This window comes from Grampus griseus (assembly GCF_964374135.1).
Source record: "Grampus griseus genome assembly, chromosome: 17".
Classification (NCBI taxonomy): Eukaryota; Metazoa; Chordata; class Mammalia; order Artiodactyla; family Delphinidae; genus Grampus; species Grampus griseus.
In genome coordinates, this window is record NC_139011.1 from 17,308,810 (window position 1) to 17,380,898 (window position 72,089).

The window sequence follows — 72,089 nt, forward strand, 5'->3', positions numbered from 1 at the left end:
TGGGGGACATTTACCTTTTCTTTTCTTTCTTTCTTTTATTTTTTTTCAGGGGTGATTAAAGCACAGTCCCTAGTATATACCACATGTGTCCATGTGTGTGACAGGGAGAGAAAGAGTGATTATAATACCAATAAGTGATATGATAACATACAGGAGAGGTGTAGCTTCAGCTCTCCCCCATGGATTTCAGGGATCTTTACTAAGAATGCTTTTCTCTGACGCTGAAGTTTGTTAAGCTTGGGTGTTCTAGCAACCAGAACTGCAGTGAGAATTCTGGTTGTGGATAAACTATGACTTCGTGTAGGGTTATGGTTCTTTGTTGTAGAATTGTCAACACCCACTGCAACCAGCAGTACAAATTTCTTTACCGCTCTGCAGTAAACGAGATACATTTGCTCTGGACAAGGATGTCATAGAGCTGTTGCATCCCAGGAAGTTGCCTGAATTATGCCCATAGTGAGGGCTGGCACGTATAGCATGAAAACCGGAGGGTACTACTTCCATAAGTCATTGCTGAGCTGCTCTATTCTATCATGTCACCGGGGCATTCTGATTCCTAGACTTTTCAAATCTGTGCTGACTCTGATTTAGGTGGGGTTTACTTTGAAAGAAGGAGTTCTGCATAACATCATTTTTTGCTTTGATTTTTCTTAGGTAAGTAATCCAATGCATCTTAGCCTTTACTTTCTGACTCAAACTGCACTAAGCATTCCTCCTTCTTCAACCTGAATTCAACCTTTATTCTTCTGAACTACTTAGCATTCAACTAAAAGGTAGAGATTTCTAAACAGTGTAAACATTTTTTTTTCTAAGTTATTTATACCTAGAACTTAAAATTGGAAATGAATAAATCAAAAAGACATGGTTTTACTTAATACTTTGTTTTTCCTTTAGGAAAAAAATTCGGACTGGTTATTTAAATTGATTTAGTGCCGTTATTTATACTGCATATATGTAAAACAGATGCTTAATAAAAGGCTGTCCTGAAGGATCATGCTGAATTATCTCAGATAAAAATTTACCAAAAATAATAACATGCAAAAGATAAAAAATCTCAATGTTCTGATAAGATAGTGAAGGAGGGTTGAGAAATGTCTGTTTTGGAAAATATTTTGGGAAATTTACATCTGAGGGTATAGTCTTTTCTTTTTTTAATTGGAGTAAATGTTGTGTTAGTTTCTGCTGTACAGTGAAGTGAATCAGCTAATGTATGCCTGTATCTCCTCCCTCGTGGACCTCCCTCCCCCACCCCTCCATCCCACCTATCTGGGTCTTTAATTATAATTGTTCACCTTAGCACTGCAGAAGCTTGATAACTGCCCCAAGGATACACGTTTGCCACCCTGTGGGCAGAAGACATTGTTGTAGTAGTTTTCTAGCAGTATCAAGCGGCCTTTGAATTGTAAAACAAAACGTTGAGGTCAGGTAGATATTTGCTCTGTCTCAAGGAACAGTCATTAAATTTAACCTCATTTTTATTGCCTAATAAATAATCCAACAAGTTAAGATTTAATTCTCATTGTGTTTTTATTACTTGGAACTTACAATAGGAAACAGAATTCTAAAAGATAATTTAGGTACCTGTGTTACTGGTGGCTGAAACAAGCAGTTTTCCCATTTTCCAGAAACTTGGAGGCAATTATCTTTGTTCAAAACAGTAAATTGGCATCATCTCCCACATTTATAAGAATATCTTAATTAAAAGATGTAATAAGGTGGGATGGTCAAGGTCATAGTCTCCAGAGTCAAATAAGCCTTGGTATGAATTCCAGCCCCACCATTAAGCAGTTGTATATTTTTCTCTGAGCCTTAGAATCCTAATCTATGAAATGGGGTCAACAGGACCTCCTAGGATTGCTGTGAAGATTAAGGGAAACGCATTGAAGTGCTTAGCAAGGCCTCTGGTAGACAGTGTTAAATAAATATTGATTATTATTACTTCAGAATAGAGATGGAAAAGAAACATAATTTCCGATTCCTATACTATGATGGTATGCTTTTTAAAAATTCTAAAAAACAAAGCAGTTTACCCATTTCTGCCAGTCCCCACTCCCTTCCTCCAGCAACCACCAATCCATTCTCTGTATCTCTGAGCTGTTTTATTTAGTTATTTATTTAGTTATTTATAATCCACATGTAAGAGAGATCAATGGCATCTGTCCTTCTCTGTCTGAGTAAAATTCCATCACACACGTACATTACAGTGTACTTATTCATTCGTTTGTCACTGGACACTTAAGCTGTTTCCTATACTGGCTATTGTATGTAATGTTGCAATGAACATGGGGGTGAATGTATGTTTTCAAGTTAGTGTTTTTGTTTTCTTCAGTTTTCCTTTTCTAACTTTGTTATAAAAATCTTCTAGAGCTGGTCTGATCACCATCACAACCATGACCTTTAAATAGCTAGGGAAGAAATTGCAGAACTGGTTTGAAAAGAAAGAAAACAACTGCTGGATGAAGGAGACCCTTAAGGGCTCAGTGCATTCCCTGCCCCTGCGGCAAAGATAGAGGAGGGCCCTGTGCTCTGTCAGTCTGCACTGACTGTTTGAGTCCACATGAATTTATTCACTGAATTAAAATGTATTTATTGAGTACCTACTATGTGGGAGACACTGTTTTTTGGTACAGGAATACACAGTTGATTGAGACACACACGTTCCTAGAGCCATAGAGTGTATTCAGTGCTACTTAGAAAATCAAGCAGGGTCAGGGGAGAGAGTGACAGGAAGTGAAGGAGGCTGGAGGAGACACTTTGGAAGGAGTGGTAAGCTAGGGAAGGCCTCTCAGAAGAGGTATCTCTTGGCCTAATGTCTGCAGCCTTTCCTAGATACTGACTTGACTCATTTTTTTTTTTTTTTAGATGTTGGGGGTAGGAGTTTATTTATTTATTTATTTTGGCTGTGTTGGGTCTTCATTTCTGTGTGAGGGCTTTCTCTAGTTGTGGCAAGTGGGGGGCCACTCTTCATCGCCGTGCACGGGCCTCTCACTATCGCAGCCTCTCCTGTTGCAGAGCACAGGCTCCAGACACGCAGGCTCAGTAGTTGTGGCTCACGGGCCTAGTTGCTCCGCGACATGTGGGATCCTCCCAGACCAGGGCTCGAAGCCGTGTCCCCTGCATTAGCAGGCAGATTCTCAACTACTGCGCCACCAGGGAGGCCCCGATTTGACTCATTTGAATTCACTTTAGCTTCTCCCTGATCCAAAACAGAAAGTCCCCTTAATAAAAGCTGAGAGAACTCAGTTCTCACCACTGCACTAGGGCAGTGAGAGCAGCTGGTAGTCTCTCTCATCCGCCATTTGCTGTCTGGTTAATACAAGGAAGGTGAAGGGGGAGGAAAAGGCTCTGATGCCCAATGACCTATAGAGTCCCACTTGGGGTATACGAGCAAACCGCAAGGCTTATATCTGCTCTACAGGTGGAACCAATGGAAACCGAAGCGCCCCTCTTATGGTTAAACAGAATTTTGACTGTTGGCATTAAGAGCATCACTGCTGCCACGTAGGTGGAACCAGCAGCCAGCTCCCTTTCGGACAACATCACTCCAGGTCCCTTTTGACTGTACGCACATAGGAAGGTATAGGACCCCAGCAATCTTCTCTGAGTACAGGCTGGTGTTGTATCTGTACCTGAGTACATGATATCCATTTTTCCATTACAGCAGGAAAACAGTTTTCAACGTTCTTTTCTAATCTTTCCTTACACACATGTTTATTAATCAGAAGCAAAAGGATGTTGCCTGTTTTGTCATGAAGGTTCAAATCTGTTCAGCCAACATTTATTTACTGAGGACAGTCTAGTCACCTGGCATTATGCCACCACGTGAACCTACTCCTGGTTGTGTGATTTGGGGTAAGTTACCTAAATACTCAGTCTTGGTTGCCTTGTCATATGTATATGTGATTTGTAACATGAGATTAACAGTATATTTATCCCCTAAAGTTATTAAAATTAAATAGGATTTTGCTGTTCAAGTAAACAAAACTTGCTTCAATGCCTGGAGCCTAGTAAATGATGAGTAAAAGTTAGCTGACATAACAATGATGCCAATGATGATATTTAGGAATGAAGACACATTCATCATTCACTTCCTGTATACCAACCAGAGCCCGGCAATGTTTTATGCCTTTGGGACACATCAGTGAAAATAAACACATACACACACACACACACACACACACACACATATATATATATATATAGAGAGAGAGAGAGAGAGAAAGAGTGAGAGAGAGAGGGAGAGAGAGAGAGAGACTTTTTACATTATGGTGCACCAAGCTACTCTTTAACACTTGGTTTGGCCTAGATTTCTGTGAAGACTAGTCCTTAGTGAATCATTGGTATCATGTCCAATAGCAACTTAAATCATGTCAATTAAAAGTCTAAAGTCTAATACTGGGTGTAAAAAAATCCAAGTTTTATATTTTAAATATTTATGGAAGGTAGATTTCTAAGTGATCATTCTACCTAGTAGTAAACTCTTATGATCTAGGATGGGACTAACCATATTTTTCAATTTAACCATAAAGCCATATGTCTGACAAGGATAGTTTGCTTATGAAACAGAGTATTTGAATTGGGGATTGTCTCAGAAATTCTCGCATATATGGTGCCCATATCTCTGAAATCACTCAGGGGAAATTATAAAGAAATACATCCTGTGTGTCAGTCCCTGAGATCAAGCTATTCGCTCAGTAAAGTGACTCTAAATGTACCTGACCCTGTACTGAGATGCTGCACGTGTCATGCTAGGCAACAACACAACACCTCGCAGAAATAGAAAGGTTCGATTCTCGTCAATTTGCTGCAGTTTACTAGCAAATTTCCCAGGCTGAAAAAGGACATTCTGTAGACTCCTATGATAGAAGAGGGTGTTCCCACTTCAGCAGTGGCCAGCAAACTATGCGAACACTCTCTGTGTCCACACGTGCTGATAAAAGCAAGGAAAATGTGAATAATGGCTAAGAATGGCAGGTGGTTCTTTTGCTGGCTATGGTGATTTGAAACACAAGCAGAACGCACTTTTCCGCTTCTCCCAGGCCGAGTTTTAGTCGCCTTGAAGTTTTTCACTCTTGGGAGAATGACTCATGTCTTGGAAAAGACAAGTTCCTAGTCTGGTGCTCCCAGCACCTTTAGGCATTAGTTAATGTACACTTTGGGAGTTTTCAGCATCCGATCAGAAGTTTTAATTAACAAGGGATGCTGTGCTCTCTTGCCTTTCACTGAAAACTCAGCATTTCACCATTGCCCAGCAGCTTGAACTTTCCATTTGTGTCATGATTACCTTTTTCAGGGTACTTGTTGCATTCTTTGAAAATCCTATATACGTGCTAGAAGTGGAACGCACATTTGATTTTTGTTGTTGATCTTTCGGCTTCCGTGTCAGCTGATACTTTAAACTGAATTGTGTTCCTGATTTTTTAAAAAACACTTTCACAGACACTTTGATTTTGCTCCTCACTGTAGCCCTGTGAAAGCTCATTGACAAGTATTATCATCTCCATTTAATAAAGAGAAATGGTGTCCACGAGCTCAAATCCTGGTCTCCAGCCTGCTTTGTATTACTTACGTTGTAATTAGTTAAGGTGAACTAAACCCAAAATGCATAAGGAGCACAGAAGCAAACTCAGAAATCATTTCTTGTTAACATTAAGAGTCCAAGGCATGTATTCCAGATCGATGACTGGCTCCCTTCCATATGGGGGATAAGGACCAAGCTCCCTCTATCTTTGGGCTCTGCAATCCCTTAGGACCTGTTGATATGTACACCAAGACTGTGGAGGGAAAAGAGATATTGCAGGAGGCCGATTCTCCCCCTTAAAAGCCCTACTGAAAGTGGCACGTCTCAGATTAACAAAGGCTGGAATGCCATGGCCACATCAAGCAGTTTGCTCAGAAGGAGTGGAAACACAGTTGGTGAGCAGTCACAGTAAGCTACCCTAAAGTGTAATGCATACCCACTCAGGACCACCTCAGTGATGACCACAGGGGCTAGAATGTGAATGGTGGCACTTGGAGCTGAGGGATGTGATGGCCACACAGCTAGTAAACCAAGATGTTAATAGGTTTTATGTCCACATTCAATTTTAAGTCTTAATGTGGAATAGGAAAATATAAATAGCATTTCCAGTATGAGATTTTGCAGAGGTAATTGCTTAGCCCAAAGTACCATTGAAAATAAATTTATCTAACTTTCAAAAACTAGTTGAATTAAAGGAAAAGATTAAATATTAATTACATGTAAATATGACAAAAACCCTGAAGTTGGTGTGAACGAAGATGGGGACACTGCCATTCTACCAATTATGTCCCACATTAGAGTTCATTCTTGGAAGAGGAAAACAAACACTTCATGGGGGAAAACTATGATATTGTGATTAATTATAATAAAAAATATGTACTTGCTCTTTGTCCTATTTCTGGCTCAGGTTCCTAAAACCCTTGGAATTTCCTATAATGTTAGACGTGTCTTTTGTTTTGTTCATGAGGTGACTTTTGGAGTGCACTTAATGATGGGGCTGGTTGCCAGTGGAGCCAACCATGTGGTTAGATGGTTAGAACTTCCTGTCCTACACTCAGACCTCTGGGGAGGAGAGGGGCTCAAGACTGAGTTGGATTGCCAATGGTCAATGTGATTAATCATGCCTCTGTAATGAGGCCTCCATAAAAACCCAAAAGGAGAAGGTTCAGAGAGCTTCTGGTTTGGTGAACATGTGGAGAATTGGGTACAGTCAGAGGGAACATAGAAGCTCTGCACCCTTTTCCCATACCTTGCCCTATGCATCTCTTCTATCTGGCTGTTCCTGAGTTATATCCTTTTATAATAAACCAGTAATCTAGTGAGTAAACAGGTTTCTGGGTTCCGTGAGTATTCCTGATTGGTGCTGTCCCTTTCTGTGTGGAAATTTAAGGACCAAGCTCCCTCTGTCTTTGGACTCTGCAATGCCCTAGAAGCTTGTTGAATGCCCTAGAAGCTCTGTTCTGTGGAAGGAAAAGAGGGATTGCACGAGGCCCACCTTCTGTCTTTTAAAAGTCCCTATTGGAAGTGACCTTTCTCATATTTCCATAAGGCTGGAATGTTATAGCCACATCAAGCTGTCTGTGATAAGAAAAAGAGAAAACACAATTTGTGAGTAGTCACACTAAGATTCCCCAAAGTGTAATGGGTATCCACTCAGCATCACCTCAATGTATGATGAGGAGTAGAATTTGCCATCCCAAAATATGTCTCTTTGGCATAAGGATTATATTGAGCTAAAGGCAATTAAAACCCAGCAGATTCAGGAAAAGCTCATTACTTCCCCTTCCATTGCCTAAATTTGCACTGGAAAGTGATCTTATACCAGGAAGAGAGCTATTACCAGAGATACCTTTGTGCATAAGAAACTTATCTCCCTTAACAGGGCAACTTTTGTTTTCCAAACATCTCCTCCTTTCCTGAAACCCCAGACTCCTATGTGTTTCGTTTCCTTAGCTCAGAATGTTATAAAGCCTCCAACACCTGGCTGCCCTTTGAGTCATCATATCTTTATGGGGCTGCTGTAAGGAAGTGACTAATTTATTGTTAATTTATCTTATATAATTTTAATTGTTTAACCAACAAAAGAACCTGTAAGGGAAGAAAGAAGAAGTTTCACTTTCTTGTAATTTGTTCCTCAACTTGTCCATTGCTCACTCTGGGGCTGCTACAGTTGAGATAGTGGGACTTCTGACACGAGCCAACAGAAGGTAAAGATTCTTACCATGTCAGTCTCTAGATCTCTGCCTGCAGGGTTTGGCGAAATGAGAATGCTGAAATTTTCTTGTTCTCAATGAGAAAATTTCCTCTGATCTCTATCAGCCAGAAGGCGCACATACTGATGTGCATTTGGCAGCCGGTGGAGTAGACTGGGATTCTGGGACATAAATTCACAAGCAGCAGCATCTTGTCTGATCACGGCAGCTCTCAGGGGAATTTTTCATCAGGGGTCCCAGTCCACAAGCGGCCTTTGTCATGTCAACCTTCATTGTCTTTGTTAGTGCTAGAAAATCCCATTCTAGCAGTGCCTGCCTCGTGTGACAGGTTAGCAGATCTGTGACTGGAGGTGTCTCACATTCTCATGGGAAACAGAAGAGACTGTTTTCACTACACCCTTCTCACTGCCTATGACAATGAAGGTCTTTGTTTTCTTAAATTAACTCGGAGTAAACTTTTTGGATCTTGTGAGGACTGTATCTTTTGTATTCTCCTCTGGGATGCCTGTTGCACCCATGGTTAAGCCATAAAAAGGCTTATTGGTTTGAGTAGCTATTGAGATTAGTAGATCCAGCTGGTCAATTCAATCCTTTGAATTGACTATATTTAAAAGAAAAAAAATAGAGAGACCTCTCACCCTAAACAATTGTTTTATTGGTACTTATGGAAAGACCATGTTGAAAACTGTATGCAAAGGAGTATAATGGTTACGGACTTCCTTAACAAGATTAAAAAAACAAGAATTATACTAAGAACAAAACTTAAAGTCCACATGTAATGTAAATTCCCCTTCTCTCCCACTCCCTGCTCCTGACCCTCCAGAAGATCTTTTGGATCTCTGGGTCCCTGATCTGAACAACCCCCTTACTTAAAATCCAGCCCCATTACCTCAGCAAATTCCCTTAGAATCCAAAACTTCTCCAACCTCCCCAGAAAAATCTCTTAAATACCCAGCAGCCTGTTTTGATTTCCTTTTCTTTAAAAATATTTTCAGAGAGCCCTCCAGCCTGATCTCCAGGTACAGGTTATTCATGTAAATACAAAAACATCCAGAAAGTAAATTTATCAGAATCACCCAAAATGGGTGATAGGGTTCATTTTGCTTCCCCTTACAACTACTCCTACTTTCCACGTCTCTTTAATCAGGCTCTGTTAGCTCCAGGCTTTCCTACGCAATGTCCTTTGCAGATGTATCCTGGACCCCCCACTGCAGATAATTCATGTCCCCTGGACAGCAGCAGATCTAAATTATAAAGCCCTTTTACCTCCACTTTCAGAAAATTCTACCAACTTTAGATAGGAGTTAGAAAGATTTATTTGAAACTTGAATCTTTAGAGAAACAAAAGCCTAACTCTGAGAGCAACTTGAAAGTACACTTCAGTTGTTTCCTATTTCCTGCAGAGATTTGCAGGTGTTGTCAAAATCAGGACCTTGGAAGTATGATTGTCCTACACTTAAGAAAAAGAAGGAAAATTTCAAAAAATAATTACTCTAGACTTCTGACAATACCAAATATACCCCAAAGCTCCTTGGATAAAACTTAGATACTTTCTCTGTGCTTTCGTGATGTAGATTTTCTACCCCATCTTCTCTAGGACCTACGATCCAAACATCTCCTATGTTTTCTTGTAAATGGCCTTCCTCCCCTTTATTGACTCAGAGTCCTACCTCTTCGTTAGCTCAGGATCTTATATAAGCCTCAATTACCTGGATACCTCTTGAGTCTTCAGATCTTTTGCGGACTCCTGTAAGTACATAATTAATTTTGTTTTTCTCTTGTTAATCTGTCTCATGTCATTTTAATTGTTTAACCAACCAAAAACCTAGAAAGGAAGAAAGGAAGAGTTTTTTCCACACTATAGTTACTATAAGGAATACAATGTGAAATAATGCCTCTTGGAGCTGAGTGATGTGTTATTAAAAAAAAAAAAACTGAGCAGATTTGAAGATTTAATTGGCTTTATTCAAGGATTCATTAATCAGGCAGCATCCTACCTAACAAGTAGAAAAGAGATTCCAGGAGCTATACAAAAATCTAAGGCACTTATGGGCAGAAGGAGGTGGGAAGAGAATGTCTGTAGCAAAGAATGGATTGTTTAAAGCAAGGTCACTTTCCTTTGGGGTAAGGAGGATATCTATCACAGATTACATCATTAGTGCTGACCAGGTAACTCCAGACTGACTAGTCACATTTCTGGGAGAGGTTGAAACTGCAATTAGGTTGGTTATTCAGTCTCAGTTTGCTGACAAAGGGCTTAGCACAGATGACTCCATTTTGGGCATATTGTTTCTTTTTAATAGATGTGATGTGGCCACACAACTGGTAACAACAAAGATGTTAGTAAGTGTTATGTCCACATTCAATTTGAAGTCTTAATGTGGACTAGGAAAATATAAATATAAAGCATATTCAGCAAGAAATTTTGCAGAAACAATTGTTTAGCCTAAGGTACCATTGAAAATAAATGTACTTAGCTTTCAAAAACTAGTCGAACTAAAGGAAAATATTAATTCTATGTAAAAATGACAAAACCCTGAAGTTGGTGTGAATGATTGAAGATGGGGACACTGCATTTATACCAATTATGTTCCTCATAAAAGTTCATTCTTTGAAGAGGAAGAAAATAACCTTCAGTGGGAGAAAAAAATGGGAATACTGTGATTTATAATAGGTAATATATATTTGGCTTTTGTCACATTTCTGGTACAGAGTTCCTAAAACCCTTGGAATTTCCTAAGTGATAAGAACATTGGAGGTGTCTTTGTTATGTTCATAAGGAGACTTTTGGAAAGCACCTAAGGATGGGGGCTGGTTGCCAGTGGAGCCAACCATGTGATTACAGATTGGAATATACACTCTCATGCCCAGACCTCTAGGGAGGGAAGAGGGGCTGGAGATTGAATATAATGGCCAATGGCCAATGAAGTAATCCATCTTGCCTATGTAATGAAGCCTCCATTAAAAACTCAAACAAGAAGGTTCAGAGAGCTTCTGGGTTGGTGAACATGTGGAGATTTGGGGAGAGTGGTGTGCTCGGAGAGGACACGGAAGGTCTGTGCACTTTCCCCACACCTTGCGTTATGCATTTATTCCGTGTGGTCGTTACTGAGTTATTTTATAATAAACCAGTAATGTAGTGAGTAAAAGGGTTTGTTTGGTTTGTTTTTGTTTTTTTTTTTGGTTATGTAAGCCAATCTAGCAAATTCATCGCATACACAAAAGAGGGTCTTGGAGACCTCAGATTTATAGCCTGTTGCTCAAAAGTACAGGTAACAACCTGAGATTTGGATGGGCATCTGAAGTGCTAGGAGGGAAGTCTTGTAGGACTGAATACTTAACCTATGGAATCAGATACTATCTCTGGGAAGACAGTGTCAGAATTGAGTTAAATTGTAGGACACCAAGGTGGTGTCCTGAGAACTGTTTGTTAGATGTGTGGAAAAACCCCCTCTGCTGTACTCATTAGAATTGGGCCCAGGAAACCAAAAAGAAAGACAAAATCAAAAAGACCTACCAGGCACCTCTTCTATACTCAGCATTGGAGATGCTTTGGGAAATACAGAAAATATGATCCTTCTATGTGGTACATATACACAATGGAATGCTACTCAGCCATAAAAAAGAACGAAATAATGCCATTTGCAGCAACATGTATGCAACTAGAGATCATCATACTAAGTGAAGTAAGTCAGAAAGAGAAAGACACCATATGATATCACTTATACCTGGAATTGAAATATGACACAAATGAACTTATCTAGGAAACAGAAACAAAATCAGGGACATAGAGAATAGACTGGTGGTCGCCAAGTTGGGGGTGGTGGGAGAAGGTAGGGTGGGAATTTGGGATTAGCAGATGCAAACTGGTATATATAGAATGGATAAACAACAAGGTCCTACTGTATAGCACAGGGAACTATATTCAATATACTGTGATAAACCATAATGGAAAATAATATGAAAAAGAATGTATATATATGTATAACTGAGTCACTTTGCTGTACAGCAGTAATTAAGACAACATTGTAATTCAACTATACTTTAATAAAAAATAAATTAAAAAAGAAAATACGATCCTTCTATACAGTAGTTGTTCAAAACCTTATTCATACAATCTGAAGGGAGGAGCACAAAACTGGCTATTATTAAGAACTGAAATTGCTTCAGGTCTAATGTGTTAAATCTTTTAAGAAGATGGGAAACTCACCTGTTGGAATTAAGCATGGTGCTATTTCTTCTTTCATTTATGATTTATTTCTACTAACATTCATTGTGTGCTTACTGTTCCAGTAAGTTTCCTGATCCCCAGAATCTAACCAGCTGGTGTCAGTGATGGTGGATGGGGGATACAGCCATCAAACAAAGAAACGCAATTCAGAATCGCAGGGGTTTGATAGAAGTCTGTGCAGGATATCTAGGCATAAAGTATTTTTAATGTCAACAGAGCCTTTGGGAATAATCAAGGCTAAACTCCCTCATTTAACAAATTAAAATCAAAAAAAACAAAACAAAACTGAGGCCCAGAGAGATAAAGTGACTGGCTTTAGGTTATATAGGTAGTTGATGGAAGAGCTAGTCTGAGAATCCAGTTATTCTGATCTTTAACCTCAGCTGGGTGCATGGAAAAAGTGTGAGCTGAGGGATTTGAATAAGAGGTGAGATGGAATTACACATGGGAAATTCAGCAAAACCTGTGGATTTTTCACTGGTCAGTATTGGGAGTGAGGGAACACCATGGTACAGGAAGAAAGTGTCTTGCTTGTTAGGAAGTTCAGGTTATACACTTATCTATGACCCCATACATAGAGTGCATCCTTAGAAAGATAATCTAATACACTAAAAACACTGCATCCGTATATTTGTTTAACACATTATGATTTTCAGTGGTATGTTGCACCATCATCTCATCTGATGTTTGAAAGAGTCCTCTGAGGCGTGCTGAAAGGGCATCCTTATACCTGTTTTGCAGATAAGCAAATTGAGGTGCAGAAAGTCCCACAGCTACTAAGGTGAGAAACTCAGGGTTATAAATGTCCATCGACAGAGGAATGGATAAAGAAGATGAGGTGCATATATAAAATGGAATTTACTCAGTCTTTTAAAAGAAAGAAATAATGCCATTTACAGCAGCATAGATGCATCTAGAGATTGTCATACTGAGTGAAGTAAGTCAGACAAAGAGAAATATCGTATGATATCCCTTACACGCAGAATCTAAAAAGAAATGAACTTATTTACAAAACAGAAACAGACTCACAGGCTTAGAGAACAAACTTATGGTTATGAGGGGGGAAGGGTGGGTGGAAGGGATAATTAAGGAGTTTGGGATCGACATGTACACACTGCCATATTTAAAGTTGATAACCAACAAGGACCTACTGTATAGCACAGGGAACTCTGCTTAATGTTATGTGGCAGCCTGGATGGGAGGAGAGTTTGGGGGAGAATGGATACATGTATATGTATGGCTGAGTCACTTTGCTGTGTGCCTGAAACTATCACAACATTGGCTATACTCCAATATAAAATAAAAAGTTTTTTTTAAAAAAGGAAAGAAACTCAGGGTTAGAACACCTGGAATGCTTCTAGTCCAATGCTCTCCCTGTGATGCTATGTATATAACAAGCATGGGACAAGCGTGGCTAACCAAGTGCATCATGTGATTATTTTATAGATGCATTGTGAGGAGTTTCTAAGTTTCCTGAGAATATCTGGAACCACGCTCTTTGGAGCCTCTCTCCTCACTGTAATGTTAGTTCCTTATATTGTTGGCTACCAATTTATCCATACAGATGATTACTATTTATCTTTTGGACCATATGGTGCCTTTTTAGCTTTACACTTCCTTATTCAAAACCTGTTTGCCTTTTTGGAGCACTGAAAAATGAAGAAATACTGAAATATCCCCGTTAACTTGAACAAAACTGTTGCTCTTTGCATTGCTGCGTATCAAGAAGATCCAGACTACTTATGGAAATGTTTGCGATCTGTGAAAAGGCTAACCTACCCTGGAATTAAAGTTGTCATGGTCACAGATGGAAACTTGGAAGATGACCTTTACATGATGGACATCTTCAGCGAAGTCATGGGCAGGGACAAATCAGCCACTTATATCTGGAAAAACAACTTTCACGTGAAAGGTCCTGGTCAGACAGATGGGTCACATAAAGAAAGCTCACAACTTGTCACACAGTTGGTCTTGTCCAACAGACATTTTTGCATCATGCAAAAATGGGGTGGAAAAAGAGAAGTCATGTACACGGCTTTCAGAGCACTGGGACGAAGTGTGGATTCTGTACACATAGGTTTCCACATCTTCCAGGACAAACATACGTTTAAATAAAGCATCTTTTGTATCTCTCCAGTCATATGCTATGACTTGTCCTATGACACAGTACTCCTTTCAGTTCATCTGAAAACAGCATGACTGTTGAAAGCACATTCCAAAAGAGAGAAAAAAAATCTTATGAAATGGTTAAGACAATGAAAATGCTTAACTTGTACAGTGTTATTGGTTGGAAATCAAGATTATTTTGAACAGGAGACTCGTCCTTCCTTCTCTCCCTCTATCTTACCTTTTCTTCCACCTTGGATGTGCCAACATTATTATTTTCCACAATCTTAAAATCACCAGCGTTGCCAAAAAATAGTGTCTGTCCCAGCAGAAGTGTCTTGAGAAAATCTGCAGGCCCAAGGAAGTGTTTCACAGAGACTAGGCAAAATGAGAATGGAGAAAACAAATTTTTTTTTTTTTTTTTTTTTTTTTTTTTTTGCGGGACGCAGGCCTCTCACTGTTGTGGCCTCTCCCGTTGCGGAGCACAGGCTCCAGACGCGCAGGCTCAGCGGCCGTGGCTCACGGGCCTAGCCACTCTGCGGCATGTGGGATCCTCCCGGACCGGGGCACGAACCTGTATCCCCTGCATTGGCAGGTGGACTCTCAACCGCTGCTCCACCAGGGAAGCCTGAGAAGACAATTTTGATTTAACAGGATAAGGAATTCAAAATTTAGACACAGAGAAAAAGAATAGGAAAATGAAAAAGGGTGGGGGAGATCAACTTTCCAGAGCAAAACCTAAGTCATGTTTATTTCACTTTCCAAACAGCATTACCTCATTCACTGCAACTTGAACTTTGAAAACATTTGTGATGTCGTTTGCTTGCATGAAAATCAGACAGGCTGTGTCTCTCATTAATTCCCTGCCTGCACACTCTTGGGTTTCTCCTCTCCTAGCTGTCATTGAGGTTTTCTTTTTTAGAGTGTTAGTAGGGCTCCTGTGAGTTTTCTTCCTTTGTTTTTTAAATTTAATTTAATTTAATTTTTTTACATAGCAGGTTCTTACTAGTTATCTATTTTATACATATTACTGTATATATGTCAATCCCAATCTCCCAATTCATTCCACCACCCCCTCCCTGCTTTCCCGCCTTGGTTTCCATACATTTGTTCTCTACATCTGTGTCTCTATTTCTGCCTTGCAAACCAGTTCATCTGTACCATTTTTCTTTTTTTTTCTTTTCTTCTTTTTAAACATCTTTATTGGAGTATAATTGCTTTACAATGGTGTGTTAGCTTCTGCTTTATAAAAAAGTGAATCAGTTATACATATACATATGTTCCCTTATCTCTTCCCTCTTGTACGATTTTTCTAGATTCCACATATATGCGTTAATATACGACATTTGTTTTTCCCTTTCTGACTTACTATACTAGGTATGACAGTCTCTAGGTCCACCCACAGCTCTACAAATGACCCAATTTTGCTCCTTTTTATAGCCTAGTAATATTCCATTGTATATATGTACCACATCTTCTTTATCCATTTGTCTGTCGATGGGCATCTAGGTTGCTTCCATGTCCTGGCTATTGTAAATAGTGCTGCAATGAACATTGGGGTGCATGTGTCTTTTTGAATTATGGGTTTCTCCGGGTATATGCCCCGTAGTGGGATTGCTGGGTCATATGGTAATTCGATTTTTAGTTTTTTAAGGAACCTCCATACTCTTCTCCATAGTGGCTGTATCAATTTACATTCCCACCAACAGTGCAAGAGAGTTCCTTTTTCTCCACACCCTCTCCAGCATTTGTTGTTTGTAGATTTTCTGATGATGCCCATTCTAACCAGTGTGAGGTAATACCTCATTGTAGTTTTGATTTGCATTTCTCCAATAATTAGTGATGTAGAGCATATTTTCATGTGCCAAGAGGCCATCTGTATGTCTTCTTTGGAGAAATATCCATTTAGGCCTTCTGCCCATTTTTTGATTGGGTTGTTTGATTTTTTAATATTGAGCTGCATGAGCTGTTTATATATTTTGGAGATTAATCCTTTGTCCATTGATTGGTTGCAAATATTTTCTCCCACTCTGGGGGTTGTCTTTTTGTCTTGTTTATGGTTTCCTTTACTGTGCAAGAGCTTTTAAGTTTCATTAAGTCCCATTTGTTTATTTTTGTTCTTATTTCCATTTCTCTAGGAAGTGGGTCAAAAAGGATCTTGCTGTGATTTATGTCATAGAGTGTTCTTCCTATGTTTTCCTCTAAGAGTTTTATAGAGTCTGGCCTTACATTTTGGTCTTCAATCCAAGAACATGGTATATCTCCCCATCTGTTTGTGTCATCTTTGATTTCTTTCATCAGTGTCTTATAGTTTTCTGCTTACAGGTCTTTTGTCTTCTTAGGTAGTTTATTCCTAGGTATTTTATTCTTTTAGTTGCAGTCGTAAATGGGAGTGTGTCCTTAATTTCTCTTTCTGATCTTTTGTTGTTAGTGTATAGGAATGCAAGAGATTTCTGTGCATTAATTTTGTATCCTGAAATTTTACCAAATTCTTTGATTAGCTCTAGTAGTTTTCTGGTGGCATCTTTAGGATTTTCTATGTATAGTATCACTTCACCTGCAAACAGTGACAATTTTACTTCTCCTTTTCCAATCTGTATTACTTTTATTTCTTTTTTTTCTCTGATTGCCGAGGCTAGGACTTCCAAAACTTGGTTGAATAATAGTGGCAACAGTGGACATCCTTGTCTTCCTCATGATCTTAGAGGAAGTGCTTTCAGTTTTTCACCATTGAGACTGATGCTTGCTGTAGGTTTGTCATATATGACCTTTATTATGTTGAGGTAAGATCCCTCTATGCCCACTTTATAGAGAGTTTTAATCATAAATGGGTGTTGAATTTTGTCAAAAGCTTTTTCTACATCTATTGAGGCTATCATACATTTTTTATCCTTCCATTTGTTAATATGGTGTATCACATAGATTGATTTGCATATATTGACGAATCCTTGCATCCCTGGGATAAATCCCACTTGATCATGATGTATGATCCTTTAATGTGCTGTTGGATTCTGTTTGCTAGTATTTTGTTGAGCATTTTTCATCTATATTCATCAGTGATATTGGTCTGTAATTTTCTTTTTTTGAAGTGTTTTTGTCTGGTTTTGGTATCAGGATGATGGTGGCCTCAGAGAATGAGTTTGGGAGTGTTCTTTCCTCTGCAATTTTTTGGAAGAGTTTGAGAAGGATGAGTGTTAGCTCTTCTCTAAATGTTTGATAGAATTCACCTGTGAAGCCATCTGGTCCTGGACTTTTGTTTGTTGGAAGGTTTTTAATCACAGCTTCAATTTCAGTGCTTGTGATTGGTCTGTTCATATTTTCTGTTTCTTCCTGGTTCAGTGTTGGAAGGTTATATCTTTCTAAGAATTTGTCCATTTCTTCCAGGTTGTCCTATTTATTGGCATAGAGTTGCTTGTAGTAGTCTCTTATGAAGTTTTGTATATCTGTGGTGTCCATTGTAACTTCTTTTTCATTTCTAATTTTATTGATTTGAGTCCTCTCCCCATTTTTCTTGATTAGTCTGGCTAAAGGTTTATCAATTTTGTTTATTTTCTCAAAGAACCAACTTTTAGTTTTATTGTTCTTTGCTATTGTTTTCTTTCTTTCTATTTCATTTATTTCTGCTCTGATCTTTATGATTTCTTTCCTTCTACTAACTTTGGGTTTTGTTTTTTCTTCTTTCTCTAGTTCCTTTAGGTGTAAGGTTAGATTGTTTATTTGAGATTTTTCTTTTCTCTTGAGGTAGGTAGGCTTGTATTGCTATAAACTTCCCTCTTGGACCTTCTTTTGCTGCATCCCATAGGTTTTGGATCGTCATGTTTTCATCATCATTTGTCTCTAGGTATTTTTTTTTATTTCTTCTTTGATTTCTTCTGATCAAATCTCTTGGTTATTTAGTAACATATTCTTTAGCCTCCATGTGTTTGTGTTTTTTACGTTTTTTTCCCTGTAACTGATTTCTAACCTCATAGCGTTGTGGTCAGAAAAGATGCTTGATATGATTTCAATTTTCTTAAATTTACCGAGACTTGATTTGTGACCCAAGATGTGATGTATCCTGAAGACTGTTCCATGCGCACTTGAGAAGAAAGTGTGGTCTGCTGTTTTCGGATGGAATGTCCTATAAATGTCAATCAAATCTATCAGGTCTACTGTGTCATTTAAAGCTTGTATTTCCTTATTAATTTTCTCTCTGGATGATCTGTCCATTTGTGTAGATGATCTGTCCATTGGTGTAAGTGAGTTGTTAAAGTCCCCTACTATTATTGTATTACTGTCGATTTCCTCTTTTATAGCTGTTAGCATTTGCCTTATGTATTGAGGTGCTCCTATGTTGGGTGTATAAATATTTATAATTGTTATATCTTTTTCTTGGATTGACCCCTTGATCAATATGTAGTGTCTTTCCTTGTCTCTTACAACATTCTTTATTTTAAAGTCTATTCTGTCTGATATGAGAATTGCTACTCCAGCTTTCTTTTGATTTCCATTTGAATGGAATATCTTTTTCCATCCCCTCACTTTCAGTCTGTATGTATCTCTAGGTCTAAAGTGGGTCTCTTGTAGACAGCATGTATATGGGTCTTGTTTTTGTATCCATCCAGCGAGCCTCTGTCTTTTGGTTGGGGCATTTAATCCATTCACATTTATGGTGATTATCGATATGTATGTTACTATTACCATTTTCTTAATTGTTTTGGGTTTGTTTTTGTAGGTCCTTATCGTCTCTTGTGTTTCCCACTTAGAGAAGTTCCTTTAGCATTTGTTGTAGAGCTGGTTTGGTGGTGCTGAATTCTTTTAGCTTTTGTTTGTCTGGAAAGCTTTTGATTTCTCCGTTGAACCTGAATGAGATCCTTGCTGGGTAGAGTAATCTTGGTTGTACGTTCTTCCCTTTCATCACTTTAAATATATCATGCCACTCCCTCTGGCTTGTAGAGATTCTGCTGAGAAATCAGCAGTTAACCTTATGGGAATTCCCTTGTATGTTATTTGTCATTTTCCCCTTGTTGCTTTTAATAATTTTTCTGTCTTTAATTTTTGTCAATTTGATTACTATGTGTCTCGGCGTGTTTCGCCTTGGGTTTATCCTGCCTGGGACTCTCTGCACTTTTTGGACTTGGGTGGCAGCTATTTCCTTTCCCATGTTAGGGAAGTTTTCAACTATAATACCTTCAAATATTTTCTCAGGTCCTTTCTCTCTCTCTTCTCCTTCTGGGACCCCCATAATACAAATGTTGGTGCATTTAATGTTGTCCCAGTGGTCTCTTAGTGTCTTCATTTCCTTTCATTCTTTTTTCTTTATTCTGTTCCAGAGCAGTGAATTCCACCATTCTGTCTTCCAGGTCACTTATCCGTTCCTCTGCCTCAGATATTCTGCTATTGATTCCTTCTAGTGCATTTTTCATTTCACTTACTGTATTGTTCATCTCTGTTTGTTTGTTCTTTAATTCTTGTAGGTGTTTGTTCTTTAATTCTTCTAAGTCTTTGTTAAACATTTCTTGCATCTTCTTGATCTTTGCCTCCATTCTTTTTCCGAGGTTCTGGATCATCTTCACTATCATTATTCTGAATTCTTTTTCTGGAAGGTTGTCTATCTCCACTTCATTTAGTTGGTTTTCTGGGGTTTTATTTGTTCCTTCATCTGGTAGATAGTCTTCTGCCTTTTCACTTTGTCTGTCTTTCTGTGAATGTGGTTTTCGTTTCACAGGCTGCAGGATTGTAGCTCTTCTTGCTTCTGCTGTCTGCCCCCTGGGAGATGAGGCTATCTAAGAGGCTTGTGCACATTTCCTGACGGGAGGGACTCATGGAGGTTAGAGCTGGGTGTTGCTCTGGTGGGCAGAGCTCAGTAAAACTTTAATCTGCTTTTCTGCTGATGGGTGGAGCTGAGTTCCCTCCCTATTTTTTGTGGCCTGGAGCAAACCAGCACTGGAGTCTACAGGCCCTTTGGTGGGGCTAGTGGCAGACTCTGGGAGGGCTCATGCCAAGGAGTACTTCCCAGAACTTCTGCTGCCAGTGTCCTTCCCCTCAGTGAGCCACAGCCACCCCCTGCATCTGCAGGAGACCATCCAACACTAGCAGATAGGTCTGGTTCAGTCTCCTATGTGGTCACTGCTCCTTCCCCCTGGGTCCTGATGCACACACTACTTTGTGTGTGCCCTCCAAGAGTGGAGTCTCTGTTTCCCCCAGTCCTGTCAAAGTCCTGAAGTCAAATCCCGCTAGCCCTCAAAGTCTTATTCTCTGGGAATTCCTCCTCCTGTTGCCAGACTCCCAGGTTGGGAAGCCTGATGTCAGCCTCAGAACCTTCACTCCAGTGGGTGGACTTCTGTGGTATAAGTGTTCTCCAGTTTGTGGGTCACCCACCCAGCAGTTATGGGATTTGACTTTACTGTGATTGCACCCCTCCTACCATCTCACTGCAGCTTCTCCTTTGTCTTTCGATGTGGGGTATCTTTTTTGTTGAGTTCCAGTGTCTTCCTTTCGATGATTGTTCAGCAGTTAGTTGTGATTCTGGTGCTCTTGCAAGAGGGAGTGAGCACACATCCTTCTACTCCACCATCTTCAACCAATCTCTCCTGTGAGTTTTCTAGTTGTAATTTTCTGCAGATGCTTTACTAGATTTTGGTCATAATAATATCAAGAAGGGAGAAATGTCTCTGGCTTACAAAATCCACTGGACACTCTTAGCCTTCTGTTGAAAGTAAAATTCTAGTTTTCAGAGGACGCATCATATTTTTTAGGGGTCTTTATGGGCATGAAGTGATGCCCAGTGGACCTCTTTGTGTAATGGGATAAAAATGGACTCTGGCTTTAATGTCAATTGACTGAGATTCTAGTCACAGTTTTTAGTAGGTGGTTGACCTTGAGCAAGACCACCTCCCAAACCTCGGTTATCTGGATACAAGAAACTAATCTCATAAAGGGTTTGAGATAATTATTTCAAATCATGTATCCAAAGGGACTTAACAAAAGTTGTTAATAATGGTATTGTTAATATTATTAAAAAGTTTGCTGACAATACTATTGTTATTTTCTTATATGATCATCTAGTCCTTACTTCAAAATATAGTACATGTCAATGCCCACCACACAGTGAATTCAGTTAATCTCTGAAGAGTTTTGAAACATTTCTTAAGTTGACGTCATCTGCATATTAATCACTCTTCTAGGGAGTTGATAGAGTTTCACTCCCAAGTTCTTCTAATTTCTAGAACTATCACAATTTAGGTAGTTGTAATTAACTCAGGACATTTTTACATATTTGCCTTTTGCAACTTCAGGCCCAGATGAGAAAGTAAAATGAAATATTTAAAGGAAGGGATGACTTGGAAACTTGCAGAGGATTTGAAGAATGAAACCTAAAAGGAGAGAACATCTATTTTGATATTTTCCCTTTAATTCTGGTTAAAACCGTCATTACATTTGTTATTTCTAATCAAGAATTCATCGTGTGGGGTTTCCTTTTTTTTTTTTTTTTAAACCTGCTCTTCCTAAATCTACATCTCCCATCTTTTTTGTTTTGAATTTTGCTTGTATTCTTGACAACTTGACATTGTACCTGTCCAGGAAAAAAATAATATAAAGTATGAAATGTTAGAATAGCCTTCCTGCTACAGACCTAACCAGGCTTGAGAAATTTCCTTCCTTCAGGGTGAAGCCTCCAGATAGACTGACCCTAGCAGCAGCTGTTAACTGGGCCCTGAATCCTTTGTAGACTCTCAGCCCATTCCAACCATCTAAACCGGGTAAAAAATCTTTTGGCATTCTGAGACCAGTAAATTCCATTCAGTCATCCCTCATGAAATCCCCAGATACTTAACCATCCTTGCCCTATAGCAGTGGAAATTTCTAAAATTTAAATATATGTATAACAGATTTACTTTGCTGTACACCTGAAATTAACACAACATTGTAAATCAACTATACTTCAATAAATATTGAATAAAAAATATACTCTCATCTACCATTCTGACTGACCCAAGGTCCAAGAGTTGCAGAGCAGGAGCCACAGAAAGACAAAGGGGGAGGAGTTGAGGTTATTGACTCCTGAGCATTACAAGTGATTGAATGTGGAGTTCAAGTTGGTTCGGGATGGAAGGAAGCAAAGTTCAGGTGCTAATACACAAGAGAGAATGGGGGTAGGGGAAGAAATGGACCATCTGCTCATACTTGCTAACCTGGCTAGAGAACACTGTTTAACTGTGCAGAGAGATGGCCAAAATGATTGGTTTCCAGTTGCAGCTGGATCCTCAGCACTGGTCAGCACTCTTTTCATTTGATTTGACCTTGAGTAAATGTTTTGCTTATTGTTCTCATGTCTCTTATTTCATATTTTCACCACTTGGCCAAGGCCTTACCCAAACTCCTCCCTGCTTAACTACCTATGATCTTGCCTCCTATGAAAGAGAATATCAAAAATATGTGTTCTGAAGGTTGTCAAGATCTTCTTTACTCTCTCCTGCTTACAGTTTCAAAGGTACCCTTCCTATCTCAAGGGTAACCTTCCATCTACTCTCCTGGGCTCTCTGGGTAGGCATCCTCTGGTCTATTCCAGACCAATCTTTATCAGTTATCACCTCTTCCTCTATCTTTCTCAGCTGTCATTTCTAGTCTTCTCTACTGACTACTGTCTCAGTTTTATAGCCCCTCAAATAATTAATACTGACCTGGAATATTGAGGGAAGATTTAGTCTAGGATAAATGCAATGTGGTAGAGAATTCATCCGTGATGCTAGTGGCTCCTTTCAGAGACAGAGAAGATAGAAAAACAGAAGAAGAAAAATAACAAAATGACAAAACAAAGACGTGGAGAATGAGAAATAAAGAGGAGGATGAGGAAGATTTTCTTAATTTTGAATCAAAGTATTTTCTGGAGAAACTTTTTTTTTTTCAAAGAAGGACAGATTCTGTTCTGTCTAGATATGGCTCAAGGTAGGGCAAAAGTCTTTCTTATCTTTTCAAATTAGTATTTATGTTAGCTTTTTTATTTGCCAAAATAACACATGATTAGGGCAGTGTGTTTTTTAAAAATGTAGAAAATCACAATGAGCAAAATTAAAATCATCTGCAGAAAATACTTGACTCAAACATAGATTGTCAAATATAATACTTTCTAGCATATATCTCTCTTTTTTCCCTTCTTTTTTTAAAATTTAATTTAATCTTTTAAATTTATTTTTTAATTGATATATAATTGCTTTACAATGCTGTGTTAGTTTCTGCTGTACAATGAAGTGAATCAGCTATATGTATACCTGTATCCCCTCCCTCTTGGGCCTCCCTCTCCCACCCGACTCCCACCCATCTAGGTCTTCACAGAGCACTAAGCTGAACTCCCTGTGCTATACAGCAGATTCCCACTAACTACCTATTTTACACATGGTACTATTTCCTCTTCATTTATTTGGTCTTATAGGTTTTTACCTTGCTCCTTCATCTGTGACTATTTTTGTTGCTTCATTTTTTTTTTTTTTTTTTCTTTATGGGTGGGATTGCGTTCCTGTCTTACTGGTTGTTTGGCCTGAAGCTTCCAGCACTGGAGTTTGTAGGCTGTTGGGTAGAGCTGGGTCTTGGTGCTGAGATGAAGACCTCTGGGAGACCTCACTCCGATGAATATTCCCTGGGGTCTGAGGTTCTCTGTTAGTCCAGTTGTTTGGACTCAGAGCTCCCACTGCAGAAGCTCAGGCCTGACCCCTGGCTCGTGAACCAAGATCCCACAAGCTGCACAGGGTGGCAAAAAAAAAAAAAAAAGAAGAAAAAAAGGAGTAGAACAATAACAAAGAGTAAAAAATAAAATAAGATTAGAAAACTAACAGATATGTTAGAAAAAATAAAAATATAGATGAAACAACAACGGGAAGGTAAAACAGTCCCCTTCTTTTTAAAAAAAAATTTGAGGGACTTTCCTGGCAGTCCAGTGGTTAAGACTTTACCTTCCAATGCAGGGGATGTGGGTTCAATCCCTGGTTGGTGATCCCTAAGATCCCACACACCTTGTGGCCAAAGAACCAAAAAGTAAAACAAAAGCAATATTGTAACAAATTCAATAAAGACTTTAAAAATGGCCCACACCAAAAAACTCTTTAAAAGAAGAAATTTTAAATTATGTTATACTTGCCTTTTTGCATCATTTTTTAAATCTACAATATCAGAAGACTTTAAGTATCCTGTGACATCTAGATTATTTAATTGCTTTAACATATCTCCTGTCACTGAATGTGGATTTTACAATGTAAATGGCTATCAGTCTGTGTGATGAAAGAGAAAAATTATCTCAGGAAGTGTGCATTAGGGATTTCCCACGTGGAAAATATACAATACTGTAAATATGAACATTTTCTAAAAAGAAAGTATATAGGAGACAACTGTGTTAATACAGTAAGTCCCCTAAATACGAACCTTCGAGTTGCAAACTTTCAAAGATGCGAACATGTGTTCGCATGTCCAATCACATAAGTTAGTTCATGTGTCTGGCATACCTTGTCATGTGCGTGCATCCTCTACAAGTGGTTGTGCTTTTGTGTACTTTACTGTACAGTACTGTATAGAGTACAGTAGAACAGTATCTTTATTTCAAGACCAGGATGTCCAGAAGTAAGCATAAAAGCAGCAGTGATGTAGCTGCTACTGCAGTACTTTTCAAGGTAATGTATTGTAAGATTAAAAATGTTTTCTTTATTTTTTGTGATTGTTTGTTTTTTTATGTATTATTTGTGTGAAAAGTATTATAAACCTACTACAGTAAAGTACTATATAGCCGATTGTGTTAGTTGGGTACCTAGGCTAACTTTGTTGGACTTAACGAACAAATTGGACTTATCGAACATGCTCTTGGAAAAGAACTCGTTCATAGGTAGGGGACTTATTGTAAATACGAATATTTTCTAAAAGGAAAGTATATAGGAGACAACTTTATTATTAACTTAATCAGGTAGCATCCTAGGTATCCAAGATTCACTAAGCAGGAGAAAAGTAAGACTGAATCATTCATAATAGTAGAGTTGACCCTTATTATTTATGAATTCTGTATTTGTAAATTAACCTACTCACTAAATTGTATTCGCTACCCCAAAATCAACAGTTGCAGTGCTTTTGTAGTCATTTGCAGACACGTGCAGAGTGGCAAAAGATTTGATTTGCCCAATTTGCACGTTCCCTGCTAAAGTCAAACAAGATTATGCTTGCCTTCTTGTCTCAGTTTTTAGATAGTAAACGTATAACATCTTTAGTTATTTGTTATGGTAACAAATACCATATTTTTGCTTAAAATGGTCCCCAACTGCAGCGTCAAAGTGCTATCCAGGGTTCGTAACACACAAAGACTATAATTGCTTTATGGAGAAAATAGGTTTGTTAGATGAGCTTTACTCAGGCATGAGTTATAGTGTAGTTATAGTTGGACATGAGTTCACTGTCAATGAATTGTGTGTGTGTGTGTGTGTGTGTGTGTGTTTTAAAACAGAAGCACAAATAAAAAAAGTTTAGACATTAATCACTAGACAAAAATATTGTGATCAGAGTCTTGGAGGACTCTAACCCTATATTTCTGCTGGAAGCAAATTTTGATATTTGCTAATTCATTGTTCATAGAAACTTGGTAGAACATAGCTACTGTGAATAATGAGAATTGAATGTATATAATATTTGATTGGTTCCTGTTCTATATAGGAAGTCTAAGAGTAACTTAAATATTCTGAGGGCCGATGTTGAGAATGTTATATAATACGTTTCTTTGTATTCTTCATTTTATAGGATAAGATTAAGAGCACATTGAACTAGGAAAGGGAAAATCTGAATCTAGATTCAACTTAGTTGTTTAGATTGGTGTTTAAAGGCCACCATTATAGGATTTCCTGATTCCCTTTTTTAGAATAAGAATTCCAAACATTTGGAATAAGGGTGTTTCATTGCTTAAGACTTAGAGGTGACAACATTTGGTTTCTCACTTTTCCAGCTGGCTTGTCACCTTTGCTTTACACCTTCTATAAACTTCACTTATATTTAAGCCTTCCTAAAAAGGAAAGGAGAATAACCAAATGATTCCTTTTTTAAAAAATTCAATGTTTTGAAGATATTCTAGGTTGAGCAGAGACCAGAATTATTTTATAAAAATTTGGGTAATTCATCCTACCAAAGAAGGAATATATCTTCCTAATCTCTTTCAAGAAGAGTAATAAAGAAATGCCAAATTGTATAGGTATCCAGAAGTAGAGGCTTTCCATTGGCTAGATTTGAGATCTTATACCATAAACCAAATACTATAAGAGAGGATTGTCCTCCCCATTCTCCATCTCTCTCCCAAAAGAAAGATTATCTTTTTTTTTTCCTGTGAGGACATTTTTTTTTTCTGAAATTATTTTACTCATTAATTTCAAATGGGCTTTTTAGCTCTAAAATTCTTAGATTTTATGATTTTGTATTTGCACTCCCATCATTCGCCATTATGTATTTGTTGCTTAATCTGAAGCTGGTAAATTTAGCTGCATGCTTACATGTAAGTTCCATTTATCCAGAATGCAAATAAATAGAAAAAGATTTTTTTAAATGAAAATATCATGTAATATTGATAAAGTCCTAGAAGTCTGTTTAATATAATTAATGACCATAAGCTGTGAATTTTGATTGAGCTTTTGGTCAACTGTGTGCAATATTCTATTTTCGTGAAAGTTTTTTTTTTTTTTTTTTTTTGCGGTACGCGGGCCTCTCACTGGCCGCGGGCTCCTCTCCTGTTGCGGAGCCCAGACTCTGGACACGCAGGCTCAGCGGCCATGGCTCACGGGCCCAGCCGCTCCGCAGCATGTGGGATCTTCCCAGACTGGGGCACGAACCCGTGTCCCCTGCATCGGCAGGCGGACTCCCAACCACTGCGCCACCAGGAAAGCCCCATGAAGGTTATTTTTTGTCCCAGTTCTTTGGTTTCCCCCATCTTCTGCATGCATATGGTCCCACACAAATTACCAGTCATATGTACTCTTTTTCATCAAACAATGCAGTTCTTAGGGCCTATATTAAACAGATAAAACTGTGTCATATATATTTATGTACTTCCAAAACCAAAGATTATGTTTCATTTTGAGTAGTATCACATTCAGCAGGGTCAAAGTCAATGAAGAGATGCTGACTCAAGATGCAACAAATGCTTTTGTAAATTTCCACGGGTCCAGCCTTTACTACAGGAACTTTCATACATTGTACTCCAAGGATATAATTCATGCTATAAATGAATCATAATCAGCTGTAAACTCTTCTCTAATATAATTCTTTCCTTAGTAGATGGCCCAATCTAAGGATTCTTACATTGCCTTTTCAGGTACACTGACTTGTTTATGTTTGTTGGACATTGGATCAGGCATTAGTTTTTGCTCTCTGTGTCATATTTTATTTACAGTGATGATAAGAACTCCTTTCCTCATTGGATTAGTGTCCTTAGTTTCTGCCTCTGGTTTTGATTTATCACTTCTTAGTATATATATATGCCTTCCTTTTATTGAGCATTTACTATGAGCTAGTCCTTTTAAGTGCTATAAATACATTACCTAATTCTCCATCACAATAAACCTATGATGTGGATATAATTATCCATATTTTTCACCCAAGAGATGGGGACTTAGAAAGATGAGGTGAGGAGTCTAAGGTTAAGAAGCTAGTCCAAATGAATATAACTGGTCAATGGTGGATTGTGACTCAGATCTGTCTGATTCCAAGATTTTGCATAGTGCTTTCTTTTCCTTTCAGTAATGTGCTTACTTTGGTCTGGTACTCTTAGGACTTCAGGGGGCTGGAACCATATTGTGTTTGCTGGTAAATAACTATATGTGAATTTTTGTTGTTGTTGTTCTGGCTGACCCCTTTTCACTAGAGAAATGTCCCAGGGGAAGGAAGAGTAAGGAGGACTTTCCATTTATTTTGTGGTTAAGTGGTGGCAGGGAAACTAGGTAGTTGGGTCACAATCAAGAGTAGTTTCAAAATGTGGTAGAAAGAAATAGTCTCGCTGGGTTCAGGTTAAGGTGAAGAGTCAAGATTAAGAAAGGATTGAGGTTTACAAGCAGGCAGAGGGTGAAAGCAGTAGCAACAGAATGAGTCTTGATTAATCTTCAGCCTGTTTCCTCATCGAAGGCAGCCAGAATAGTTAAGGCTTCCTCTTGCTGTGTAGCTCTCAGAGCCCTTTGAAGTGGTGCGGGGCAGGCAGAGGTGGAGAATCCATCAGTCAGTCTGAAAGGAAATACGTTTAAAAAAAGGTGAAACATGGATACTCAGCATTTTAGACTTGGGTCTTAGAAGTTGAAAAACATATGGTAGAATAACTAACAATATTTCTACAGGATATTTTGATTTAAATTGTTGTGAGGTAGATTAACTAAGATCAGTGAGATAAATTGGAATGGACTTCAGTCTAACAGCTTATTTAACACATTTATAGCAATTTATATATCTATAGGTGTTTTGGATACATTGGAACTTGTTCATTGTGATAAGATATTCTTGATATGTAATCCATTCTCATGTTCCTTTTGGTGATTCTCTTTACTGAGTCACCTGTTCATGGTGATAAGTGGGTTTACTTAGCAAGTATAAACAATTAAAGATTATTACCCTATACTAATGGCATATATGACTTTTCTGTGAGCCTTTGTAATTTACCGAGTACTTTTACATACAGTGTACCACTCTGGTATCATGATGATGGTAACAGTTTGTTCAAGGTCATAAAAGTAGTAAGCCTCTTGATTTGTTGTAATAGTCAAATCTTGGCCTATTATAAGAATAGGAGATAGAGGCAATCGTAAAAACCTCTAGTAGAGTTAAATGGAGACTTAGAACATACTTTATCTCAACTTGTTCTTTTAGTTTGTTCTTTGTTTTTTTATGAAAGAGACCCACCCCCGGCTCCCCAACCAATTCTTTTAGGCTCAGGGTTGGCATACTTGCTTGTAAAAGGCCTGATAGAAACCATTAAGCTTTGCGGGCTATATGGTCTGTGTTGCAGCTATTCAACTTTGCTGTTTTAGTGTGAAAGCAGCCATAGATAATATGAAACTGAATGTGCATGACTGGGTTCCAATAAAACTTTATTTATGGCCACTGGAATTTGAATTTCATATAATTTCCATGTATCACAAAAAATTATTTTTCAATTTTTTTTCAGCTATTTAAAAAGGTAAAAGCTATTTTTAACCCCCAGGCCATACAGAAATTGGTGGGAAGGCAGACTCGTCCGTAGACCTTAGTTCGCCAACTCCTGTTTTAGATACGGAGAAAGCGGCGGCACTGTCTCTTGGCTAGAACAGTGAAGGACAGGGAGCCATGGTCTTAAGCAATTTAGCCGATGATTCTGTGGTTAAGACTGAGGTGGCTGGTTCCTCCCAATAACGTCTTCTTGTCTTGACATTTTCCGCTCATTTTAGTCAAAATTTAGTGACTTTGCCTCATTTCCATATCTCCTAGTGAGAAATCTTATGACTGGCGATCATGTAGTTTAAACAAATTACAGTGATACATTCAGCGTGGACAGAAAGACATTTTGATTTGTTCTCCAATTGTTTCCTGTGTGCAAATCAGTCCTGTGGTTTTTCCCAGTGTGAGGTTAAGCTACTTGTGAACTGGTGTATTTCTCCCACAGTTTCTAGCCCAGAGCTAAACAGCCAACATTCGTGAAATCGCACACTTCTCATTAATTGGTGAGGAGACAGCTAGAAATCCTGTTTTTACTAGACTGATTTTAAGAAGGGCTAGAGTTATACCCTTTACACACAAACAAATTAATACTGTTATATCCATGAACATACATGCTTTCACAGACTGTCATCGACGGTGGTTTTCTAGTTGGCATTCTATCACCAAAGAACATCCAGAAATTGAACTTCTTTAGAAAACTCTTTGATCCCACTATAACAAACCCCTCCCAGGAGATTTCTGAGAGCTTTCCCTTCTGACAGTTAAACTCACCATGTGAACAATCTCTCTCTGAGAACTTCTGGCACTTTGCTGTTGGAAACTGGGAGGGGCAGGGCCAATTTAGATATGCAGAACCTCAGAAGTTTGGTTCAAGTTTAGTCATTTCACAGAGGCAGTTCCCTTGGCTTGCTTATCTTACAAGCAGGCGGAGTTACTTGAACATTAATTCTAGGTTGCCCCCTTCCTGTTGTTTTTAGTCTTATTTTAGCTTTCTGGTTTTACCTTTCCCAGCTTGAGTCAATAGAGGTGGGTGTGGCCATAAACTCTGGATGCTGAGAGGTGGAAAGGTGGCTTTGAAATTATGCCTTCACTTTCTACTACCCTAGTTACTGGCCTGCCAGGCTTATAGCTGTATACCAAACAGTGACAGACAAGGCATGAGAGAGCAAAATATCGCTATTGGAGGAATTTGCTTAGGTTTCTGAGGCTTGGAACCCTTGAGTATAAACTGAAGTATTAGAAAAATCCTATTTTCTACAATGAAAGCCTTATGCCTAGTTTTTGTCTAAATTGTTTCCCCTAGAAAAGTGAGACCATGCTGGGCCAATATAGAAGGCCAAGAAAACAATAAACGGGTTTTATTTAGAAAATATATTTATTATGCTTCTAAATAAGCAATATAAAATTAAAAATTCAGAAGTTAACCCAAAATTGCTATAATGAGTTAAATCTAGAGAGGTGATGAGTTCAGTTTTTATAACCGGATACCCTATATACTTCTTAAGTCATATGTTCCAATAATGCAGTTAAATTGCTGTTTTCACCAACATTTTTATTAGTATATAATCTTTTCAGAAAAAAACACCAATTAGTAAAACTGACACAGACGCAGTTTTTAAAATGCTGGGATTCCTTAACTTATTACGTGAGCAGGTCGTGCTACATATGTATAAATTCTCCTTCAACTGTGAGAGTTTATGCTTCTACAAATTATTTTCTTAGTTTTTTTTTTTCAAAACTGGTATATCAAATCCCTACTATTTTTATAAAGTAGTGAAAAAACTGTAAAAATAATTGCTTGTGATATAAATAATTAGGCTAAGTCTTGATTAAATTCCATCTAGGGCTGCCAGACTTGTTGGCAAAATAATGGGAATTACAGATAATACGCCCATATCTGCCAACCATGTCATTTATTGTTTGGATGGGATGTGAAACTGGTTCATTACATGTTAGCTCTGATCAATTTATATCTACCATGGCCTTGCTACATTCCCAGAAAAGAATAATATTAAAAAACAAAACACAATTCAACTGAGTAAATTTGAAGGTCCAATAATTGGCTTTATTTAATGATTCATGAGTCAGGCAGCATCCCATCTTAGCAGATAGGAGCTCTGAGAAGCTGTACATAATGGAAGGGTTTTGGTTTTTTTTATTTGCTTTGTTTTGTTTTGTTTTCTGGCAGAAAGGGCTGGAAAAAGGAAGTTTCTAGCAAAAAGTGGATTGTTTCAGGCAAGGTTACCTTCTTTTGGGAGAAGCTGGGGCTTCTATCCGGCAGATTTCCTCACTAGTGCTGACCAGGTAATTCCATATTGACTGCTTGAAAGTCACATTCCTTGCAGAGGCTTAAATTATAATTAGGTTCAATATTAAGTCTTGGTTTGCTGACATGGGGCCAAGCACAACTGACTCCATTTTGGGCCTGTTGTTTCTTTTTAACAATTTCCACATTTAGATTAGACTCTCACCTTAACAGAAATGTGATCAAAATTTAAGGAACTGTTCTTTAAAAAAATTAGGAGATATTTTTTAGGAACATTTGCTTGGCACTTAGTGACTGTGAACATGTATTTAAAGCTTTTGAGAGAATACAACACACCAGGGAGAGTACGGTGACTATTATAAGCAGGATAATTCCCAATGTCTGAAGAGCACTTTAGAGCCATGGTCCTCAAGACCCAAACCAATCAAAATCAAATAAGTCCAAGAAAAGACCTCATCAAAGGAGTCATCTTTTTAAGCCAAGTGTTTTGCTCACTGATCTTGTGTAACTGAGTTTCAATTTCCCCAGAAGTGTTAAGGTAATCCCCCTTAGCAATGTCTTGGGAGATGGGTGACTGAGTTATCCTTCCAGGCTAATGCCAGAGTATTGAAAGATATCATATATATGCCCACTTTTGACTACATGGAGTACACTCATCATCTTCTCTTCTTTAATTTACTTCTTACTTCTTCTTTGCAGGTTTGTGATTCAGACACTATGCTTGACTCTGCCTCAACTGTGGAGATGGTAACAGTTTCAGAAGAAGACCCCAACGTTGGAGGTGTCCGGGGAGATGTCCAGGTACATATGGCTTCACTTTTTGCATGAGTCACTTTTAGTAGCACCCTCACTCATTGAGTCCTTGGACATATATTTACTACACACCAAACTCTGTGCCACGTATTGGTTTTGGTGCTGGAGACACATTAGAATGTGCCTCGAACACACTTTACTGTGTCTTCTCTTGTTTAAATTAAAATAATTTATGATTTCTTTGCTTAATCCTGGGTTATAACTCACATATGTGGTGGCTGATAAGTCATCTGAAATATAATGTAAGTGTGTATGGTTTCCACCATCTCTTCTTGAGCCATAACTTAACGTTCTGATAAAATGATGTTGGAACCCATTTAATACAAGGGTTAAAAAATGGAAGTATGGCAGGGAATGGATTCTACATCTCATACCTATGTATTTAAAACCCATGGTTTTCCAATTATTTACTTCCTATTATTTGCTATCAATGCGGAAACAATTAGTGAAACAAACATTAATATTGTTATTAATCGTTATCAATATTAATATTGAAATGTATGGGATGGGAAAACAAAGATGTGAAAATATGTGAGGTTTAAAATGACTCCTTTGCAAAAGTGCAATTAGCTTTTAGCAAAAGATGAGAAGCATATGGAAATATAACTTTAAATTTAAAGTTTTAAATTGCATTGCATTGCTGTATAACCCATATTTATATGCATGGTAATACTGAAGGGGAAGAAAACGCACTAGATGGACACAGAAATAGCCTGGTGATAAAAAAGAAGCATGCAAAATTCAGATGAAAACTGAACAAAGTTGAGACAGAGGAGATAATTATGAAATATTGCCAAGAAAAAACTGATAATTTTCAACAGCCTTTGTATAGAGCCTTATTTCAGGATTCAAGTTTTGGGTAGAAGCCAGAGCAAACCATTTTATCATTGGCATTGCAAAAAAGTAGGGAGGAAGGAGAAGGAAAATTAGCAGAATTGCATGAGTTGGAAATTAACCAGAGTGGGAGAGAATAGGACTTAAAAATTTTCAAATATTAGATGGTAAGAAAGAGTGGCAGAGAACTTAGGAGCTGAGAATTAAGCCTAAAAAACCCCTCAATATTATAACATAACAACAAGAACAGGAACAAAAAATCATAGCAAAAAATTACAGAGGATGATGAAGTAGAAAAAAATATTTATTATCAATGAGTCCCAATATATGCACTCCACTTATCAAACAATCCAGTACTACAGGATCAGAGAAAATAAAATATGACCATGTCAAAAATAGGAAGAAAGCCAAAATGGGCAAATAAAATAACAAAACACTAGGTAATGACCTCAAGATGGTGCAGATTTTTTTGGAATTTTTAGCTGAGTTTTACCTTTATTTAATTATTTTTAGTTACTTTTATTTTTCTTGCAGATTTTAAACAAGTATGATTCCTGGATCTCTTTCCTCAGCAGTGTGAGGTACTGAATGGCTTTTTAACATAGAAAGGGCCTGTCAGTCTTATTTTGGATGTGTCCAGTGCATTAGTGGACCTCTGGGAATGTACAGAAACTCCTTATTGCATGAATTTGTGGAAGACTGGTACAATCAAGAATTTATGGGCAGCCAGTGTAGTTTTGGAGATGACAGACATCTAACGAACCGAGTGCTGAGTCTGGGCTATGCAACAAAATACACAGCTCGATCCAAGTGCCTTACTGAAACACCTATAGAATATCTCAGATGGTTAAACCAGCAGACCCGTTGGAGCAAGTCCTACTTCCGAGAGTGGCTGTACAATGCCATGTAGTTTCATAAACATCACTTGTGGATGACCTATGAAGCAGTCATCACTGGGTTCTTCCCTTTCTTTCTCATTGCCACAGTAATCCGGTTCTTCTACAGGGGTAACGTTTGGAACATCCTCCTCTTCTTGTTAACCATCAAGTTAGTAGCTCTCATAAAATCATCTCTGCTACCTGCCTTAGAGGAAATATTGTCATGCTCTTCATGTCCTCCTACACAGTGTTATACATGTCAAGTTTACTTCCTGTTAAGATGTTTGCAATTTTAACCATAAACAAACCTGATGGGGCACATCTGGAAGGAAAACCATTGTTGTTAACTTCATGGGACTCATTCCAGTATTGGTTTGGTCTGTAATCCTTCTGGGTGGCTTGATTTTCACCATTTATGAGGAATCTAAAAAGTTATTCTCAGAATCCAAAAAGAAAGTTCTAACTATTTCATCATCCATCTATATATGCTGTTGGGTAGTGGTTTTGACACTGTATGTCGTTTTTATCAAAAAATGTGGCAGGCAGAAGAAGAAACAACAGTACGACATGATGCTTGATATATAATCTTACATTGAGGTTTGCAGACATACACAAAGCCTTCTTCCTCTAGGAGCTGTGCTGATTGTACAGAACTGTGGCGTCAGATTATGGCAACAAAGGAGACATATCACTGCTGCTGGGACTTTTACAAAGACATTTCTATGGGTTTATTTTGATTCTGCCAAATTATGCCTCCTCAACAAGAGGAAGCTCAGATTTACCCTGTTATTTCTGTAAAAGTGAAAAGAATTTTGGTTATGCAATTATTCCTACAGCACATCCACCTAACAGTGTTTTGCTCCTGTATACCTCACTAGCCATGCTTTATGTGGGTTATCATGGAAGAAATGGATTTTGGAAACTCAAGGAAAAGTTCTTTCAACACATACAACCTCTATATTTAAAATAGATGGACTTTCCCTGGAGGCGCAGTGGTTAAGAATCCACCTGCCAATGCAGGGGACACAGGTTCGATCCCTGGTCCCAGAAGAGCTCACATGTCGCGGAGCAACTAAGCCCGTGTGCCACAACTACTGAGCCCGCACTCTAGAGCCCACGAGCCACAACTACTGAGCCTGCGTGCCACAACTACTGAAGCCCGCGTGCCTAGAGCCCACACTTCACAACAAGAGAAGCTACCACAATGAGAAGCCCACGCACCACAACGAAGAGTAGCCCTGCTTGCTGCAACAAATACCCAATGCAACAAAAAATAAAATAAATAAATTTTTATAAAGTAGCAATATCAAAAATAAAATAAAATAGTTAACCAACAAGGACCTACTGTATAGCACAGGAAATGCTGCTCAATATTCTGTAACAACCTAAATGGGAGAAGAATTTGAAAAAGAATAAACACATGTGTATGTATAATTGAATCACTTTGCTGTACACCAGAAGCTGACACAACATTGTTAATCAACTACGCTCCAATATAAAATAAAAATTATAAAAACAAAAACATATACAATCTAACTTATGGACTGTGTTGACAGCTAGCTTTTATTTAAGAAAGACTTCCTACTTAACTTTACCAAATGAAATGCCGAAAGAAATTTTACAGGCTGTTGGTTACGCTGCATTTTTAAATAATTACACTGCTTCAAAATATTGTATACCAATTGTTAAAACCAGTTCTGCATTTGCTATATTTTACTTCTCTCTCAAAATACACCTGTGCTTCCTTTTTAAAAATTAAAATACATTATGGAAAAAAATCATACTTAAAAATCCTACCCAGAATGTGGAGCTTGATTAACTGCTGCTGCTCATTATAGAAGGAATAAAATGTTTCCTCTCTCTCTCCCTTTTAAAAATTTGTAGTTTATTTCTTTGAAAAACTGCTTCAATTTTCAATATTTTAACTTTTTTTCATTTCTTCTAGAAAAGGCCAAAAAGCCTGTCACGCTTCGGGAGTAGAATACATATTTTTGTGTACAAAACAGAAATCATTGAGAAGCAAGGCCAGGGAGTAGAAAAGTACAATTTTTTCATAAGATTAAAAAGGAGGAATGCTAGTCCTTGAAAGAAAACACTAGGCATCCAGCACTGGAGGACATATTAATATCAAAAAGGAATAATTTGGGGGGATTCTGGCAGTGTTTTCCCAAGCTAGGTAACCTGGAAAGTGAAAAAAAATTCATTTGTATAATTTGGATAAATACAATTCAGTACATCATTTTGTTCTGTGATCTGAATCTACCTAATCCTGTCTATGAATTGAACGTATTTTTCCTGCCTTTTTTTTTCAGCTTTCCAGTTCACTCTACAGGTTAGTATGAGGTTTACATGGTTGAGTTGGCTAAATTATAATAAATATAAAGAATGTAGATTAAAAATCGGCAGATTCAGCTCTAATTGTCCTCTTTTACTTTCTAGGGAGGAGTTTTTTTTCTGAATTGTACAGATAATTTTTTCATCTCTCCTGCTCTTGGCCTACATAAACATGTTCACAACGTAGAATTTATATCAAGGTTTAATGCCAAGAACTGGCGCATAAAAATTGTTGCACCAGGTGCACTTAACCTGGCTAATCCAGAGCTTCAATTTTCCAGTCTGACTTTTGACATGGCCCATCTTGCCTTGTAGCTGGTGCTGTGCAGAACTACGTTAAAAACACAAACTAGATTTTTTTTTTTGCTTCCTCTTGCACACACTTTGCCCTTTTTCTCTACCCATTTTGTTCTCAACCTGAAATGGCTTTTCCCCTCCCACTCCCCATATCTACTTGTCAAAATTCTTCTATATCCTTCATTCAAGGCATAATTCAACTACCATTTTCTTCTCCAAATACCTCAACTTAAAGTGATCTCTCTCTCCTCTTGACTCTCATAATAATTCATTCTGTCTCTGCCTTGCAGCTCTGGTTTTTTCTTCTGTATTATGTTATGAATATCAGTGCACATGATAATATCCTGGTACACTAAAACTTTTTGAAGCTGACACTACATTTTCATCATTTTTGAATCCTCCATGGTGACCAGTAGAGTTAGGTATTCAATACAATTTGGTGAATAAGCAGATGAATGCATGAAAGAAGAAGGAAGATGGACTCAAGTAATGAATTTTCTTTAAGGAAAATCTGTGGCATTTTTCATACTTTGCTTACAGAAAAAGCTTTGTGATATGAAGGCTGAACTTTCTTTTAGATTTGGGCAGTGGGCTGATACCTCTGTCACAAGAAAGAGAGTTACCTTGTCATTGTCTACGAAGTTAAGACATTCATTCCGCAAACAGATTTTGAGTGTGATTATGTGCCAGGCTTTGCTGGGATTTTAAAAATAAGAGATTATGCCTGCCTTCAAGGAATTCTTTGAGTTTCTCCATCAAGCCATGCTCCTACCCTTCTGTGGGCATTTCCAAAACTTCTTCCCGATCAAACTTCCTTCCCACTATTACCTTTGTTTAATTAACTCTTTTTATTGTTTGTTTGTTTTTGGCCATGAGGCATGTGGGATCCTAATTCCCCAACCAGGGTCCAATCCAGGTCTCCTGCGGTGGTGGCACGGAGTCCTAACTGCTGGACCACTAGGGAATTTTCCAAATTAACTCAGTCTATCCTTTAGCTTCACTTTAGTCATTATTTTCTCACACACTCTTTCCATGATTGTTTCTCTAGTATATTCTCCTGTTGAAAGTCATCGTGCTTATTTTTAATTTTCACCTCTATGATTCCTTGCTTGATATCTGTCTCTCTCATTATAGGATAAACTCAATGGAAGAAGGAACTGTGTGAGGTTGTATAAACATCCCATACTCTGAGGTTAGGATAGTTTGTCATGTGGTAGGAACTCAATAAAAACTTGTGGACTGAATAAATGGGTGAGGGAATGAAACTCCCAGTACAGCTTAAGAAAGAGCCAGTCTGATTTCTATTTAAAAAAAAATCAAGCTCCAAGCTTTTCATTTATAAAGAATCCCTTTATCCCTGGATAGAGTTATAACTTATGGCAGAAAGAGAGATAGAGATGGTGGAGTTGCATCAGTTTAAGGAAAGGAATATTTACGGTAGGAGGCTCTTTTTTAGTCGTGAGAAAGGTGACATGACAGTCCACTAGAATTCCCATAATGAGGATTCACAAACGCAGACAAAAATCATATTCTTAACTTAATAAATTAAATGTTAAATGCTGCATTTCCTATTTTGGTTTGTGCTTCATGTTTTCCTTGATACAATTTGGATAAGTATTTTTGACACTTGTTCGTGTTTTACCTGTTTTTCTAGAATGTAAAGCTAGTCCTGCTATTAAAAAAAAATTTCTGATAATAAGTTTTGTCTTCAAAACACAAAATATATGTGTATTAATATATGATTAATAGTCACTTAAATACAGCACACGTGAGGACTTTCCTATACATGCACATCAGATATATTTGTGGAGTCACCTCTTTCCATGGCTAACTCTCATTTGTTGTTTATGACCCAACTCAGATACCACCTTCTCCTGAAATCTCCCCTGCACCCCTGCCACCTATATTCCATAGCACCATATACTGACTATCTCTCGTCTACATGTGATATTGTTGTTCTAAATTCTGCAGCCCTCAACTCCTAGCATAGAGCCACTTAGCAGGAACTCAATAAACATGGGTTAGATGATGTTAAATGTGTTCCTATCAGAAAATAATTATTGACAGCACAAGTGTGAGCATATACATAAATATCATCACTTTATAGGATTTCACTCATTCATGTACTTATTTGATTTTCTACAAATATTTGTTAGGAGTTTACTATATACCAGCCTCCGTGCTTAGAAGGAAAACTCTTAATGGAGTAAGTGCTTGCTTTTCCAGTGCCCTGAGATGATGAGAGATCTTGCATGAGATAAAAGGGTGTTATCCTTAGGCGTGATTAGGAAACACTGAGGATATCAAGTTTCTTCACTGAAGAAATTCTCACAAACCTTCAGCGTGCTGATGAGCTTTATGAATCAGCAAGACAGGCTCTTTTTACACAGAAATATTTACACTTTGATAACTATGGTATCCTTTCCACAAGGATGTTGGTTAATATCTGGGTTAACACTATCATCCTGCAGTACATAGTTTAGACAATGCTGGTATATCATGTCTGACACCACAAGTTGGATTTGTTATCACTCATGATCAAAAAACAACACTCAGAGCTTAACCTGCTTATGCCTTGAGTAATCAGCTCCAGATGTGAAGACCACGGGGAAAGAGGGAGGAGCTCGCAGGATCTTTTGTCTCCCCCCTGAGCTATAGAAACAGGGTCTTCTCAAAAGAGTTTGGCTTACCCATTTGCTGTCAGAAACCTCTCCACACTGTAGCTAAGACAAGCCTAAGTGGCTTATTTTAGCTCTGCTATTCAGGGCAGCAAGGAGTTTAATCCTGATATGTTGGGAAAATGTACAGTGAGTGGGTGAGCCTGATCTTTGAAACAACTTTGGCAATGTATGACAGCAATGACTCAAAAGAGGCACAACTGCTGTATAAATGATGGGAAAAGATTGCATTTTCTTCTCTGTCTTGGATTGAGTTGATTGTTGAGTCATAAAATCAAATGCAATAAAATTTAACTAAACCAGGATAAAATCATAGTATACACGTTCGCTCTCAGAAGAACAGAGGCAATAACAGTATGTCATATAACTAGACACCCTGTCTCTCCAGATAACGCATGATATGTCTGTCTCTTTAATTAAAAAGCAAAACAAGCAAAACTAAACATTGGTGAAAGCTTTAAGGAGTTAAAAATCCTGGAAGAAAGATCTTTTGGAATCAAAGTTGATTGGCCAGTTTTAGGAAGCTATTAGCAGAATTACTGTAGAAAGAAAACTTCAAGTTCATTTAGTGCAACTCAGCTGCCTCAAATCTTTGCTGGACTGAAGCAAGGTATTAAAAAAGAAGGAGAGTGGAGAGAGTCCAGGATCCTTATCGCAAAGGAGTAAACTGCAATTCAGTTGGTTTTAGCACCTCGGTCAAGGCTTCACAGTAAACCCTGGATCTAGCCTTTTGTTCTCTTTTACCCAGGTGTTTTGGGGCTCGCTTTATACTGCAGAAAACCTCAAATATGCAATTTCCAGGCAGCTACTCTACTCTTAAATTGGACATATTGAGACTATACTTGAATCCATTCCCACCAAAAGGAGTTGTAAATTATAAGCTCTCAGGTTTATGAGTTTTTGATATTTAGATTTTAAACAAAAAGTCACCCTGAATAGTCATCGCAGTATCTGAAATTTTTAGCACTAATAAAAGGTATAATAACATGTCAAAAATGGATATTCTAAAATTCTTGCCCCCCAAACGAATTGTTGCTGTATTACCTGCTTTGAAAGAACATGAAGTCAGAAAAAGTTTGGACCTAATGACTTTCACCTCTCAGAGTTATTGTGTAATCAATATATGAATCAGTATATGAAAAGTACCTAGGGAAAATACTTGACACATAATAGGGGTTTAATAAAGTTTTCTTTTCTTCTCCCCTCCTTCTTAAACAACTAACTTCCTTAACGTTCCTTCCTTTTCCCTTCCTTTGTTCCTTACTTCCATCCTAAAATCGCTTTACTCAGCACACTACTGGACCAGGCCTGGAATATTTACTTAAATACCAAGGACTTTTACTTCTCAAAAATGCATTTTAATTCACCGAACTTGGGGCTTCGCTACAGCCTTAAGATTTTCTCTAGAAATAGGTGGCCTTCTTCTCCTTTAGACACAGACAGGACAACTGTTATAACTGTCAGTTCCAAACTCCAGAAGAACTCAGTACAGACAATTCTGCATCTGACAAAATAAATGCTTCGGAACATCTAAAGTGTGGTCGGTGGGCCAGTTGGCATAGTCATCCGATGGATTTGAGTCCTGGCACCACTGTCCTTGTTCTGGTTGACCGTGAGTGGACACCCCAATTTCTTTGTTTATAAAAGTCTAAGAACTTCCCTCTACAAACCTCACAGGATGTCAGAAATTCAGAGAAATTCTTCCGATTTGAGTTCTCGTTATTAGCTCTGAGCATTGGGAGGAGACATTCAGATTTTCCCATGGCACAGGTCAGATTAGGGCCTGAGTCATTGTGGACACTTGTCTTCATCCTCACTTGCTTCCACCCTAGCCACGCTGCCATCATCCTGTGTCTATTGCCAGAGACACCTATCTATCTATCTTTCTTCCGCAATTGCCCCTCTGTATTTCTCCAGGAAACAGCCACTGTGAGAGCGTGTCACTCATGTGCTTAGAAGCCTTCAAATGTCTTCTATCTCAGGACGCCCTGCTCCATAAGGTCCTACACGATCTGCCTTCTGTCTGTTTCCATGATTTCCTGGTGAACTTTTTTCCTTAACACTACACACTGGCAGTCTTTCTGTTTCTCAGCCAAGACAAGCTTGTTCCCACTTCAGGATCATTACCTGTTGCTCTTTATTTTGCCTAAGGGACTCTCCTCTATGAACTCGGCATGATTGGTTTCTTCCTGTCATTTAGGTCACCTCCTCCAAGAGACCTAATATTTTATTACTTGCCTAATTTTTAGCCCCATCCAGGAGTAGTCTCACCCAGTATAGCCAAGAATCTAGGCAATGGTTGGTGATTTGGGGATAGTAAGTCTTCCCTCAGGAAATTTTTGGAGGAAGAAACATAGCTAGATATTAGTGAGTGTAAAGAGGGCTGAAAGCTTGCATTGATCTTCCAGGACCATGACTGAAGCTTCTTATGTTGCTGTGACCCCATTAGATGGCAACCTTCCAAATTGTTCAGAGCATTATTTCTTGGCATACAGAGCTAATATCCCACTGCATGGATGGAAGCCCAACCTGGACAAAGTCCAATTAAGACAGAGTCTACATGGGAGTGATACTATTTGGCAAGAGACAAATCCAATGATGCCATAGGTATTATCTATCTTTCCTTCCCATGCTTAAGTCATTTCCTTCATAGACCAGATAACAGGCAGTCTACAGATGTATGACTGGGTGAGAATCTATATGTAAACAGGGAAATGTTTTTCTTTAGAGTTTTTCTAACCCAGCTGAACTTTTGGAATCTAATAAATATGAGTCCTTACAGTTTTAGCCTCACCTTCTCTTTTCTTCTACTGTTTGGACTTTTTTCTTTTTTTGCTCTAAACCTAACTGATAAAATTATTACTAATTTTTTCTTGTTTAAACTAAGTTGACAGATGTGAATGGTACAGTGGAATAAAAATTACTAGATAATCACTTCAATTCAACTAGTTCCTATCCATGTCCTTGATTATTTTTTTAATTTAATTTATTATTTTTTATATATAGCAGCTTCTTATTAGTTATCTCTTTTATACATATTAGTGTATATATGTCAATCCCAATCTCACAAAGTACTTGGTTAATTTTAAACTTTACTCACTTTGTCTCATCATCCTACAAGCCCCAGCTGAAATCACAACCTCCTCTGAGAAGCCCTTCTTACAGTCACAAAATGTGAGTTGGTGACTCAATCCTTTATTTCCAAAATACACATATTTTTCAGTAATAATGCCCTTATATACTAAATTAGCTATTTAAAAGTCTATCTTTTCCTCTCTCTAATAGGCTGTGATCTGCACAAGGAAGAGGACAATATCTTACTCATCTTTGTAAACATATCTTACCAACATGCAATGCTTATTGCCTGAGGAATTTGTATTTGTTGATCAAGTGAGCGAATAATTGATCTTGTTATTTATTACAGTTAGTAAGTAACAAGTTACTAAGGTTGAGTCCCTACCAAATAACAAGCAGTTTGAATACATGATTTAATTTAACCCTAAACAAGTCTATAAATGATGTATTAATAACCCTATTTCATAGATGAGGGAATTGGGACTCAGAAGTACCAGAAATTTCATCAAAGTCCATTGGCACATGAAGGCAGAGTTCAAAACAAATTGATTCTCTTCAAATCTTTTTCAATCTCTAATAACCTCTTTACAATTGTTTTCTTGTATAAATATTAACAACATTAAGTGAAATCATACCTCTATACATACATTTTTGCAAGGTATTAAAATAATAGAATCCATTCATGTTACTTTGATTATCAGATTATGAAGATGTCTACACCTAACATACTAACGTCTACATACTAACAATATGTAGTTTAGAGAATATAAAAGACTGATGCATCCAGGGTTAGAACAGTGAAAAGCATAGCTTTGAGGCTAAAGATGTGAATTATAAGATTTCCTCATCTTTAAATAATCCTTTTCTCAAATACACAGAACTAGACCAGCTAATTAAAGCAGAATAGGAATGTACTGAAGTTACTCATGATGAAAAACCAGAGAACCAGGCAAAGGAAAGGGTAGAGACATAGTAGCTCTGGATAATAAAAGGAGAATTCTCATCCTGATTCCTACTCTTTCCCAGGCCCTCCTCCCCCAAGGAGTGAGCATCAGCCCTGTCTCTGTCTCAGTGGTGCTCTGCACTCAAAATTCAAATGCTCCCAAGGGAGATTCTGACTGGTCCAGCTTAGGTCACATGAACGTCTTTTGGCCAAATTTGGACAGAGCTCTTCAACAGTACTGAGTGACTACTAAACTGTGACTTAAGGTTTGACATTACAAAAAGCTAAAAATATATTTCAATTCTGAAAAGTCTGAAGAGTGGGTATTTACAATCACTCATTTGGATCACAAATAAAGCCCAGTAAAGAGCTTTGTTGAAGGTTTGAAGTGCACCTAGTGGTGAAGAGGACAATCTGGAAAGTTCACTTCCTTAGTAACCAAATTGAATTGATCTGAACTAGAATGATTTATTAATGTCCATTTACCATATTTTCCAACTATGAATATTTTTAGTGTTAAATGTCTTGCTTTTATCTTAGACTATAATCAGCTGATAAATTTAGTTTTTTGAATGTCTGGCACGCAGTAATGCTCCACGAATATTGCGTTCCTTCTGTATCCCTAACCCAACACATTATCAGAACTCATTTGGATTCAAGTTAGAGAAAACAACATAGAGCTAATTTAACTTAAGAAGAAGTTTATTTTAAAGACACTGAGGAAGAAATTGTGCCTGGCTCACCTCAGCTTATTATCCCCCTCATCTGAGTAGATATACCTTATGAAGCAGGGTCACCTTCCTCCGCATGGTAACCATGGTGGGCAGAATACATAAGGTGAGAGAGGTAGAGGAGACTATTTCACAAATGTCAGTCACACACGTTGTCCCAGACTCTAACAGTAAATCCAAAAGTCAATAATAATGAGTATCTTGGTGACCCCTCATGAACATGACTGCTAGAATACCAACTCCCTCTATTTTTCACTAACTCCTCTTCTTACTGCACACCTAGTCTCTGCAGTGCCTGTCCAAGTCCCTTTCTTCCATGAGGAGGTATGATGCTGCTCTGTAAGCTGGAGACACCCCCCAGGCTACCTCTGAAACTGTTCTCTTGCTCTGTTGCAGCTGTCATGTTAACGTCACTTCCATTGCTTTGCTCTTGCTGACGTTTCTTGTGGTCATCATTTCTACTGTCCCTTGCACAATGAGCATGCTCTTTACAGTGGCCCTTGCCACTTGATCCTCTGCTGCTCCAAGAGTGTAAGTGGCAACTCGTGAAAATTAAAAAAGATTCTTGGACGTTTTAGCATAGTCCAAGACTGAGGTCTTTTGTTGTTGTAAATTTTTCCTACAGTCTAGAGATAAGCATCTAGAACAGTGCTGAGTATTTATAGTATGACTTACATTCAGTTCCTTAGCAAACAGACCTTGAGATGGTTTTTTTTTTTTTTTTGGCAGATGGTTTTTAGGGGAATGCTTTTAGGAAAAACCACCTGGAAGACAGTGAAGAAAGAAGGAATGGACAGAGAAAAGAACTGAGCTAAGATGCAGTTTCAACTAAAACCTCAGCCTATCCCTCAGAGGTTCTAGAAATGGAATGGCCCAACAGAATACTGAATGGGAAAAGATATTTGCAAATGATATATCTAATAAGAGGTTAATATCCAAAATGTACAAAGACTCATACACAACTCAACCTCAAAAAGACAATCAATTAAAAAATGAGCAGGAGACCTGAATAGACATTTTTCTAAAGCAGACATACAGATGGCCAACAGACATGTGAAAAGATGCTCAATATCACTAATTATCAGAGAAATGCAAATTAAGAACCTCAACCTGTGTTATCACCTCACACCTGTCCAAACGGCCATCATCAAAAAGACAACAAATATCAATAATAAGTGTTGGTGAGGATGTAGAGAAAAGGGAATTTTGTACACTGTTGATGGGAATGTAAATTGGTGCATCCACCATAGAAAGTATGGAGTATGGAGGTTCCTCACAAAATTAAAAATAGAACTACCATACCATCCAGCCACTCTACTTCTGGATATTTTCCTGAGGAAAACAAAAACACTAATTTGAAAAGATACATGCACCCCTATGGTCATTGTAGCATTATTTACAATAAATATGGAGGCAATCTAAATGTCCATTACAGGTGAACGGATAAAGATGTAGTATTTATATACAATGGAATATTGTTCAGACATAAAAAAGAATTAAATCTTGCCATTTGCAATAACATGAAAGGGCCTGGAGGGTATTATGCTCAGTGAAATAAGTCAGACAGAGAAAGTAAAATACCATACAGTCTCATTTATTTGTGTAATCTACACAACAAAACAAATGAACAAACGTAACAAGATAGAAACAGTCACAGGTACAGAGAACAATTAAGTGGTAGCCAGAGAGGAGAAGGGGATGAGTGAAATAGTTGAGAGGAATGAAGAGGTACACACTTCCAGTTACGAAGTCACAAGTATGAGTCATGGGGACGAAATGTACAGCATGGGGAATATAGTCAATAACAGTGTAATATCTTCGTATATGACAGATGGCAACTAGACTATTCACGGTGATCATTGTGTAATGTTTAAAGATATCAAATCACTATGTTGTGTATCAGGAGCTAACATAATGTTGTAAGTCAATTATACTTCACAAACAAACAAATTCATGGAAAAAGAGATCAGATTTGTGGTTGTCATAGTGAGGAGAGGGAATTAGATGAAGGTGGTCAAAAGATACAAACTCCCAGTTATAAGATTAATAAGTACTAGGGTTGTAATGTAGAACATGATTAGTATAACTAACATTGCTGCATGTTATATTTGAAAGTCGTTAAGAAAGTGAGTCTTAAGTGTTCTCATCAGAAGGAATTTTTTTCTTTTCTTTTGTATCTACATGAGATGATGGATGCTCACTAAACTTACTTTGGTAATCATTTAATGATGTATGTAAGTCAAATCATTATGCTGTACACCTCAAACATATACAGTGCTGTATGTCAATTATATCTCAATAAAACTGGAAGAAAAAACAACTTGCCTAGTCATGTTCTCTCAATTAAAAAAGAAAAAATAAACAATACAGAGAAATCCTATACACTTTATGCAGTTTTCCTCATCTCCTAATGGTAACAACTTGCAAAACTATAGTACAACACAATAAGGAAATTGACATTGGTACAACCCATTTATCTTATTCACATGTCCCCAGTTTTTCTTGTACTTCTGTGTGTGTGTGTGTGTGTATCTAGTTCTACGGAATTCTACCACATATGTGAGTTCATGTGTCCACCACCCCAGTCAAGATACAGAACGGTTCCATTGTGACAAGAATCCTTGTGTTGACCTTTTGTAACCACACTCTTCTATCTCATACACACACACACCAATTCCCTAAGCCCTGGGAACCACTCTGGTTGTTTTCTAGAGAATAGACCACAGAAGTGCAAGTAGGGAAGCAGGATAACAAGTTTGGAGAGTGTTGCAGGAATCCACCTAACAAGTGATGTATGTCAGACTGGGATGTTTGTATAGGAGTCATGGAAACAAGATTTTGAATACACTTTGAAGTTAGAATCAACATCCTGGATGAGGCATCCTGGATGAGGATTGTGAGAGAAAGAGAGGAATCGAGGATCATCTGAGATTAGGAGTAACTAGAAGGATGGCAATGTTATCAGTGGAGATGGGGAAGACTGTGGGTAGATTTGACTTTGGAGAGAAGATCAAGCATGTTGATTTTGAGGTTTCTATTAGGCCTCCAAGTAGAGGTACTTACAGGCACCTGGCATTTGGAAAACAAGTCAAAGCTGGGAACATAAATTTGGAAGTTATCAGCATACAGACTGTACTTTAAAACTCTAGTGACTAATGGCCCAATTACTATGCTGTACTCCTTCTCCAACTTTGGTAGATATGAATAGTGCTAAACTCAAAAGGGTGTGGTGATCTTTAAGTGAGCTCTACATAAATGATGCAGGCTTTAGGACAGGGCCTGGACCATAGTAAAAACACTTGATAAGTGCTAGATGTAATTATTGATGAGGGTGATGACAATATGGGGGTTATGAGAATGTGATGATGGCGATAATGATGCAGTTTGAGAAAATATACATCTATCCTTCCCAAGCCTAGGTCAGCTTCTTGAGCACAGGTGTGCACGACAGTGGAGCTTCTCATCATCTTGAACTGACGGAAGTGGAAGAAAGCTCCCACCTCTTTAAAAATAAAACCCTACTTGTGGCTCCACAGTCACTGAGTGACAGTGACAAGATAGGGAAGGAGAGAAAAAGGAAAAGAGTCAAAGCAAGAACTTTTCTATTCCCCTTCCCCAGATTTGACTTATACTCAGGCCCTATACCAGGTGATTCCCCCAGCAAATTTGCTGGATGGGTATCATTTTACAATTTTACCAGTGAAGACATTTGAGCATTAAAGACACTAAGAAACCTTTTGAGTACTGCAAGCAGAGAATCCCTGAGCTAGAGTTTAATCCAGGCCTGTGGTGCAACACAGTTGTGGCAATAATCAGTAATTGTGTGTGAAAAATAATTGAAATAAACTGCAGAGAGTCCCCAAGGTAAAAAGCATCCCTGTCTCTTCATAGCATCACTCACTGACAAACATATAATGAGCATCTTGTAGATACGAGGCCTGAGTTGCCTAATGACTTCCACACACTCTGCAGCAGGCTTCAGAAAGGGTCTGGTCAGTTGAAGGCAGGGTTCCAGAGCTGTTAGAACAGAGGCAGCTGTCCAGGAAGATATTACACAAGGACACAGACTCAAATTTCCAAACAGTTGGGAATTTGTTGTTTTAAATACCCTTCAGCTCCTCTTTAGTTCTCTGCAGGTAAAAATAGCTCAGTTGCCAAGAAACCTGGGAGTGGTGCTAAGTTCTCATGAAACAGATGCACAAATTTGTTGTTAAATGAAGCTCTAGAGGACGGTTCTTTAAAGTGTCAACTCAGGTATGGTACTATATAAGTTGGGCCCATCATCACACCCTAAAATGTGTTCTTATATTTAAATAATATAAATTAAGAGAAGAACACACTGACCACAAAAAGTCATGGACTATATACAGTTCCTGTGCATCTCATCTCAGAGTCATGGCCTGACAAGTCCCTCCAGAGACTTGTAGTTCATCATAGGTTGAGAAAATTGTTTCTGAGGAGTAACTGTTGTACTTCTAAGTGAGTGAAACCCAATGTACACCTTCTATAGAAGTAATTGATTTTAGGATTACAGGTGTTTATGGGTCGAATTTTGTTCCCCAAAAGATATATTGAAGTCCTCACCCTCAGAATGCAACCTTATTTGGAAACAGGATCGTTGCCAGTGTAATTAAGATGAGTTCATTCTGGAGCCAAGTGAGTCCTTTATCCAATGTAACTGGTGTCCTCATAAGAAGAGGAGAGGGATCCAGGAAGAGGTGACCATGTGAGAGCAGAGGCAGAGACTGAAATCTGTAAGTCAGAGAATCCTGAGAATGGCCAGCCAGCTGAGACACTAGAAAGAGGGATGAAGCTTTCTCCCCCAGAGGCATTAGAGAAAGCATGGTCTTACCAAGACTTTGATTTCAGACTTCTAGCCTCCAAAACTGGGAGAGAATACATTTCTGTTGTTTTAAGCCGCTCAACTTTTGCTACCTTGTTACAGCAGCCTTAGCGTAATATGAATACAGAGATCATTCTGAGAATAAAACTTGACTCAATTTCAGATAGAAGAAAAATCTGCCCTGGGTTACAGATTATATGACACCTTATGAATCTTTTTAATTGGCCTGATTTATTTATCTCGCATTCCCAGGGCTAAACAAGTATTCAGTGAATGAATGAATGAATGAGTGAACACGTTTACTTAAGGTGAACTCTCCACCTCTATGCCCTTCCTCGCCCTCCACTCCCCTGTCCTAGAAGACCTTTCCTGATCTTTCCTACTGCACTTTGTAACTTTTTTTTTTCTGGGAATGGGAGGTGTGTTTTCTTATTTTTGAGTTTTGAGAGTTGGATATAAATCTTTTGTCTGGTAAGCGATTTGCAAATATTTTCTCCAAAATTTATTTTTTTCCCCCACTGCGAGGCTTGTGGGATCTGAGTCCTAACCACTGGACTGCCAGGGAACTCCCACTTTGTAACTTTTTCAGGACATCATTTGTCTGCTTGATAGAAGGGACTTCTTTACTAACCCTTGAATTCTCCAGAATGATTAACAGTGCTTTGTATAAAATAAATGCTTTACTGGTCAGTAAATATCCATTAGATTACACTGAACTAGTCGAACTTTCACTGCTACCTTTTTTCACTTTCTCATTTTCGCTTTTTCCAGTAAAGTTTGTCCCAAGCTCTGCTTTGTAATTTACCTGGTTTTTATCCCTTTATCCCATGCTTTGAAGACCAAGATGTTCAGGACAACTGCCCCAGCCCCTTCAGCAAGCCAATGAACAACTGGTAATATTTTTTCATATTTACTTCATTATTTTTTGCTGAATTTTTAAAAAGGAATATTAGACATCATGATATTTTACCATTAAACACCCTAGTATTTATTTCGAAAAGGTAAGGACATTTTCTTCCTAAATGAGAAGATTATTATCTCACCCATTAAAACTTACTATAATTTTATCAATATCATCTAACACCATCCTAGTTCATATTTACCTTTTCCTCATTGTCTCAGAATGCGTTTCATGGATGTTTTATTCACACTATGATCCAATAAGTTTCCATTCATTGCATTTGATTGTTCAGTCTTTTAAGTCATTTTTAATTTAGACAATTGCCCCATTGCCCTACGTTTCTTTCTCATATCATGATGTTAAATCTAGATGATGGCTTTTGGAGAGTCATTATAGATATTTTTCTATTCATCTCTACATTCAAATTCTGTTCTCAGAACAACATTTTTTTAAAAATAATCAAGGTAAAATACTATGATATATACAAAAATTACAGGGGTAAAGCAAGGCAGCATTCTCCAATCCTTCTACATTTCCTCTATTTTTCTCTCTCTCTAACCCTTCCTTCCTTTTGTCTTACATCTTCACTCACAGAATTCTCTCCTATACATATGACATTGATATAGGTTTTCTGGGTTCTAAGAGAATAAGGCAGTATTCATATATTCAACAAATATTTAACTAGTACCCAACATATGGCTGGCAAATTCTTGGATCTATGGGAAGTAGTCTTAAAAGGATAATTCCCTACTTTTCCCAGTGCAAAATCCTTGATACAATTGATTCTTGAATTTACTGCTATGTCCTCCATCTTCTTCTTGTAGCTACAAAGAAATATGGCTACAGCATAACAATTTGCTGGCATCTGAGAAGACAGCAACCCCCAAACCAGAAAAATTTTTAGAAATTATTGGTGTTTTCAAAGCAATTTTATATTAATTCTCTCATTTGCTCTTCCTAAAATCAAGCTATGAGCATGCTATCAAGAGTTTTAGCTCCGTGGTACAATTAAAAAAACTGAAGCAAAGAGATCAGGTCTCAATGTGCGTGTGTGTGTGTGTTTAAAATTAGTTCATTTAGCTCATTAGTTCATTTCTGCTGCAGAGACTAGCTAGCTATTAACCGGAACACTTTTCTGTATACAGATAGACAACATTCCCCAAAATCCGCTGCTGTTACGTGTGATCACATATTTGAGTTCTGGTCAATGGAATGTGAAGGGAAATATGTTAAGCACTACTTATGTGTCTGGTTCTAAAAAGCTTCCAGTAAGAGCCTCCATGCATTATACACTTGTTTGTTATAGCAGTTAACATTACCCTAACTTATAATCATTTCCTATCACTCCTATGTCTCTGCTTCTCCTTTTCCCAAGACATTCTGCACCTATGCCTTCCTTCCTCATGATGTTTTCCTTTTATGAAATTCACTAACCTTCAAAAACTCACATCATGTGAGCACTGTGTGTTCCACGATAGCTTCCCCCCCCAAATCCTTCAAGTGCTCTATCTCTAAATATCCAGAGCATCAACAATCAGTGTTATACATTTTGCTACTTGATTAAATTGGAGAATATTGGTCACACATATTGGGTTTCACTAAAATCATATTGTCTTATTTTACCCCATGCCCCATGATACCCCAGGAGGTACTGAATATAAAGTAAGAACTTTATACATTTCTGCTAATTAATTGAAAGTGACTGGATTGACAAGCAAAATTAAAAATACCTGACCATTTCCCGGCTAATTTATAATTTCTATTATTTGCTGAGGATGTATTATGAGTTTGGCATTGGTTTAGAAACTAAGACCAAAGTAAGCACACTACCTCATTAATCTTTCCTTCAGAGTAAATGTCCTTTCACTTTTTTCACCCTAGAGCTTTTCTCCTAGACTTGGCTGCTTTCTTTGCATTGCCTGGGAATATCTCCACGGTTTGTTGAATAAACTAAGCCTTAAATCCAGATAATTTGATGGTCAAATCCTGCCTCCTTCATTTATATTCTGTGTAACTTAGGACAATATCCTTATTCTCCTTGTGCCTCTAATTGTGTCACCATAAAATAGAATCATGTGTATCTTACAAGGTTGTCATGACAATGATATAAATATCATATATAAATAAAGTGCCTAAACCTAAATAAATTGAGCAGATACTCAGAAAGTGTTAGTTCCCCCTTAGTGTAGCTCAGTCTTTTGGGGAGAAGAGGGCATCTAAAATTATATTTGAGGTGGAGTAGGTGACCAACCTAGAGGAAGTAGAGTACCTCTCTGCCTTGTGTTTGTGAATTCCTCAAGGTTCCATAGCTGGAAGCTTTACAGAGAAAATATGGATGCAGAAAATTTACATAATCCTTTCATTCAAGGAGGAGGACGGAAGAAAACTGTTATTTTATTAGACATGAGAAGCTGGGGGAAACTGACATTATTCCTGATTTTTTTTTGCATCTCTTTCTAATTAGTGCTTTCACCTTAAAAAGCAAATTAATAACAGTTTCAGCTTGCTTCATCCCTATGTCATGCTGATTATGCAGTGTGTGAAATTTCCATACTTCTAAATGAGACGATTTTAGGGAATATGAAAACACAGCATTCAGCCTCTGAGAAGCACCAAGCCAGGATGGGGGGAGATGTAACTAAACAGCTGCACGTGTGAGAGGGATTAGTGATTTGAGTCGGCTGCCAGCCCAACGTGAGTCACCAGTGTGTCGAGGCTGCCAAGAGGATAATTTGATCGGGGGCTGAATTAACAGGACTGTAGTGACCAGACCAAGGGGAGTGATACTCCTGCTGTCTGGGCATGAATCAGACCATACCTAATGTACTGCAACTCTTGTTTATCCCAAATACCCATTTCTTTAGAGTGTACTGTACAAAGAGGAGTTTACTGTACTATGGGAATGGGTGGTTTAATACTTGTATTAAAAAATGTAATCTTTTACCTTATCTCTACTCTAGAATTTACCACACAAGTTGTGTTGTTATTTTATATATGGATGTTTGTGTATTTGAGGGCTAGGAATGTGTCTTTTTTCTTTTGTGCATCTGGTAGTATAAATGGGGCGGAAAAATTTCTGTTTCTACTTTTTTAAGAAAATGAATCAGCTTTTAGAATCAGTGTCTACTGTACTGAACTTGAACATTGTAGTCAAACAGACCTGACTTCAAATTCTGTTTAAACTATTATGAAAAAAAAACCCCACAAAAAACCAGGCAGTTGCTTCTCTAACGTTCAGTCCTATATTTGGGGGTCAGAGTGTTTTACTTTATGCTTCTCTTTACCCCCAAACTACCAGACTGTAAACATATACCATCCTCATCTTCCTTTTATAGAAAGCCATGAACATTGACTCCTGGGAGTTATGTCTCTATAATAAAGCCATTTTGGAAGTTAGCTAGTCGGGAACAGGGCAATGCAGACATGGGAAGATCCCTATCTCGGGAAGATAACATACTGGGGAGTTTAGGCAGAGTGATAAAAAATCAGGCACTAGGGATTAGAGAGAACTTCATTTCAAGTCAGCAGAGTTAAAGCAGAGGAATTCATGCCTGGAAATGAGGTCAAATATAAAGCCTATCAAACGATCCCCCTTACCCTCCTCCTCACCCCAGCTATTAATCTGAACACAAGTTTGAACTAACAACCAAATGAGCACTGAGAGAAGCCAAGGGCAATTCACACGGAGATTTGTTGGCAAATATCATGTCTGGATAGAGCTCTCCTTTCAAAATTAGTTTAAAAAAAAATAAAAAAACAAAAACCAGTCCCAACATCAGAAACCATGGGGCCAGTAAATGCATGAAAAGTGAGGAAATACATTTTTCTCAAGGTTCAGAAGACCTACCTCTAAAATATATTTGATACAGAAAGCAAAAAGAAATTTTAAAATAACATCTTACAACAGGATGTGAGAGATTCCTTATGAAATTGAAGCAAAATTTCTACAGAGATAATATGAGAAAAAGAAAAAAGACACTACACTTAGATAATAAAGGAACAAGGTGAAATATTCAATTAAAATAAAGATAGTTACATTAAAACTCACAATAGAAACAGTAGAGAATAAAACAAAAATCGGGAAGTTTTATTTGGTAGAGAGGTTCTGACCAGATCAGCGATGAGAAAAGTACAAATATAAGAAATCTTGGGAAAGAAAAAAAATGACGAAAATGATGAGTGAAGATGATGGCCATAAAAGACGAAGAACACAGACCCAGTCTAAGAATTACAGTTATTAACACTAGGGTAATAGAATGATGTTAGATGAGTTGAGATAATCAACGATGTAGCTGAAAAAAATTTCCTTCACTGATAAAGACGTGAATAAACAGTTTGAAAAAGATCATCACATTCTGAGAGAAACTAATTTAAAAAATTTCATATATATATATATATAAAATATATATCCTGAACAAGATTTTATATTTTAAAGAATAAATAAAAATAATATTAGAAAAATAGTATCAGTCTATAAAACCTGAGTTGAGGAAAATAAGTAAGACTGTCTTTACTGAAGATGAAATTATTGTGTAGCCTAAGGAATCTACAAAACTGTTACTACAACTAACAAGTAAATTCAGCAAAGGTTCCAGAATACAAGGTCAATATACAAAAATTAACTGTATTTACACACATTAGCAATGAAAAATTTGAAAAATTTGAAATCATGAAATACTTAGGAATAATTTTAATAAAATATGTGCAAGGTCCACTTAAAAGAAATCTTAAAAGCCCCAAATAAATAGTGACACTATATGCATAGATTGGAAACTTCTGTATTGATAAGACACTAATTCTCTCCAAATTAACCTATAAATTCAACATAATTCCAATAAAAATTACAGCAAACTTTCTTCCTTTCTTTTCTTTCTATTTCTTTCTTCTTTCTTTCTTTCTTTCCTTCTTTGCCACAATAGACAAACTGATACCTCAATTTTGTGGAAATGCAAAGCTGCTGAATGGAAGAAATAAGTTGGATGAGTTTGTTACTTGAGTTCAAGACAAATTACAAGGCTACGGTAATCAAGGTAGCAAAGTATTGGTGAAAAGATAAATAGATCAATGGAATACAATAGAGAATCCAGAAATATAAACTCATGTGGTCAATTGACTGTTGACAAAAATGACAAGGTAATTCCACAGGAAAAGGATAGACATTTTAACAAATGGTGCTTGAACAACTGAATATCCCTGTGGAAAAATTAAACCATGATCCTTACCTCACATCATATAAAATTAGTTCCAAATCAATCATAAAGAAAAATGTTAAAGTTAAATCTATAAGCCTTCTAGAAGAAAAGAGTAGAGGGCATCTTTGTGAACTGATGATAGGCAAATATTTCCTAGATCATCAAAGAGAACAGACAATTAAAAATGATAAATTTGATAAAATTTTCATCAAAATTAAAATTTTCTGTTGTCCAAAATATACTCTTAAGAATGAAAAGTTAAGGCACTGGCTAGGAGAAAATATTCACAATACTTATATCTTATAAAGGACATTTAACCTGAATATACAATGTACTGTTATAACTCAATAACATGAAAAAAACAAAAACAGATTCAGTGAACAAATGGACAAAAGATTTGAATAGACATTTCACAAAAGAAATATATGGCCAATAAGGACACAAAAATAAACTCTACATTATTAGTCATCAAGGAAATGCTAATTAAAACATTATGAGGGCTTCCCTGGTGGCGCAGTGGTTGAGAGTCCGTCTGCCGATGCAGGGGACACGGGTTCGTGCCCCGGTCCGGGAAGATCCCACATGCCGTGGAGCGGCTGGGCCCGTGAGCCATGGCCGCTGAGCCTGCGCGTCCGGAGCCTGTGCTCCGCAACGGGCGAGGCCACAACAGTGAGAGGCCCGCATACCGCAAAAACAAACAAACAAAAAACATTATGAGATAATACTACTCACACTTAGAATAATTAAAATGTAAAAGACTGGTAACAGCAAGTGTTGATGGGGATTCAGAGCAAAAAGAAACCTGGTGGGAATGTTGAATGATAGAATAACCGTGGAAAAACGTTTGACATTTCTTTTAAAGTTAAAAGAACATTTACCATATGACCCAGCAATACTACTCTTAAGTATTTACTCAAGAGACATGAAGATATATTTCCACACTAAGTCTTGTACATGAATGTTCATTTCAGCTTTATTCATAATCGCTTAGTCATAGTCAGTTCAGGTGGTTATTCAAAAATATCGTAGACTGGGTGGCTTAAACAACAGAAATCTACTCACAGCTTTGGAGGCTGGGAATTCCAAGCTCAGGGTGCCAGCATGGATGGGTTTTGGCGAGGATCTGGTTCGCAGATGGCTATCTTCTTGCTATGTCTTCACATAGTGGGGATATATATATATATAGAGAGAGAGAGAGAGAGAGAGAAAGAGAGAGAGAGAGAGAGAGAGGGAGAGAGAATGGCAAGTTCTTTTCTGTCTCTTTGTATAAAGGTGCTAATTCCATCATTCATGAGGGCTTCACCCTCATGACCTAATTACCTTCCAAAGGCCCTCTCTCCAAATACCATCACATTGAGGATTATGATTTCAACATAGGAATTTGGGGAGGGGGACACAAATATTCCATCCACAGCAAGCCCTAAATGGTAAACAATTCAAATCAATCAAGAGGTGAGGGGACATAAGGAAATATCCCTATTGATAGGATAACAACATGGATGTATCTTGAAATAATTAATGCTGAGTGAAAAAGGACTCAGGAATAAAAGACCACATACCATATGTTGTAGACAGCATCTGATATGACTTCCTCTAATCCCTGTTTCCTGGTATTCATAGTCTTGTGTAATCTCTTTGCGTGTGGGCTGAACCTAGTGATTTGCTTTTAATGAGTAAAATATGGTAAAAGTGGTATGATGCCACTTTTTAGATTAGGTTCCAAGTATTTCTCATCGAGGGGTACCTTAGAAAGGCTAGATCCAGAGAAACATGAAACTGAGAATGTTTTTCTCAATTATTTTTCATTTGTTACTTAATTTTTATAGCTTTGTTGGTTTTCCATAAAAATAAATTTATACATGGTTGCAGGTGACTCGTGGAGACGTAGCTGACATTTACTTGCTCTTAGGGTTTTTTTTTGTATTCTCTAAAATACTATAATTACAATGTGTTGCTTTTGTAATGACAAATAAATAAATATTATTAAAAATAAATAAGCAAGTTCATCTATGTGAAGCAAATAAGAAAACAAAAAAATACATAGAAAAAAACAGAAAAATATGTACTTTAAAACTTTTTTTACTTTTCCTATATCATCTAATTTTTCTACAAATAGTTTATATGACATTTATAATAGGAAAAAAGGTAAGCTTTTGTTCATCAAATGTTTTTATTTAAGCTTCAGATAAATTACTATTTCCAAAATGTGCCCCCTAGCCCCATTTAGACAGGAACTTCCTTCTCCATGTATAAACCAGGCAGACTACAAATGAGATGAATGTATTTTAGTCTGATATATGAGTATGTCCTTTGAGTCAGGTTAATATTAGGGAGTTTTGCTAACAAATGGACCTCTTTTTTTAGATTCACAGTATACACACATACACACACATACATACACATGGGCTTTATTGACAGATCACAGTCTGCTTATAGATTGATCAGTAGATAAAATATGGGAATATCTATTTTTATTGCTTTTTTACATCATAACTAGATTTTTTCTCAACATTGATTATATTTTCAAACATACTGAAAATTTTAAAGGTTTCTACAGTGAACACTCATAAACCTAGTTCTTAGCATCAATAATTAGTATTGTGCTATTCTTGCCATATCACATATCTGTCCTTCTACCCATCCAACAATCCATCATATTTACTTGTTGCATTTCAAAGTTAGTTGCAGACATCAGTACACTTCCCCTTAAATGTTTAAGCAGGCATATCAATGTAACTAATTTTTGTGTTTTTGTGTGTCTTTATTTAAATTGAGAATTAATTTTTTTAGAGACATTTAAGGTTCACAGCAAAATTCAGGGAAAGGTAGAGATTTCTCATATACATCCTGCTCCCCACATAGCCTTCCCCATTTCAACATATCCCACCAGAGTGGTACATTTGTTACAACTGATGAACCTTACATTGACACATCATTATCACCCAAAGTTTATAGTTTACATCACTCGTGGTGCTGTGCATTCTATGAGTTCAGTTAAATGTATGAGGACATTCTCCATTATTATAGTACCATACAGAATGGTTTCACTGCCCTAAAAATCCTCTGTGCTCTGCCTATTCATCCCTCCCCACCTCAACTCCTGGCAACCACTAATCTTTTTGCTGTCTCCATAGTTTTGTCTTTTCCACAACGTCACATAGTGGAATCATATAGTATGTAGCCTCTTCAGATTGGCTTCTTTCAACTTAGTAATATGCATCTAAGGTTCCTCTGTATCTTTTTCTGTCTTGATAGCTCATTTCTTTTTAGTACTGAACAATATTCCGTTGTCTGGATGCACCAGTTTATTTATCTATTTACCTACTGAAGGGTATCTTGGTTCTTCCAAGTTTTGGCAAGTATGAATAAAACTGCCATTGATAGCCACATACAGGTTTTTGTGTAGATGTAAGTTTTCAACTCCTTTGGGTTAATAACAAGGAGTCTGACTGCTGGATAGTATGGAAAGGGTTATTAGATTTGTAAGAAACCACCGAACTATCTTTCCAAGTGGCTGCACCATTTTGCATTTCCATCAGCAATGAATGAGAGTTCCTGTTGCTCCACATCCTCGCCAGCACTTGGTGTTATCAGTGTCCCAGGTTTTGTTCATTCTAATACATAACCTTTTCTTAAAAAGATAATGCATTCTTCCTCTAAAGAGTAAATTTAAAAATTAGGAAAAAAAATACATGTCCTGGCCATGTATTCCAATTTCAAACTCATTAAATATTATAATTGTAAACAATATTTTGCTTTCTAGTTTTGACTGACATCTATTGACTGACATCTGAATGTGTAATAACTCTTTGCCCCTGTGGAAAAATAAGTTCCTGGGTTATTTAAGAATGCCAGACAGAGCACTCATTGTCATGGATGACTTTCTACAAGGAGGGATGAGAAATGCAAAGAGAACTCAGACTATAAATGCAGATCCCATGCCTCTGAGACACATCCTGAATGCCCCATGCTTCTTTAACTCTGTGTGCCTTTACTCCCTGACCCTGAAGTCATTTCATTGTCAGAAATGTATTAAGCTGTATTAAACTATTTGGAAAAAGCAAATATATGGAAGGCACAGGGGCTTTAGTCAGGAGAATAAAACCTGTTTTTTGGGGAAAAAAAAAAGGTTTTTAGCAGAGTCAAAGCACAGACTTAGACTCGGGGTTAGGAGGGAAAATTGTGTGGCCAAGATGCTCAGAGGCGGCTTCATTGGACAGAATAAAATCTTGAAGAAAAGGTAGGATTCAGACAATAGGGAAGAAAAGAAAGTACATTTTTGACAACAGTCACAATGTAAGCAATGATATTTATGGGAAAACAGGTGTATTTGGTGGGAAAGTGGAATTCTTTTTTTTTTGCTGTTTTTGACACATCATAGTTGCTTAAGCTCTCATTAAATTCTAACCCATTAAAATTCTCAAGTCACTTCTTTTTTTTTTTTTTTTTTTGCGGTATGCGGGCCTCTCACTGCTGTGGCCTCTCCCGTTGCGGAGCACAGGCTCCGGACGCGCAGGCTCAGCGGCCATGGCTCACGGGCCCAGCCGCTCCGCGGCATGTGGGATGCTCCTGGACCAGGGCACGAACCCGCGTCCCCTGCATCGGCAGGCGGACTCTCAACCACTGCGCCACCAGGGAAGCCCTCAAGTCACTTCTATTCGAGTATTCCCTTGTCCCTTTGATAAATCTCACGCTTGTTTTACCATTTATCTGAGGTTGCATCATTGATACCACGACCCTCTAATCGCTTCCGGGCACAGCTTCTGCTATTTGACTTGGCATCATTTTATTTCATTGAGCAACATGGTGGACGTTTATAACACTAGAGAAATCATCTTACAATGTACTTATTGTTAATATTGCCATTTTTGTATTCCTATGAAAGTGCTAATTCTCTTGGATGGAAGACTTCAGCTGGGTGTAGAGAAAAGGACACTGAACTGAGAGTCAGAAAAACCTGTATCCTCATCTTATTTCTAGAACTAATTTATGCAAGACCTTGGTCAAGTCACTTGAATTCTCTTTGAGGTTGTACGTAAAAGTGGTCAGAAAGGGCTTTCTAAAAATTAGCTTCAAGCACAGGACTGAAATGTCATCATTAAAGACATGTTAGCAGCGAGGACAGGAAGACTAGAAACTCTTCCAGCTTTTAAGAGTGGCCTTAAAAAGCAAATTTTCTTTTGAGGGGAATGTAGTAGATGATAAAAGCAGATAACTGAATTTCTAAGGATGATTGAGGTCCTGAGAGAAATTCCTTATAGGAGTCTCAAATCTGTGTGTGTGTGTGTGTGTGTGTGTGTGTGTGTGTGTGTGTGTTGGCAATGGGGGAAAATTGGCATCAGGATGTAAAACTTATAAAAACACATCTAGTGTTTTTTTTATGCCACTCTTTTGGAGAAAGAAATTAGATAACACGAAACAGAGCAAACAAACAAAACAGAATGACCACCAAAACAACTCAACAAAAGCCAACTAGCAGGGATTTAGCAAAGAAAAGAAAACAAAACAAAACAGATGTTTGATGCCTATTGAACTCAGTACTCACACAATACCCTTTCACGTTTACAGCCAGAATCTTGAATAATGAGAACAAATATTGGAAACAAAGGCTACTAGGGTCTGGATAAAAGCCAACAGTATCCATCAACTAACATTAAGTGATCACTTATTACGTGCCAGGCAATTTGCTAAATATTGAGAATATACCTATGAATAATGAAACTGACCTTGAAGCTTTCAGAAATTTGCTTTTGGTCTAAAATTCTATGAAAACAGAGAACCTTCCTTAGAATTGCATTTCTACATTGAGATGCGTCAGATGTTAAATGGCATACAAAAAACCACTACCTGAAGCCTTTCTCCAGAAAATCTAAGTTGGCTCTTTCTCTGGTTAAGGGGAGACTACAAGGTTGAATTTGGAGGATGTATTGGAAATGTTAGTAATGGAAAAGTAAATGTCTTCAAGAATTCAGTCCTTCGGAGGCTTTTGTGAGGCGGTTACCAACCATTAGTGGAAAAATGTTAGGGTCACTCAGAAGCTCTACATCACACATGAAAAATAAAGACCTCGCTTTACTCTTAACAGGAGCAGTTCATCTTGTCACCATGAAGGCCTAATATGGCACAATGTGTTTTTTGTCGTTTTTGTTTTCAAAAAAACATTCTCACCAATGAGATCCAGTTAAAACTTCTTTGTGTATGTGTATATACATTGACAAAGAAGCTTCCTGGGTATGAGGGTTCTATAAAAGACCCGTGACAATAATATACCTTGGGTTTAAAATAATCTCCTATGGCATGCTGTATGTCGTTGCTTCCCAATAGAAATAGCTCACACCAGCTGTTTATTTCCACTCCCATCGGCCCTAAATGAGTAAATATGAGACAAACTCCTGGTTAGTCATCTTGTTGGCATCCAAATTCTACATTGGTCTCCCTCGGTTAGAAAAATATTTGGCGTATCCTGGTTCAACCTGCTGCACTCGTATTTACAGTCAGAAAACACAGTCCTCTTTCTTAAAATATCCTGAAATGAGTAATGCAAAAGAAGCCAGGAATACCATGGGCCAAGGGTTAATACAAACTCCAGCTTTTGTCTACTGTGCACTCGCTGTATTTTCTTCCTTGGCAGTTCTTAACCCTCTCAGAAAGCAATGGCTTTCTTAACACCACCTACCTTCCAGCAAAATTGCAACCTACAGTGTGTGTGTTTCATTTCACAGACACTAGAGAAGTTCTGCTTGACTTGGCAGGGCTTTGCTTAATGGTGGTGAGAAGATTCCAGACTCTTCTCCACGGACCTCCGCTTTGAAGTCGACAGGCCGTCCAGAATATAGTGTATGGCTTTTACAGTCTCCCCCTGACAGCTGCAGCCTCTGATAAAATAAATAAACCTCATATGGACACTTGCTTTCCTCCTTATCTTCTGCCAGCAAGGGCTATTTAGTGTGGTTCTCATTTGCAGCCTCACGAGGCTATGGAAAACTGTGCCTTCTGACTAGAAGAGGGGATGGCTGTTTACGTTATGATGGAAGAAAGGACAGGATTGTTAAAAATAAACTGATTTCCTGTCACTTCCTTTCTTTATCTAGTGAGGCAAATGCACCTCCACCCGCAGGACTCTTCCTACTGGCTGCTCTGTCTGCTAGATTGTTCTGTCATCTGGATCAATTCTTTCCTCTAAAACAAATAATTAGAGTGTAGTCAGCCCTCTTTTTCTTATTTTAACTTTCTTTGGTGGACTCTGCAAATTCACATAAGGAAATAAGTAAGAAAATAGCCCCTTGTTACTGAGGCTATTGCAATCGTTTAGGAACCTAGGTCTTATCTGCACTTAGAATGATTTTTTTGAATTAAAAGAAATAAAAGTACAACCCTAGTGATACTTTAAACCTCTTGATTCCAAGTATCTTATGACAAAGGATAGAATGGTTATGATGACAGAACAAAATACTATTTTTTAAGAAGACAAATAAAATAACACTCCCACTCCAACCTGTGAGACACACTTAGGCGATTACAAATTACATTTTGTGTGTTCATTAGTATACACGTGTGTGTGCGCTTGTGTGTTCATATGCTTGTGTCTCAGCACTCTGCCTATCTGCATATCTCTTACCAGTGCCCTTCCCCATGGAACTTAATGCTGTTCCCAGCCAAATCCTACACCCCCTGCATGATTCTGCTATGATTGGAATAAAAGCTGGAACCCATAGTAGACAGACACCTTCCTCTTCTGGATGTGTTCTGCCCTCGCTACTTACCTTCCTAAATAGCTAACAGCTTTTCTACCCAAGGCTGAGATCACCAAGCTCACCAGGAGCATGCCCTTTGGTCTGCTGGCCACACCTGTGTTGGTTTTCAGAGTTCTCCATTCTGACTTTTTCTAGCATCTTTCTCAATCTCAGTAGCCCTTTTCCTGAGCGCTTACTTTGTTCTTATCTGAGCCCAGGAGAGTTCAGACCATAATTGTTAGAGGAGTTTGGAGAAGGCAGTGATAAGGGGAAGAGGAGGTATCAGGGAGACATGAGACTTGAGTTGAGCCTTGAAGTATGAGTGGGATTCATTTTATTCTTCTTCCAAATCTCCAAGGATTTGCAAAAGCTATCAGAATGACAGCCCCATGGAATGTTAGAGCTAAAAGAAACTATATGGTCTTGATATAAGTCATTCTCCATTTCAGATGGCAAGTTTTAAAAAATTATCTAGATTAGAATAAATCCAAGAAAGAAGAGATCATCTCCCAGTACTGGAGGTGGTGAGCTATTGGAATGTGTCTTGGAGCAGAGCTGCCACATGGCACAACTAAGGTGTCACTGTCACATGCCTAGGTAAATGGAGCTGCCTGGAGGTGGGTCACGACCAGCCTGTGTGGCCACATTCAGAGTCCCCCTTCAGGGGCACCTGGTGTCTCTCAAGTTTCTGTTTAGGAAGTCAGCCTTCATAGCAGAGAATCCCAGCTGGTCCTGGGCAATGGACAGATATAAACCTGTGATGTATGTAGACTGATTGGTTTGGTTTCAGTTGCCCTATATCCCTGTTGTTCTGTCCCCTTTCTCTACTCTATAGCTTCCCTCTCTCCTCCCACATCCCAGCTGGTAACTCTCCAGCTGTATGGAGACACGTACCTAAGACACGTATTCTTATTTTCACATGTTTTTATCTTCAGCCTAATCTTGAGTAATCTCTCTAAAATTCTCAGTTATGCAGCGATTTTTTGTTTTGTTTTGTTTTGATCAACATTGCAATGCTAGCCTGTAGAACTGGGTGCTACCTAGTACATGTTAAATATGTATTTAATGAATGAATGAAGGATGTTAAATTCCTTTCTTTCTGGTTCTCCAGCTTCCCAACTAGAGATAGATGTGATGATGGTGGACTGGGTCTTATTTTCTAGAACCTCCTAGACTGAGGATTATTTTTATCTCCACTCTTACAAGACTTTCCATACTTCTAGCTTCTGTTAACTGGTTCCACTTTCTGAAGCAGAATCTCTGGGTGTAAAACCTTGAAATCTAAATATCTGAATATTTATAGCAAGCAACCTAGGTAAATATTATATAACAAGTTATCAAAATTTTATAACAATTGAATAGAAATATGGCAAAAAAATCCCCAGGAATCAAAGCATGGTAATTAACACAGAATACATTGAAAACAATAAGATATGCTGAAAAACATACAATGTGAGTGTGTCTGTATAGTTTAGTAGAACTTTAACTTATTTACAGTGTTATAGTAAAGATAAAATATATTAAAATATGAGCACTTGAAAAGGTTAAAAAGCCTATATCTCTTCAAGTTACAAATATAATGAATTCTCAAAATGGTAACCAATTAAGGACCAGAGCATTTCTTATCCGAGGGGGAATGTTTGCAGTATTCAGGGGGGAAAAAACCCTGTAAAACTTAAATGTTCCTTTTTATTGCTCAGAATTTATGATCCTTCAAACTAAAAATGAAAATTGCCTTTAAAGAAAGAGCTGGATTTGAAATAAAATTATTACAACTTCCTAAATTTTTGACGATTCTGTATCATTTTAGGAAAGTGTGGACTCGTGGTGTATTTATGTGTTGTTTTTCCAATATCCTTTTCTTCTAATTAGAAAAGTTTCTAGGTATCAGTCAAGATTAATCCATTTTGAATGTGAAATGAGAATATCATAGCCTGTTGTAATACAGCTGCCTCTAAATGATTCATTTGAATTGGAATGAGTGGTATGCTAGTAAATGTATCATAACTCATTTGCAGCATTTGCCATTTCTGTAGTACAAGTACTCCTACTATGGACAATTTCAAGCCACCAACATGACTTCACTGAACATGGAGTTGGGAAGAGGTGACCAGTAGTATGCCATTATGCAGTATATCCACCATATAGATATGATAAACGTGAATAACCTTGGAGCTAGATGATCGTAAAATAATTAGAAAGTGATAACGTCTGAGTATTAACTTTGCGCTTAGTAAGGTTTATTTAACTTTAAGTTAATATAATTTAAATTTTAATAGTGGTTAAGTTAAACAACAGGTTTGCAAAATTCCTGAAAACTTGAGAGTCAGTTCTTGTGATTTGGGATAAGGCAGCTAAAGCAAACCAATAAGAAACTCTCCAAAGGTAAACTTGTTGAGGACAGGGTCCAAGTCTTTTATACAGACTTACAGTTCTATATCCCATAACAAGTGGATTTTTATAGCTGTATAAAAATTACTATTAGTGTATAAGAGGGAGAGATTACTTCTCTCTGAGGTAGTATGGGTAACTGTCAAAATAGTGATGCCTGAATAGAATTTCAAAGGAAGAAGAAAAATTATTGAACTGAATCCATTTTGGAAGGACACTGTAAGCACAGGTGATGCATTCAGGGAAAGAGCTGGAGAGTTAGTAAAAGGACGGGAAGTGGCACGAGATGAGGTGTACTCCTGGTTAAAATGGCTCATATGATTGTTCCTCACCGAAATGTAGGCTTGACAATGGCCAGGGAACTATCTTGTTTACTCCATATCTCATATATATATATATATGTGTGTCTGTGTGTGTGTGTATATATATATATATATATATATATATATACACACACACACATATTAGGTACACCATAAATAATTGTGGCTCTGGAATTCAGTCCCAAATCTGACATTTCAGAATCTATACTACCTTGATTCTACAAGGCACTTAATCTTGCATTAATATTGTTCTTCATAAGTGTATCTTTCCTACAAGACTGGGAGTTTTTGGAGGGAAGGGAACCCCAACCAACAGTGAAATGCATTTAGGGCACAATGTCTACTTGTTGATTTGACTTTGGAGATTTTTAACATGTTAACATGTTGTGAGGATGAAAATGTCCACTGTTACCACTTTACTGTGGATAGCATTTGAATAATTCAAATTTGGAACTATTATAAATAGTGCTATTAATATTATTATGTATAAATTGCTTAGTGAACACCTGCTTGCATTTCATTTGGGTCTACATATCCTGGAATGGAATTAGTGCTTTACTTATGTTCATATTTAGTAGATGAACGTATATTTGCCCTTTGTGGGGGGTGGTCTATATACCTTGGAATGGAATGACTTGTATACCTATTTTCAACTTTAGTAAATACTATCAAATAATTTTTCAGTGTGGTTCTACCAGTTTATACTCCTACCAGGAATATAGGAAAGTATCCCTCCTCACATTTGGCGTGCTCTGTATTTTTCATTTTAGCCTTTTTAGTTGATGTGTACTGCCGTGTTTTGGCACTTACTTGCCATACGCCTTGGACAACACGCTCTTCTGTGCCTGAGTTTTCTTGTCTGTAAAATGGGGAGAAATAGAGCACATTATTTTTTGAGAAATAAAGGAAATAATCCACGCAAAGTTTTTAGGGCAGTGACAGGCACAGAGCACACCAAGACAAATATCATAGGCCACTCGTCTCCATCATCACCACCAACACTGCTATCTGGAAGGATCATTAAGCATTCAACAGTTTTCTAGACAAAGCGACCAGCTTATGCAAAGGCAGGAAGGCAGAAAAGAGCCATCTATGTTGGAAGAGCAGCGAGAAGTTTCCTCTTTCACTCCACGGATGTTTGGTCAGGGTGAGAGACAGAAATGTTTGACTAGCAACTAACTCAATTGTTCTGTTTCAAAGAGAGGGTTATTAAGTGCCCATTTCATTGAGTAGGTTACGCATCTCAAATGAGAAGCAAATAATCAGTTATTTAAAACAGTGTGCGTCATGGGTGTCTCTTCCATAAGAATGAACTCAGAACAGTGCCTGCACTGTGCCGAGGACAGATCTGCTTTCTGTTTGGCCAGCGGGGCTTTTTCTTACTTTTCTTTTCAGATAAATGCATATTATTGGGAAGTCCGTGGAAAGCCCCTTTCTTTGTATGTTAGAATATTTCCATGTCCCCTAGCATAGAGAGTATCCCTGGCTGCTTCCAGTGGAATGCAGAATCATATTCTTGTCTCAGTGGATTTCACCTCTGAGCAGTGTGCCAGGGAGCCTGCAGCAACGAGAGGCTTCCCAGACCAAAGCCCAATTAGGTCCAGCTGTGCCGAGCAGTTTACCAGCACAGCTCCTATACACTAAAGCAGTTTCCCCGAACTGCAGTTGGGTGGGCTTTGCATTTTTAAATTTGCCTGTTTGTTTTATGCCTTGACACCATGCTTTTAAGAATAATGGACTCTCCAGCTCACTCCTCCGCCTCCCTTTCTGGGGTTGGAAACCATAGTCACTGACTTTTGAGCGCTAAGAGCGAATGGTGGCTCTGGCTGGAAGGGCTTCACATGGGAAGGTTGGGAGCCAGTGTTACAGCAAAACATCTGCACAGATCTTTTCTTGCTTTCAGGATGTTGTGACCCATAATCTGGCCTCACCCCAACTGGCTGGCCTCTTATTCTGAGCACAGTGTGACACAGCTGTTTAAAGTTAATTGCACTGAAGCCAGAAAGAAATCCCCAACTGTAGGAAGACAGGAAAGTGATGATGAACTTGGAGAAGGGAGTTCTCTTTTCAGTAGACTAGAAACTTGGTGTTCCCAGCATGGCCTCAAAGAGAGAGAGAGTGAGAAAGAGAGAGAGAGAGAGAGAGAGAGAGAGAGAGAGAGAGGGAGGGAGAGAGAGGGCGCCTTATGGCGCACTGGCCAAGAGTAGAAAGAATGGGTTCCAACTACAACTCTTCTGCTAATTAATTCTATGGCCTTAGGAAACTCACATAACCACGCTCAGCCTGTTTCTTCATCTGCAAAAGTCCTGGCTTCATACGGTTGATGTAAAGGTTTCAATACAAGTAAAGCACACAGCAGTGGCGGGCACAGAGTAAGAGTTCAATAACTAATGCCTTTAATATTTAATGTTCTCTTTCCCCACCCTTTTCCCTCTGTTTGGTTAACTCTTTCATTTTTGGCCACGGCTATTCCTTTAAGTCTTGTTCAGGTATCTCTTTTGATTTTATCCAGTAGCAACTTCTATTACCCTTATTGTAGCATTTATTATGCCACATTGTAAATGTAATTGTATATTTGGTTAATTCCTTTCTGTAAATGAGTCCAGGTGTACCTTGCTTGTTATGGCGTATGGCAATGAATATTAAATGGTAAACAGTCAGTAAATATTACATTTTGTGATTATTAGGCACACGCTATATCTGTTTAAGCAGACCCTGCTAGATTTTCTCCAGTACCAGAAGACCCCCACCACTGCACCCATTTCACCAGACTGGGTGCGACACACCAGGATAACTTAGGACAATATTCATATCTGATGCTCCTGAACTTCCCTCCTTTGCTCACTTCAGGTTATTGATGGGCACTTCATCCTGCCCATCTCAATATCTGGCTGCCCTAAATTCTAAGCTATTGAATCAATCAACTATGATGCTGTGAGCTAAAAGAATCATGTATTACCATAGCCTACACAAGTGTAGGTTGGCTTCAGGTCAGATAATCTAGGCTGGAATTGCTCATGTATCTCATCTTGGCTGGAAATTCTACACCAGGCAGGGCTCGACTAGGAAAGTTTATTTGGAGAAGCTCTGCCCCACATGTCTCTCATCCTCCTTCTGGAACAGCAGGCTAGTCTGGGCATGTCCTTGTCATGGGGATGGTGGAAGTACAAGAAGGTCAGTGGGGACAACAAGTGTTTCTTGAAACCTAGGCTTAGAAATGGCACACCACCATTTTTTTCATTTTGTTCATTAAGGCAAGTCACGTGGCTGGATTTTGAACCACAATATGAGTAAAATTCCTCTCATGATAAGAGAACTGCAAAGTCACTTGGCAAGGATGGTGACACAAGGTGAAGAAACAGTGGGGTCCACAAATCAATCTACCCCTTACACCATATCAAAATCTTTACTCAGGACAACATCGAATAACGCATTCCCACTGAGATATAAATCGCCAATGAGTAATCTATTCAATGTTTTCTCTACCCAAAGAAATAAATCTCTGAGTTCTAGATGCTTAAGGAATTTGGGTAGTAGGATAAGGAACTTCAGTGCTTCTGAAATAACTGACCACCAGATATCTAGTGAACACATAGCATAAACTCGGCACTTCAGAGAACACAGAAGAGAAAACTTTATGGTTCATGATTTAAAGAAGTCAACGGATTTATCGTGAAAATAAAGTAAAAAAATGAGCCCTCATGAAATTGCAAACCAATACAAGATACAATAGAATTAAGGTGCTCTTTTTTTTTTTAAATGCCTCCTGTGTAATGGCCCCCACAATAACTCCTGTGTAGATTTTACCTTTAATCTGTACAGCAAGACATGGAAAGTCAGTTTTGATTCTGAAAACTATGCATACACATTCTTTGTGAAAAACAAATATACCTGCCCGGTACTCCTCAAAACCATCAAGCTCAACAAAAACAAGAAAAGCTTGAGAAAATGTCACAGCCAAGCGGAGTCTAAGGAGATATTACAAGTAAATGAAATGGAGTATCTTCAATGGGATATTGGAATAGAAAAGGGATATTGGGTAAAAACTGAAAAAAATATGAATAAAACATGGACTTTAGGTAAAAATAATGTACCAATATATTGGTCATTAATTGTAAGAAATGTACTATACTAATGCAAGATGTTAATAATTGGAGAAAGAAACTATGTGAGAGTGTATGTGAACTCTACTATCTGCTCAATTTTTCTGTAAATCTAAAACTATTCTAAAAATAAAATCTATTAATAAAAATATCTAGTAGAAAATCTGAATAGACCTATAACAAGAAAAGAAATTGAATTAGAAATTAAATTTCACTTACAATACCATCCAAAATCCCCAATATAATTAGCAATAAATTTAGCAAAAGCAGTGCAAGACTTGTACATGGAAAATTACAAAATATTATTAAAATAAATTAAGGGAGATCTAAATAAATAGAATTCCCATGTTTATTAATTGGAAGACTTAGTATTGTTTAAATGGTCATAATCCCCAAACTGAACTGTGGATTCAAATAAAACCCTATCAAAATCTAGCTTGCTTTTTAAAAATAGATTGAGGGCTTCCCTGGTGGCGCAGTGGCTGAGAGTCCGCCTGCCGATGAAGGGGACATGGGTTCGTGGCCTGGTCCGGGAAGATCCCACATGCCGCGGAGCGGCTGGGCCCGTGAGCCATGGCCGCTGAGCCTGCACATCTGGAGCCTGTGCTCCGCAACGGGAGAGGCCACAACGGTGAGAGGCCCGCGTACCGCAAAAAAAAAAAAAAAAAAAAAAAAAAGATTGATAAACTGATCCTAATTTCATATATAAATGCAAAGGAACCCAAATAGTCAAAACAACTTGGAAAAAGAACAGAGTTGGAAAGCTCACACTTCTCAATTGTAAAACCTACAGCAAAGCTAGAGTAATCAAGAGAGTACTGGCATAATAGAGACATGTAAATCAATGGAATAAACTTGAAAGTCCAGAAATAAACACATACATCTCTATGGTCAATTGATATTTGACAAGAATAGAAAGAATTTAATATGGAAAAAAATAATCTTTTTAACAAATGGTGCTGTGAGAATTGGATACCCACATGCAAATTACGAAGTTGGACTTCAACCTCAGATCATAAACAAAAATTAACTCAAAATGGATCATAGATGTTAATGTAAGAGCTGAAACTATAAAATTCTTAGAAGAATGTTCATGGTTTGGGGTTAAGTAATGGTTTCTTAGACATGACACTAAAATCAAAAGTGGCCAAAAAAAAAAAAGAGAGATACACTAACTTTTTCTATTTCTTCTTGTATTTGGGTTCATACCAGAAAGAGACCAAAGAGTTTAAAAACTTCTAATATTGGTCAGCTTCTCTAAACTCACATAACCTGAAATCTGGTGGCTTAGCACGATTGAAGTTTATGTCTTCCGTATATACAGCCCCAAAATGAGTGTTCATGACATGTATTTCTCGAGTTATGTGGTTTTGCCATCTGTAACTTGTGGCTTTCAGGGTCACTTTACTTGTCTAGTTCAAGCCAAAGGGGGAAAGAACATGGAGGATCTCACAGAAGGTTTTGGGCAAGGCCTAGAGGGGTGCAGTTCTCTTCTATTCACATTCCATCCCTTCACCTAACGGTGTAACGGAGGACATGAACTGTAGTGTAGCACGTGAACAAGAAATGGCCTGGTGACCATACAGCAGTTCCTACCATCCATTTCTACCATGAAAACAGTCATTAGGAGGAGCCTCATATCTTAGAGTCCAGGGATCAGAATAAAAATAACAGCAATAAGAGAAGCTAACATTTGAGTAATTATTCTGTGAATGGCATGATGCTTGGTAATTTACAGGTGTTATTACTGCAATTAATCTTCATGATAGCCCCATGAGACACATACTTTGTTATCTATATTTTACATATATGGAAACAGGCAAAGAGACACTGTGTACCTTTTTTAAGTTATATAGGTGCTAATTGGCAGCACTGATTCAACTCTAGATAATGCTGACTCAAAAACACAGGCTGTATAAGATGATACTCCTTTCTAAGAAAGTAAGGGAGCCTGGAGAGAGAGAAGGATAAGAAAAGAAGGAGCTAGAACGTGAAATATCAGGAAGCCAGGGCCAAAGCATCTGGATCCCGATGGGAAAGTCCTAGTTTCTTGTCATTACTCCACATTGTCACTTGGTACAACCATGCCAAAGAAAGCAGCGGCAGGTGGCTTGCTAACCTTCCTGGATTTAGTCAGATTCTCAGTATGAGTTGCAGCATAACAACTTCCTATCTAAGCCTCAGCATTTTCTGTAATTGAAATTTACTTATTCAGTAAACTCGTGCCAACATCATGGATTACTGCTTATCCCTATTTGAAGAAAAAATAAGCAGCTAGGTTTGGTATTCCCCATCCCTGAAGTTGATCTTGGCTATGGCATTTATACCAATTATTGAAAAGCATTTCAGCAACAGTCACTGTTCAAGTTAACAAACGATCCCTTCCAAGTCCTTGAAGGACTGGTGGAGGCAGAGCTAAAACAGAACTTGTCTGATCTTCAGAGTCAGGATTATGCAGCCTCTATTTTTGGAAAGGTTGGCAATTTGGAGAGGTTGATTATTTCTGTGTATT

At 37.9% G+C, this 72,089-nt stretch overlaps 1 pseudogene across 1 annotated transcript; it reads left to right on the plus strand.

The window, feature by feature from the left end:
* The first annotated feature begins 13,411 nt into the window (after positions 1-13,411).
* On the plus strand, positions 13,412-34,618 carry LOC309835709 (hyaluronan synthase 2-like; annotated as a pseudogene). Its single transcript has 3 exons — positions 13,412-14,032; positions 32,208-32,309; positions 33,690-34,618. The product of its transcript is annotated as a hyaluronan synthase 2-like (transcript).
* Positions 34,619-72,089: the final 37,471 nt, after the last annotated feature.